The sequence below is a fragment of the Pocillopora verrucosa genome, chromosome 5 (genome assembly GCF_036669915.1).
Source record: "Pocillopora verrucosa isolate sample1 chromosome 5, ASM3666991v2, whole genome shotgun sequence".
Classification (NCBI taxonomy): domain Eukaryota; kingdom Metazoa; phylum Cnidaria; class Anthozoa; order Scleractinia; family Pocilloporidae; genus Pocillopora; species Pocillopora verrucosa.
Genome location: NC_089316.1, coordinates 21,069,482 through 21,140,460, shown reverse-complemented (window position 1 = coordinate 21,140,460; position 70,979 = coordinate 21,069,482). Strand labels below are relative to the sequence as shown.

The 70,979-nt window shown below is 38.3% G+C and overlaps 4 protein-coding genes across 14 annotated transcripts; 3 read left to right on the top strand and 1 right to left on the bottom strand.

Annotated features, from left to right (window-relative positions):
• Positions 1–2,792: 2,792 nt before the first annotated feature.
• On the top strand, positions 2,793–7,253 carry LOC131793545 (polycystin-2-like protein 2). The gene is made up of 3 exons (XM_066167485.1): positions 2,793–3,155; positions 3,622–3,790; positions 5,292–7,253. The coding sequence occupies exons 1-3, from the start codon at positions 2,793–2,795 to the stop codon at positions 6,965–6,967; spliced, it is 2,208 nt and encodes a 735-aa protein (XP_066023582.1). The 3' UTR covers positions 6,968–7,253.
• A 4,744-nt stretch (positions 7,254–11,997) lies between these two features.
• LOC131796614 (polycystin-1-like protein 2) lies at positions 11,998–37,314 on the top strand. 9 transcript variants are annotated; one of them, XM_066166806.1, is made up of 21 exons: positions 11,998–12,093; positions 14,573–14,759; positions 15,308–15,458; positions 15,806–15,860; positions 16,493–16,626; positions 16,880–16,921; positions 20,947–20,982; positions 21,375–21,758; positions 24,082–24,480; positions 27,157–27,378; positions 27,820–28,213; positions 28,537–29,140; positions 29,297–29,461; positions 30,579–30,704; positions 31,029–31,214; positions 31,521–31,760; positions 32,001–32,729; positions 33,039–33,272; positions 33,528–34,784; positions 34,891–35,059; positions 35,352–37,314. In XM_066166806.1, exons 3-21 carry the CDS (start codon positions 15,335–15,337, stop codon positions 37,025–37,027), a joined length of 7,176 nt encoding a protein of 2,391 aa, XP_066022903.1. In that variant the 5' UTR covers positions 11,998–12,093; positions 14,573–14,759; positions 15,308–15,334; the 3' UTR covers positions 37,028–37,314. The 9 variants fall into 9 exon arrangements, with proteins under 9 accessions (XP_066022903.1, XP_066022902.1, XP_066022905.1 ...); XM_066166805.1 differs by having other exon boundaries at positions 27,157–27,396; XM_066166808.1 differs by lacking the exon at positions 15,806–15,860 and having other exon boundaries at positions 27,157–27,396.
• A 3,550-nt stretch (positions 37,315–40,864) lies between these two features.
• LOC131781155 (adhesion G-protein coupled receptor G2) lies at positions 40,865–62,539 on the top strand. Of its 3 annotated transcripts, none has more exons than XM_066166815.1 (25): positions 40,865–40,999; positions 43,610–43,791; positions 44,116–44,249; positions 44,504–44,545; positions 48,548–48,583; positions 48,967–49,350; positions 51,390–51,788; positions 53,165–53,442; positions 53,535–53,594; positions 53,854–54,052; positions 54,815–54,922; positions 55,165–55,252; positions 55,496–55,586; positions 55,653–55,702; positions 56,006–56,123; positions 56,215–56,318; positions 56,647–56,749; positions 56,858–57,008; positions 57,113–57,194; positions 57,349–57,415; positions 58,092–58,180; positions 58,352–58,472; positions 58,742–58,783; positions 58,894–58,989; positions 62,456–62,539. In XM_066166815.1, exons 3-25 carry the CDS (start codon positions 44,141–44,143, stop codon positions 62,522–62,524), a joined length of 2,886 nt encoding a protein of 961 aa, XP_066022912.1. In that variant the 5' UTR covers positions 40,865–40,999; positions 43,610–43,791; positions 44,116–44,140; the 3' UTR covers positions 62,525–62,539. The 3 variants fall into 3 exon arrangements, with proteins under 3 accessions (XP_066022912.1, XP_066022914.1, XP_066022913.1); XM_066166817.1 differs by lacking the exon at positions 62,456–62,539 and adding an exon at positions 59,255–60,463; XM_066166816.1 differs by lacking the exon at positions 62,456–62,539 and adding an exon at positions 59,255–60,463 and having other exon boundaries at positions 58,894–58,998.
• A 3,566-nt stretch (positions 62,540–66,105) lies between these two features.
• On the bottom strand, positions 66,106–69,055 carry LOC131800275 (tetratricopeptide repeat protein 28-like). The gene is made up of 2 exons (XM_059117963.2): positions 67,311–69,055; positions 66,106–67,020 (listed from the first exon to the last, which is right to left on the bottom strand). The coding sequence occupies exons 1-2, from the start codon at positions 68,733–68,735 to the stop codon at positions 67,009–67,011; spliced, it is 1,437 nt and encodes a 478-aa protein (XP_058973946.2). The 5' UTR covers positions 68,736–69,055; the 3' UTR covers positions 66,106–67,008.
• Between the last annotated feature and the right edge of the window lie 1,924 nt (positions 69,056–70,979).

Below are 70,979 nucleotides of genomic sequence, written 5' to 3'. Positions count from 1 at the left end.
TCACTTGAACATGACATTAGGGCGACATAGCCTGAGTAAACTTGCAGGGCTGCAGATAAAGGGTGGAAGTGGCGGTTTCATTTTACCACCATGGCCTGTCACAGGAAGAAACACAACAAGTTTTGTCGACACCCAGGTAAGGGATTACATCAAATTAAGAAACGAGCGCGTGTCAAAATCGATTCAGTCGTGAGTCACTTCGGAAAGTCTGATAACCCAAGAGCAAACGCATTCGAAGGTACAGTCTTTGTTAGCCATCCTGAACTCTTTTTCCCGTTTGGCTTCCGTAATTATGGTCAGTTAGCGATAATTATCATGTCTCTTAATCCTTAATTCCTTAAAGTCAACAAAAAGTTTTGATTTATTCTTATTGCAGATGCTATCAATGTCATTCAACCCCTACACCTGGGACAGCACCAGGGAGCGAGTCGACTCTGAAGTTCTATTTCTGGACCTAAAGGACAATAAAAGCGAGCTATTGGAAGTATCAAATCTACCAGACGACATTGTCATCGTTATTCCATCAAAACCTCGGACACTACCGAAGGAGCTATGGTACTTCACGACTGATGACGATTTACGTTTCCACGAAATAACTGTCAATTACGAAAACACTTTAATGCAGCTAGAAGTCAAACCCCAAGAGCCAACTGTACATCTGTTTGTTTACTTGCGATTCGGTCAACGGCCAACGACTCAAAACTACGATCTCAATGCCACAATCTCTCAAAATGGACAGTGCGTTTGGACTGCAAGTGCGCATGACAAAAAGGAGAGACAACCGGAATGCTCGTCGAACCCACTTACCCCGATAGCAACATTGGCCAAGCATCCTGGGAAATACTTTGTAGGCGTAAAAAACTATAATGCCACCACGACCACCCCATACAGGAGAAAGAAAAGATCGTGTTTTATCGCTGGACGGCAAAAGCGGTCTTGCGTCGAAGTCAAAGATCCCCCACCTACCCTACCCATGAGTAAAACTGCATCTGTGACACCAGCTTATGATTCCAAAACCGATCAGAACTACACTCTGAAGGTGGCCTTCGGTAGCTGTGTATACTGGTCAGCGAAAGTTGAGATGTGGGTAACAAAAGGCTGTCGGGTGAGTTGCTGTAAAGTGTTAGCATTATCGAATAATTTTTATAATGTGGAATTAGTTCAGACGCTTTTCAGAGAATTCGTGGGTTTCACGTAATTGTGGAAAAATGAGTGCTTCATTGTGATCATCTTCGCCTATTTGGCAACTAAAAATCGAAAAGACAAAACCTTAGCGAGCCCGTGTGTAGTCTTCCTTCGTTAAAAGTATAATTATTCTCATAGCTAATCACGACCTTTGAATACCTTTGAATGGACAAGGCACATCATTAGCACTGAAAACCGAAACAGTGATTTTCTCTCTGGATAATTCCAGATTTTAGGAGCATCGAACAGATTTATTAACTGCAGCTGCGATCACCTGACATCCTTCGGGGGAAGTCTTTTGGTTAAACCGAATCCTATTGACCTCGACAAGGTTCAAGTGCAGATTCAAAAGTTGCCAGAATCTGGAAATATCACAGTTATTTTGTCAATGGCGTTGTTTTTCTTATGTTACGTGATTGTGCTTGTTATCGTCAGGAAAACAGACATAGAAGACTCTAAAAATGTAAGTTCTGAACATATTTTGTATTATGCAGCACGTAATACGCTTTGAAAACTTGCAGATTCATATTTTTTTCAAAGTATCCTGGAAAAAAGTGATCACCGAACTGGAAGAAATCACTTAGAATCATTTAAGGTTTCCAAGTTTTTTAATATCATCAATACATATATATATTTTTTTTCTTTAAGTAAGGGAAAAAGCCAAAAAAAAGATAAATCACCGATTCATTAAGGGTATTATCATTTTTCTTAAGAACGTTTTACCAGTCTATTTGCCATCCTCTCCAGAGAGTACATATGAATACAAGATAGTAATAACTACAGGAGTCTGGATATACTCAGGCACAACAGCTCAAGTTGCTATGGAGATTTACGGTTCTGACGGAAGGAGTGGCATTCTTCAGCTAAGCCAGGAAGAGACTGGTTCAATTGACGCGTTCTTCTCTCGCGGCAACTCGGCCGTGTTTGTACTGTATGTTAACAAATCACTTGGTGTGATTCAAGAAGTGAAGATTGGTCATAACAACATTGGTGACAGTCCTTCGTGGTTTTTGGAGGAAATTTTCATTCGGGACGTACAATCCAATCAGTCTTGGAAATTTATGGTCAGTCAGTGGTTTGCTCTTGAGCGCGGAGACGGGCGTATCGAGCGAATGTTTCAAGCAACGGTATCTCAAATGGACTTTGCAAGTGAGGTTGCAAGACGCTGGCGAAGAGGGCTTACAGAGCTACATATTTGGGTTTCAGTCGCTGCCAAACCAAAGAGAAGCCACTTTTCAAGAGTACAGCGGGTTTCTTGCTGCCTTTCAGTGCTTTTGACATCCATGTTTGCAAACGCGATGTTTTATGAGCTACATGGCAGATATGAACAACCTTTTCAAGTTGGACCGTTGGAATTCTCGTGGAGACAAGTAGTTACTGGTATTGAAAGCGCGCTCATTGTGGCACCAATAAACATACTAATAGTGCTTTTATTTAAAGAAGCATCCAAAAAGTCCTCGAGTAACAACAGTCCTTGCTATAAAGCTAATCTAATCAAAAGTATCGCCTGGTTCTTTTTTTTCGGTTCTTGTGCTATTTCTGCTACGTTTACAATCTTCTATAGCCTGATTTGGGAAAAGAGTGTCAGTGAGCAGTGGCTGTCCTCAATGCTTATCTCCTTTGCTCAAGATGTCACAATCACAGAACCAGTGAAAGTGTTCTTTACAGCTGTAGTTTTGGCGGCCATTATCAAGATAAAGGCGAAGAGATCAACGGTACCTGCATGTGAAGACTCTAATCAAGTTGAAAGTGGTCGCTCAAAACAAAGGCTGTGGACGTTGAAATTATCGGAAGTAGAAAAGATGAGGAAACGCCAGGCCAAGAAACAGAACCTGTCACGTTACTTCACAGAGTTGGGTATCTACTTGGTTTTCGTTTTCTTGTTAATGGTAGTGTGCTATGGAAACAGAAATGACCATCGTTACCTAATGACCAGATCAATTCGAGATGGACTGCCCAATTTTAACAATGTGAGTAACATTTATTGTGTTTGGAGAAATTGTTAAAAGACTGATATTACCCAACGATTGATTCTGGATTGCCAAACCCTATTTGAAATCTATTTTCACGACATAAACGTATCCTCCAAAGCGTAAACACCTCTTTTCTTTATAGGGAATTATTGCTACTTTTCAAGTCCGTGGGTTGTGTATAGAACAACTGTTATGATCACATTTCGAATTTTGACTAGAATCTGTATCAATTCTTCTCAGACTTTACATCATAATGGCTTGGCTCCCTTACCTGTTTCTAAATGTTCCTGATCCACCAGCGAGTCATGCCTCCATCCCAGTCCGTGAAATCCGACCAACACATCTCCCGTTCTTGACTTTCTTTTTATTTAGTCTGTCTTTAAGCATCATATCCACAATAAGCGATACCAAAGGTGATGAAGTCACAAATTGTAAGTAATGTATTAATTTTCATTGAACTCAGATGGCAGATGACAGGAAGTACTGGAGCTGGCTGCGGGAAGTTTTCATTCCTGGAGTGTTTTCCGGTAGATGGTACAATGGTCAGGAAGAGAAAAAAACAATGTACATTGGTAATAAACGCTCTCTTCTCGTCGGGATGGCTCGATTAAGGCAACTGAGAGTGAAATCGAGTAAGTCCTTTCTTTTATTTACTTTTAGGTCTAACTCACCCTAAAGGAGACGCCCAGAAAAATATAATTTTTTTTTCTGTCAAAGTGTTAGGCATACGTTGTCAAGATTTTGATATTCTACTTTATTTTGTATTGGTCTATACACCTTTTAAAGAGAAAAAACGGGCACAAGTGAATATCTGGTTTTTAACTCGTGAATTGTGCGCATGCGCAAGAGCGAGTTCTAGATACGATGTGGGGAATGGCATTCGCTCGCTCGCTCGCTCGCTCGATTGGTCGATTCCTGTAAACTTTTTTTAGATTTTAGGCTTTTGAGTGCATTTGATAGTTTTTGGCGAGCAGTAAACAGACGAAATGGCGACCTTTGTTGCTAAGAATAGTGGTGGGGTGAGAAAGAAGCCAATGATAATCTTAAAAGAGTTTTTTTTTTCGTTTTAGTTTCAACAAGCAGCGCCAGCGACTGGCAGGCATGCAAGGATTCACACTGAAATAACAGAACAACCTTCGTTTTTCATAAAATTCATAAAAAAACAATCCGAAGATTCATTGAAAATATCACTTACTGCGAAGCGCTCGGAGTTTACGGTTTCAAAAGCTTTTTCTGTTATGGCGTGAGATTGAGGACAAAAATGATCATTACGTTTCGTTGCGTGTGTTTTTCCTGTGTGAAGCAGTAGAAGATGCCGGCGTCTGACGAAATAACAAGTTAACACGAAAATCAAATAACACCTAAACAAACAATTTCAGCTACCGATTTTCAGTGAATTTTTAAAGAACAATTTTCTTTTAAGTTTCAAGACAATTTGAAGATTCAACATACATACAACGTACTAAAATGCGAAAGTTACACACCACAAAATTGATAAATAGGCCTGAAATGAAATTCTATCTTGTTATTGATTATACGTTGCCTAGCACGTGACTCAAATCTACCCAGGCGGAGATCCAAAATGACGGTGGCAGGCTCGGCTTAGTTCTATCACTCAAAACTCGTTCCCGTTTGTCTCATTTGATAAAGAGGGAATCGTTAATATTTTCATTAAGACAGTATTGCCTTGATTTTCTAATATTTACAACGAAAGACAGTAAATTTCACTTTTCACCCACATTTACTTCCAACCTTTTCTTTTGAACCAGAAACAAAAATTAATAGACGTTTAAAACATATGACATCATCCACCTTGTCTAATGCAATAGGATGATCATTTCAATTGTAATGCTTTCTTATCCCAACGTTACTTTGTTTCTTTGCTACATTAGCGAACACTGAACTACTGCTCGTACTCCAGATATGACAAGCAACCACAAAATTCCCTAAACCAGATAACATTAAACATAATGTAAAAAATCATGTGTCAATTCACGAGTTTGCTCACGGTGCACTTTGATTAACTAAATTTTCCTACACGATAAAGAATATGGGAGATGTGCTATACCTGTAGATTGAATTAGTTCCAAAACAAACTTTCTAATAAATGTCCCTTTTTTATTAAACTTACAGCACCATGCAACGTGTTAAAATACATGAAGACAACTTTCCAGGAATGTTACGAAGGATATTCGGAAACAAACGAAGACAAGACCACTTTCTATGAACCGGGCTGGAGGTTTGTCGACAACTCTACAAGAGACGAAGATTTATTTCGACTTTGCCCGAAGCCATGGCGATATCAAAATGCGGAAGAAAGTGATAGCGGGTCAGAGTGGGGACAGTTCTCATTTTATCGTGGAGGAGGATTTGTAGCAGACCTCGGGTACAAGAACCATACGGGGTTCAAAGCCGTAACCACTTTGCAAAACAACGGTTGGCTTGACAGGCAAACCCGGGTGGTTCTCGCACAGTTTTCCGTGTTTAACCCGTCGGTGAATATTTTAGGTGTTGCCACATACTTTTACGAAGTTGAGGCATCAGGACTCAAAGAAGCTTTGGTACAAACTGACATTCTTTCTCTTGATCCTACAAACACAGCTTCATATCAGTTCTATTTGATTTGCATTTTACTATACGCTGTATCCGTTCTGCTGTTTTTGGGAAGAGAATGCTTCAAGCTTTACAATCACCGTTCCCGGTATTTCCAGTCCCTGTGGAATTGGGTGGAGATGTCCCAGGTTGTTTTCTCCGTGTTGGCCGTGGTTTTGTACATAAAACGACAAATCATAGTCTCTTCAACATGGGCAAGGTTAAAAGAAAACAGTTATGCAAATATAAGTTTCAAAAAAGCTATCATTTGGCAGGAAGCAGAAAATGTTGTACTTGGAATCCTGATGTTTATCGTCACTGCAAAACTCTTGCGAGTCATTCGCTTCAATAAACATGTTGCTGTATTCTCCAAAGCATTGACGATATCTGCACAATCTCTTTCATCCTTTAGCATTGTCCTATTGATTCTCTTCGTGGCATTTCTTCACGTCGGTGTATTGATGTTTGGCACTGGATCTGAGCGCTACTCCTCAGTGCTAAAAGCAGCTTATTTCCAACTCGAACTGACTCTTGGAAGAGTGAAAGCCAGACCAATCATTGAATTAGCAGAGGTAAACAGCACATACGCTAAGATATTCGTCTTTGCTATTCTCTTCACCCTAACAATTATCTGCATGAACTTTTTTATCGGCGTAATAAATGATGCACTTCTGGATGCAAAGGTTACCGCGAACGAAAGTGAGTTGCACGAGCTCGTTGATGAGGTTCGTTGCAAAGGCTCAAAAGAACGGAACACATTTTTCGATTCTGTCAGCAGTAGACTGAGACAATTGAAAGTCTCCCAAGCATCAAACACGGGAGAGAAAAAAGCAGTAGATAGAAGCATTACCCTTGATTCCAAGAAGAGTTCAAAAATCAACTTTGACCAAATCAGTGAGGCCATCAAAGCTTTGAGGGGAAAAACAGGCCAAGAACCAGGAGAAAAACAGCCGAAATACTCAAGAGGAAAATCATTTTTCGATGGAATTAGCAAATTCTTGAAAACACTGGGAAGAATGAGCCATGACGAACACTGCAAAGGTAAAAAAAGGAAGAAAGTTAGATTTCAAGAGGATGTCGCTAACTCTCATCTTCGGAAATTAGAGAAAAGAGGGTATGAATTGTTTCAGCGGCTTGATAGGGTTATGGCGGGATTCTCAAAAGAGGACGATGAATATCATTATCTAATGGAAACAATGCGAGCCTGTGACTTCTAAAGAGAGAGGAAATAGATAAATGGTGAAAGGAATAGATCATATACTCGAGAATTAGACTGAAAGATCGGAACTGTAGTGTACATTACCCCGTGATCACTGGCAAATGGCTGAAATGCTTCGCACGTATACGTATTAAATGAGTTTTTTTCTTTATAATTGAATTTCACGCTTAAAATAAAGAAAAACTTGATAAAGGATGGTAACATAGAGGTGGCAACAAAAATGTAGAGGCGATCAAGTAGGAAGAATTTTTTGCCACTTTCCTTCAGAGTGTATTATGTTTGTATGTAGGTCCATCTAAATTAGATAATTAAAACGTAGCTTCACGACCTGAAGATTAGTTTCTCGAAGCGGTGCTTAGGAAAAGGCCTCGTTAGAATTTCAGCAATCATCTCATCAGTGGCAAGATAATTACAAAAAATTGCTCCATTTAGTGCTTGTGGAGTACCAGCAAACGAAAACTACCCCTCGTCGGTGCTACCCCAAGGTAAAGAAGAACCAGACGAAACTTTTTGTCGCCTTTCCTCTACATTTGAGTGTATTCGACACCATCTTCTTTCACAAATTACTTTTGACATGTATATTCAACCGTCTATGCTATCGCTCAACGTAAAGCGTACTTTTCGATCTCTACAAACAACGGTCTAAAAGCGAAGGTCAACAGAGAATTGACCCATGGGTAAAAAAACTAAAAACTGAGCTTTCCAAAACACTGACAGCACATGTTAGCCCTTTTTTTAAGTCTTCCTCCCCCTCCCCCCCCCCCCAAAAAAAAAACAAAAAAACAGAAAAAAAAAAAAAGGAAAAGAAAAGAAAAGAGAAGGAAAAAAACATACCTAAACGGGGATACTGTGCACGGAAATAGTTAATCTCTTTTGAAACACACAAGTGGAACAATTTTGGCTGGAAATTTCCCGCGCAAAATGGTAAAGGAGAGGATACAAAGCAACCTGTCTGACGCAAAATCTAAGGAAAGAATTGAGTCAATGACAGAAAACAACAAAAGTTTGACAAAGGAAAAATGCAGATTTTTTGAACACGAAGTTTATTCAACTACAGATACTTTGTTAGCCCAGTAATTTACCATTGACTTTGACAGCTTGAAAACGAAATATCCGCACACGCGCAAACGGTTGAACGCTTTGTCAAGTGATAATAAAGAGCGGGCAGCAGAAACTCATCCCAGCGGCCAGTTTGAAGACAGAGAAAAAGGTCATCGTAGAGAGGTAAAGGACCACTAGCGTAAAATGACATCTTTTTTTTCGAGGGTAAATCGATTCTCATAGTAAAAGAAAAAATAAAATATTTATAAAGAGGTAATGTGACCAAAGTAGGGGAAAACCTAGTTCGAGTATTCAGAAGGGAAACCTCGAGGAAAAACGAAATCAGCAAGGTGAGATGAGTCAACCAGTTTGTGAACAAACGTTACACTTTGTTTTTTCTGTAATGATATAAGCTGTCTGAAGACTTTCTGTCAGGCAAGCTTACTACGTACACATTGTACCGCAACTTTCCTGGTCACTCTTTGATCCTCTCAGTTCTTGTTGGGTCTGTGAAGAGTTAACTTTTCCGCTGTTTGGCGGGACTCAAGGGAAAATTTCGGTTGAGTAGAGGTGGTAAACTTGAAATAAAGGCCGTTTTAGACGAGTAGAAACTGATGGAAGTTCAAGAGTAAATCACAAGCCAAACTTTTTTATTATCGATACTGAAAATCTGCTTTTTGGCTTGGCCGACGAGAAGCACCTTTCTATAAAAGGTGTCATTTTGTATCGGTAAAAAAACATTTCCTCTGAATCATGACCTTCTTAATAGGGAAAACAGGTCCCAAAAAAGAGGCAGAAACCGCACCCATGGCCGTAAGGTTTTTCTACCCCTTTTCACGTTATAACGTTGGCCCAAATGAAGATGTGTTCGCTAAACTTTTCAATGAAAGTGCGCACGTGGAAGAGAAAATTGTCGCTCGAAAGACGTTCACAAAACTAAAAAACCATCAAATCTGAGAAAATTTCCTCTAAAACATTTAATAACCGGAAAGTCAGGGATGTCGCTCTTTTAAGAAAAAATTTAGTGAGCTATAATATTATCCAAACCATTAAGATCTACCACGTGTGATGGCTTAACTCGCCGAGTTTAAATCTAGTTTCAAAACACATTATAATCAGCTTTAAAACTCTACTTAAAAGTACCGAGTGTGGTAATGTTAATTACAGTTTTCGTTATATTCAACCATTGAGATTTCTCCCCCGTCATCGCATAAATATTGAACAATCGAGTGAGTAAAAACTGTCTAAAATACAAAACGTGCACTATATCTTATCACAGAAATCAAATATTTGTCCAGACATTCAAAACTGATTAAATCAAATTTGAAACTTATTCTCCGGTCTCAGTTTCTGTCCCACTCAAATATTTCCTTTTATGACAAAAAAAATTTTCTTGGTATTTGGAGAAATTCTTAAACCCAGAATACAGAACTTAAGCAAATATTAACAATGACGTCAAAAAATTAACGATCTAAGTCACAATCTCACTCCGAACACTATCTGCGCCTTCTCCACCATGAAACAGGAGAGGAGTGGAACCGAGGCAGCGGTTTGGGTACAAATTCATTGAGCTAAAAAAATTTTGAAAACTATAAAAAAAAATGGCAAAAGTTTGTATAATTGAGGATTTGGAATGTATACCAGCATAAAATTTGTCTTCTCCGTTTAGTGAGGAAGGAAAAGCTATAACTATCAAGTTCTACCCAGCCGACAAAGCTTGTCACTTTGAGTTCCTTGGGAACTTTGTCAACATGATGTTTGCGTAAAAAGAATCCGTAAAGTCATTCCCGGAGCTTCTCCAGATTTTCTAGGGAGCGAAAAGCCCTGGGTACGAGATTGAAAACTGCTAATGGAGAGGAAAAGGGTTGACAGACACGGCTTTAAGAATTAAACGCATTTCTAGTTTTCGCTGATTGAATAATCAAGCTGTTCTTTACTATCGAGTAAAATCAAGGTCTAAATAAAGAAGAATCAAATCTATCAGGAACAGCGTTTGTTGATTTGTTTCCTTTGGGGAAGGGGTGGAATTTAAGGATTTTACACTCCCCCCCCAGCCCCTTATAAGGCTCCGTAATATTTTTAAGAAAACCCACTCATTTGCAGGAAATTTGCAGCCAATATTATTAAGTCCACTTATATACTTTATTAGCGAGTACTGATCCTTCTTCCGTTCCCCCTGAAAACCATATATTCCCCACCTCACCCATCAGCGACAAATAATGAATTGTTTCTCACATACGATTAGTGGTGGTCATCCAAGCTTGCCCATTCCCTGACCAGATTGGCCAGATTTGTTTTAACAAACTCATTTCCATATAGGTTTTTTGGCTCTTTGGAACGGGAAGAAACGATTTACGGTGCAGGTTTCAATATTTTGGTGAGCATCGAATGTTGTCTCAAAGTATCAAAAACATACCAAATCAACAAAAAAAGTTAGAACTGCATGAATCAACGGAAAAAAAAAATTAGGAGAATATCACTTTATTGCATTTTCATCCTTAATGTTACTCAACATAGTTCACGTCAGATGTCTGTGACATTTCATGCTTTAAATACTAATTGAAAAGGATATTTTTCTTTTCTTGATGGCGTCCGAAAAGCAACTAATTTCCTTTCCTTAAAGCTCAAAATATATTAAGTGTTGACGACTTGTTCGCTTTTTGTTTCGACAAAGGACTGCTAGCAGAGTTCCTTAACAGGGGAGGGGAGGGTCCTACTTCAGAGTGTCTGGAGTAGATTTTTTTCATTTCAAAAATTGTTACTTTAATCACTCTGGCAAGGAAAGGGGGTGATATTCTTTCTTGTGCTTCATTCCCGCCCCTCCCCTCCCCCCTATTTTTTGATGCACTCACGCGCTATAGTTACGCATCTGGGTTTTTTTGCTAAGGGCAGTTGATTTCTCTCCCAGGCTCACCATAATGTAATGATCATATGATATTTCTGACATGTCTTGTTTTAATTTTTAAGTCAACCACTAATTAGCCAGCTAATGTTACTCAGTCATTAAATGACGTCAAGAGACGATTGAGGTATGTCTGAGATTAATGCAAATGGCTTGAACATGGTCAGAGATATCAACACTTGGTTACGATACGAGAATAAAATGAAATTTTTGGATACTGCTCTATCAACTCGGGTGCCACTTTACAATATACCATCACTTTCAAAGAGGATTGTTTAAACTAGAAATCTGTAAAGTTTCTGAGAAAAAAAGCAGTAATACCAAAGACCATTTATCCGTGGTTTCGATATTGTTCAGCGTCGTCGATAACACTCGTTGATCTTGAACTTCCAGCTGCATGACAAGAAGAAATGTTCGCGGTAGAAACTGCTTAAAGGTAGAAAGAACGGTCGATCAAGAAGCGCGTATTGTCCTGAAAAGAGCTAATGTCCATGAAAGTGATTGGCACTAATTTCATGTCTCGCGGAGGGGAAGTCAGATGAAAAATTAGTGATCACTTAAATAGTTCACTTATCCAGACAATCATACTTACTATTAGCTTTAATACCTTTACCTCTCGACTAATTCATTATTTGATTCTTTCTTTATAAAGGTGGTTTTAAAATATGGATTCCTCTGTGAGTAATGTTTAAAACCTTCTCAATATTATTTGATAGTTAACGCTTCTAAATTCATCGTGTTGACTAATTGTACATTCAAAATACAATCCTCTGGCAAATATATTCTTTTGTGTCAGGCGTGTAACCTGTTATGGTCCATTGGCAAAGAAAACGCGGTGTAATTTCAGCAAATATTACTTACAATATCTTCTTGTTGATTATAAATAAACAGTTTTTGAAAACTGGGACGCGAGTCAGTTTGTTTATTCCTCAAAGCTGGATGTTTTGTCTTTTGTTGACACGTTGTCGAGTAACCAATTCGGCAGTCATAGCACACGACCAGAGGTTAACGTAATCACTTACGTAAATACGAAGCTAAAACATTCGCACTCAAAAGCTGCAAACTGTTTACAAAGTGAAAACAATCGAGGGCACCCGCGTACGTGCAAACTTTCCTGATCAGTTGGCTGACGGTTGTCAAGATGCTCTCGGTTACAATACTTTCATTATTAGCTGAATGAGGTAAGTTTCATTTCGAAAAATCATCTTTTCGGTAGAAAGGAATTTGAGGTTCTCGGCTTTAGCGCAGCACAATTCAAAATTGTGTTTAAGATTATATCAATCTAATCCCTTGCCATACAAAGGTCTCACGCAGTCTCTAAACTTATAGAAAGTCAAGCACAAAACTATCCGTCCTAATTTATTTTGTTAGACATTTTAGAAACTTCTGATATGCCTGGGATAGTTTAACAATTTCGCTCAGAAGTGGAAATCACAAAATCACAGCTACATTTCTTTCCAAATAAATCTCTCCTAACTGATTTTATGATATGATCACTTCTTAAACAACGCAGGTATTTTTACTTATGCAATCACAGTGACTAAGTTTGTTTATTCAATATGAGGCTAATTCCCGTAGTTTTTCGACTGCTAAGGAATTCAGTAATCACTAGAAGCTTCTAGTGTTTTGAATGAAGACAATTAACTCGTAAAATTCCCGATCCCAGAATAATAAGATCTTTAAGTGATGTGGTTCTTGATGTTTTCCTTTCTTTCAACATCACGTCCAAATGTTATGGTAGCGTGATCTAGCCGTGTAGCTCAAGGGAAACCATTGTAACAATAAACTACGGCAAAATTATAAAAAAGAAACGAGTTGAAAATGTGCTTGCAGTGTAAACTAGCCTAGTAGCTCAAGTTGAACTTTTTCGAGAGATTATTTTTTTAATTGCGGCAATGAATACGCAGCAGATTTATTCGAAAACGATGATTGAGGGTAATTGACCATTTGGTCTATTTTTCCATCAAAAGAAAAACAAACCTCCGTTAACACGAAAAGAGGGGGCAGACCCTTGCGATTTCTTTATTCGCGCGACGCCCTTTTGTTTTCCGCTGACTGAACGAAAAACAACTGCAACAGGAAGTGCTAGCTTGAAGGCTACATCTCGTCTAACATTTAATTCGAGCTTAGTGCGTGGTTCACGGCTATGTTCATGATTCTCTCTCTTCTAGAGGCCTCAGTTTCCCTAACTATGCATTCAATTGCTATTGTTCTGCTTTTGTTCTGCTCATTAGATCTTTTGTTTTGCTTCGTCCCCGTTGCCCACGGTGGGTTGCGACTTACAAAGCTGCGTAAAACAAACGATTTAATGGCCTAGCAGCTCAGCACATGCGTTTTAAAGCTTTGTATATTTCTTAGCCATCTTCTGCAAAAAAAAAATTCATAAAAAATATGTGATCATCAAAATTCGTCTTATTGTGAGAACGGAATCCCAGAAAGAAATTTGTATAAGTTCGTATTTGGAACACAACGATGTCCACATTCGTCATGCCCGGAGTTGAGGTGACGAATCGATACGAACACGTAGACACTCCATCTACCCACACGATCGCCGACGAGCTGCACAATCGGAATAAAACTGATTCAGCTACCAGCTGATTATCTGAGTGGTGTGTCCCTTCAGTAAATCGCGCAAATGATAGTGAATCTCTTTTCTTTTTTCTCTTTTTTGTGAAACAAATGGGACCTTCTCGATCCAACCATCCAAACAATCATATCGAGACAGAGACGAGGCATCGATTTACCATTGCAGAGTTGGCACTAAAATTTCTCACATATTGTGCTCTGTTCTTAGGCAAGTCTCTTTATCCTCACAGTGCCTCGGTTCATCTAGGAGTTGAAATGGGTACCGGCGAACTGACAGAAAAACCTGACGAAATGCTTAGCAAGGGGTTGGGTGGGGGGAATGGGGGGAGGAATATGTCACGGACGAGCATTCCAGCCAGGGGGAGAATTGCTATACTTCTTGTCACTTCACGCCACAGAAACAAGAATAGGCTGTTGCTGGATAGGCATCTTGGCTCGAGTACAGATTTATCTCTCTATGCACTCAATAAGAAATAAATAGCGCGCATCGAGGCAATGAAGTTTTTTTTTCTTCATCTCCGCTTCATACCGAAAAATTCCAACATCGCTTTGTCAATGTTCCCAGTTTTTATTTGGTCTTTCATAACTACTTTGATCCAATTCATTTGATCACTGAGGACGCTTTCCGCCAATAATTTAAAAATATCTTGCTTTTAATCCTTTACTGGCTATTTGCACAAATTATCTAGCTAGTCATTCACTCTTATTATCCACGGAACTTACTTAAGAAGATAACCGTCTCATTTCTTAAATGAACAAAGGAAAGCTGCCCCCACTGAAAGGCCGTTGACTCCAAGCCCCCCTCTTCATGATTAATGTCTCCTTCCTAGTTGCCATGAATAAATTCTTTGACAGCCAATGATAAGTTTTAATGAGGTAAAGGGCTGTACAGTAATAACATCCCTACAGCTCCGCTTTTAGACTTGGCTACATCTAAATATTATCAATTGTTCTTTTGATTCGTAAAAGTTGATCATTATTCTCTTTTGGACTTTTTTTATTTTCTAAATGTCCATTATCTTCATTATGGGAAACTCTATTGATTGCTGTTACGCCACTCGTCAATACAACCAGTGTTTCCTCCCGTGTATTCGGTCGTGTTCGTACAGCACTCGGCGAGTCTGGTACAATTACGATGGTCTAGAGACTGTGCAACCTTTGATTGACATCGTAAAGCCCGAAAAGGGTGTGATCTGAAAGTTTCCGAAGTCTCCAGCGGACATCAATGCAGACAAAGAAATAGCGAGTGCACTTGCATTAGGTAGAGTATCATTACACATTAAAATGATATGTTAATATCACAATATTAATGTTGAGGATTGCTTTTCATAAACCTGTAGAGAGTAGCTAAGAAACTAGACAAATTTCTTTCCTCGGCAAAATTGTACCCAAAAATTTCAATACTTAAAACTTGTTGCTCGAAACTGGAAAAGCCAAGGAGACCGTGGTGCTGAAATACATGGGCCACTGTATGCAGGCCTATTATTTAAGGAAAAATGATAAGCAGTCTCAGTTTGCACTGAGAAGAAGTAGTCGTACGGCTTCACCGTTGGAAGTCTGGACACAAGGCTAACAGAGACGACATTTTAAAAATGCTCTGCAGGGGAGCCGAAGTTAAAATTCGCGTTCATGAACGGATCAGTGTCCAAGCTCCAGAGAGCATGCAAGAGTCCAAACTTTTCGCGCGTAGGCTTCAAGGACTAGATGAAAAGTTTGTAAACACAATCATTAGAAAGAATGAAATTTTTTACATGCCTTTTACATGCTCACCCATATGAAGAATTATGCAAAAACTCTTTCTTTCCACAGGCTGCCTGTGTTACAATAGCAGCTCTGATGCAGTATTTCTTGATGGCCGTTTTCTGTTGGATGCTGATCAAGGGAATTGACCTCTACTTCTTCGTTGTGAAAGTTTACAACATCAACACCAAAGTGTACATGTATCACGTCATCTCATGGGGTAAGTTTATTATTTCACAATTTGCACTGGAAACTGTAATCATGCCTACGGATCGCCAAAAATGGTATTGTCAGGCAGTGAAATGTTTCGATTTTCTTCCTTTCTTTGTGGGTAGGTCTTCCAGTGATGATGGTGGCCATTTCACTTGGCACCGCTACTGGAAAAAAGAAAAGATGTTTACAAAGTTATGAGTGATAAATAGTGAGAAAAGATTCAACGGTTTCTTCGTGCTCTTCTCCTTTTATTTCGTTGCATTTAATTCTTTGTTTTGTTTTTGTACATATTTTGAAATCGGTAGATTTCATTTGCTGAAAATTTGTTTCTTTTTTTTCTTTCACTTCTTCGAGTTCAGTTGCTGACTTTTCTCGACTATTCGTCGCCTTTGTGGCTTTCATTGAAGTTGTGAGTTTATGATTAGTGTTGGTGAGTGTGATCGGTATACCTATACTAATTGCTGCCAAATATTCTTTCTCTGCTCTTTAAAAGCGAATTAAGAATTTATGATATGACCCCGCACAACATTTACCTTTTTTTTTTCCCGTTTACTCACAACAAACTTTGGACGTAGCCGCTGTTTGCGTGGATGCTGGTCAATTTTTACCCATTGATATCTTCACAGGCATAGGACAGCTTCATAAATTATCCAACTTTTCCTATCAAAAAAATACTTTTCGTATGAAAAAAAATTCTACCCCTTCCTTGTTGATGTTTTCTCATTGTTTCACATTGACTTTTTTTCTCGCAAAAATAACTAAAAAAAATATCGAGCAAGATGAAAGGAGCAGGAAGATTTGGAGATATTAGGAGATAACCAATTTGTCGCAGCCAACAGGGGAAAACTACCATTCCCAGCAAATACGGTAAGATTGACAACACAAAACGAAAACAAAATAGTGGAAGAGGTTTTCATCTTCTCCAGTCAGGCTCTATTCACCAACCTTCCTCATTCCTTAATCAGTAAGGCCATACGATATCTAAAAATGAAAATACATTGTTTAAGGAAAATAAAGGAATGTTTTCTCTTTAACTCCTAGAATTGGCATCAAAGCATGCGTGGTGATGATTCCCCTACTGGGTGTCACGTGGCATTCGGTCTCCTCTCGCCTGTACATGAAGCTTTCGTTTACGTCTTCACCATACTCTACTCTGCTTAAGTCAGTATTCGCTGGTAACTCTCAAAATTATTCAATCTCTATCATTATTTTACTTTCTAACCAAGTAAGACACCATTACAATGATCACATGATAATTGTTTGGAGTTTTGAAAACAAAAATGCAGTTAGCTATGCAAGAGAAGGAAGACTTCTTTTTCAATTATAAGATACGGAATTTTATTTCCTTCTTGAAATCGTCATAGGTATTTGACTAATTTGTTTGCATATTGCAAAATTAATGATCTTGAAATCATTTTCATGCTGCAGGGTTTCCTAATTTTCGCTCTACACTGCACGCGAAACATTCAGGTAAGAAAAAAACTTCAAACTGATAATTAACTCCATATCATCAAGTTTTAGAGTTTCGATAGATATCCGAGTACATGTGCTAAGAACCGAATTTCGTGTTGCTCGTCTATCTGCAAATCAGAGAGCGATTCAAAAGAAAGATGAACATCGTTTTTCCATCTTCTTTAAAGAACAACCCCACACGGAAGAGCCACAGGTCAATCCAAATGAGGTTGGGGATGTATGGGCAATTGAATTGCAGTCTTGTGCTGAGTTTGAATCGAAATCGCACCTAACTTAAATAACTGGATCCAGCCAACCGGAAATGACAGTCAATTACCTAGTACAATCACTTAGTTAACAGCAATAAGTCGGTTACGATCGATCTGACTTGCTCTCTGCAACTAAAAAGAGTTTCTTTTCATTATTGTTTAAGCATTCAACTAGCTGTAATTGTTATGTATGCTCTTTACGATAACAAGGTTGTTTTTGGGGCGATCGTATATTTGTAGGCAAGATTAATCGAAATAAACAAATGTATAAATTTAAATTTCTAATAGCTCAGTATCTTGACGACTTTCCTTCGAATAAGACCACAGTCCACTACAGAGGAGGCGGGAATTTAAGTCAAGATATTATGAATTGTCTTTCTTTAAGAAGCACTCTAGCACGCAGCTTTAATTGAATGTATTTATCTTTCGATTCTTGCGCGCTGACTTTCTGCACTTACTGCATTATTATTTCATATTCGACGTTTCACTTCGACTTCGACTTCACTCACTTGAATTTACAAACTTCTCACCAAAGACTGTCATTACTTGAAACATTAAGCTATGGATAATAACTGAAACTATAGGTTTCTAGAAATTTCGAGAATGCCTAGTCATGCGGAAATGCATACCAAGGGACTTTCTGGAGCAGTTTACTTGGTTACGTAGTTATGATGTAACACTACCAATAAAGTTGTGTTGTAAGCGTCCGGAATTTTCGAGAATACTTTGTACATAAGGACACAGTCGTGCAGCAGTAATACTTGTTGTTGGGAGGGACTGACTTTTCAGAAAGCTATACCGAGAGAGAGCAACCGTGGAAGATTGTTAATCTCGAGTTACTTTGGAGACAACTTCCAGATTGTGTCAGTAGTGAGGAAAGGAGTAGTTTGTGGTGGATTTCAATCAGTTTTTTAAGGATAATTATTCTAATTGTTTAAGAGTCGCTCCTTGGCAAGAATATTACAAGTTGTTTAATAAATTAAATGGGTCTGTTGATAAATGATGCTCTTTTTGTCTGTTAAATTGTACCGTAACAAATAATACTAATAGTCTTAACTGCTAACGCTGACATTCAAAGTTGTTGCTTAATGAATAAATAGATCAATTCGTAAATGTTTGAATAAGTAAACAACTTATTTAGAAAGAACAGAAAAAAAAATCCTTGTAACTGGATCTTTTTTTGGATCAGTTACATTTAACCATTTTTTCTCGCATTCCTAAAATTAGGAGTATCGTTTTAAATCGAATATACATCGATTAATTTGGAATTAAACTGGGGCAATGTTAGACCGAAAAGGCATAAACCTAGAGATTATAAACTGCTCGGCACACATTATTGACCAACGATTAAAGAACTTTTACACAGAGTATACAATTTAAAGGAAAAAGCTTAGCGATAGAAATGCAGAATATTTCGATGGGCCTGATTTTCAAATATCACTACAGCGGAACTTAGCATTGCAGAGGAATTTCAACAAGCGAGAGAAGGAGTCAATTATGTAGATGTGGCTAACAGTTTATAATAGTCTAGTTTACGTCATACCCATTTATCAATAAACATGGTGACGAAGCGTGCGATTAAAACGGAAGAAGTTAAAATAAAAGTTATTCTGAAATATACAAGCACTTTTCGCTCTAAACTGCTCAAATGCGATGGGTAAAAACGTTTCAAGCTTCGATTGACTGAATACATTGCAGCTAAGACGAGCGAATATTCCAGAATAAATAATCAATTATTCCATGAGCGTGGAGAGATACTGGGAGAGTAGAATGTCTCGCCCACAGAGCACATCACTATGACCCAAGAACGTCTCGCAGTAAGAGTTTTTGACTCACCGCTCGTTCTAAATTGTTGGAATTCAAACATTTGGAAACAAAAGTGATAGTCTGCATGACGCTTTTCTAGGAGAGAGTTGTTTTGTAGGCTGAAAACTAAACTTTGGCCGTTAGCCACCGTTGTTTTAAAGGCATAGAGGTAATTAGCGTGTCATAAGCGAGATGAATAAATAACAATAATTTCCATTTATGCATAAGGAACAGATGGCATTCTAGCTTAAGCTGCCCGTTGATAAAACAGAATTTTGTTTAGGACCACTTTCATTTAACAGGGCTCATAAATAAATTACCGTTCTTAGCATCAAATATTTTTTAGCTGCTTCTTCTGCAGCACTTGAACTACAAAAAGTATTTTAATGACGTGAAGCTTTCCAATTGTATTAGAAAAACAATGCTCTACATCAGGTGCAAGTTGCTTTCTGTCTATTGGTCCGTCTATGACAGAAAAAAAAAATGGAAACAAACGCCATGAACATGTGTTCAGAGATCATGATTTGCATTAAAATCGAACTCGTACGAAAGGCTTTTTATTAGGATGCCGCAAATCCGCAGCTCTCAAGCGGTGTGAATCAAATATAAGTGAATCCGGCAAAATGTTCAGAACCCCGGTAATATGTTGTATGCTGGGTGAGTACGACCCTACTTATTTCTCTTTGTTCTGGGGTAGCTATGAAACCGTCGAAAGGGACTTTTTATTGTAAAATATTTATTGCGATATTTAAACTTACGGAACTCTAAATACGAAACATACCAAACTCCTAACATGTCCTCTCGAGTTGTTGTCTAATTATTAAAGCTAATTATCACCATTATCGTTATTATTAGCTTCTCAATATTTTTCTCTTTCCATACAATTTAAAATAATTGAATAATAATCACCCGTAATGACACATTCGTATATGTTGTTCGCTAGGTTAGTACCACCCTAATTATACCTTAACTTTCCATTTGTGACACATTAATATCCATTTTGGAACGTCCTGTGAAATTTAGCTAAACCAAACAGAGAAAAAATGTCAGGTGGCGGATATTTGGCACTGTTAATTAAAAAAAAACAAAACAAAACAAAACAGACTTCCTCATTAAACTTTTAGTTCTTAATCAGACATGGATCTCTTAGAAATTGGATTCCTAAAGCCGTTTAGATTCCGTATAGTGCAAAGTAGGTTTCCGTAGAGCGTTCGAATGAGGCGTTATTCAGACATCGCGGTACCCAAACCTTTAGAGCTTTCATATCGTTGTTTTGTCATTAAAACTCAGAGTAGATGACTGCTGACTGCTCGCCAAGTTGGACGTCATAGTTAATTAGAACATATTTCTCTTCTAAATTATTCTTCTTTATGCCCGAAAGCAAACTTTATACTCAACCCATTGCTCTTCTTTTAAAAAAAAATATATGGGCTCTGGAGGTTCCGCAGGTTCCGCGGCCTGCTGATCCATAATTTTGTAACTCCCAAGAACATGGAAAAATCCTCACAAAATTTTGGAGAACAACCCCTCAAGATTCAAATTGTGCAAGTTTTATTTGAGCGCTCAGATTTGATACCCGATTCATTCGCTTGAAAAGTGAAACATTTTTTTCTCTGGATAGCACATTTTACATCCTTTTCATTCGTTTATAGTTCGGTTGCGCGAATAACCCGTTTAAAAAAATTTTCCAAAGGACATTCCTGAGGGTCTATCGTATCCTTAAAAATGTTTCCACATGTGACAAGTTTTGTTCAGCTAGTTGGTGAATTGCGGAGATGCTGCATTTTTTTATAATTTCTCCGTCAGCTCCCTTGGAAGGTAATAAAATTCATGAATGGATTTTAAAGGGCATGTAGCAAATAAAATACATTAGTACTCGTCTTACTCGAAATCTAATAAACTTTTTCATTGTTTCAAATGTTACTCTTGAGATAACAATCAATTATTTGTCCATTTTCTCTTCTACAGTCATCCTTCGTTTGTTGATGAAATTGCCAGGGACAGGTGAGGCAGCTCCATTCCGATTTAATATTCAACTTCCTTTAAATAGACGGGAAAAAAAAGATAATACCTGACCAATTATCATATTAATGAGTTATAGACTTCCTTTTAAAATTACATTGGATTGCGATTCAAAACGTGAGTTGGAAAGCAAAACAAAAAGTCAAAGAATAACGGTGCTATTACCCTGATCTCCCAAAGATCCACTTTTAAAACCTGGCCTGATTCTAATATTTGCTTCAGGGATGTAGAGGGTTTTGATGCCCATCGTCTGTTATTAAAATTAATGATATAAAAAATACTTTCTCGTCTTTATCATTATCGCTCAGTCATTGTTGCTATCTTCAGTACACATTTTTCGTTTATTTATTTATTTATTTATTTTCTTCTTATAGAGTGCCAACCGACCTGTTTCAAAAACTCCTCTTACATATTTTCGAAAAGCAAAATTTACAGGTTTCCTAACAATGACGTCTGCTCAATCTTGGGAGGTTATTTAGTCTCCATCGAGACTGAGGAAGAATGGCAGTTTATCAATCATGAGATTCAAAAACGTGGTACTTGGAATACTTCGACTACTAATGCGTGGCTCATTGGTTTGGAGAAGAAATACGGGGTTTGGATATGGAAGAGTGGAAAACAGTTGAATATTTCGAAATGGCGAGATTCTGAGCCAAATGTGAACGACGAAAGGGCGGAAATATCCATGAATGGGAGCCTCTTTAATGGTATCTCTCAGAATGGTAAAGGAGATGCCTACATTTGCGAGATGCCTGGAGGTAAGATCACATTCCAACCATTAAGTATATAATGTGCTGAAACATTAGCAGTCTTGCACTTGTGTCATGAAAATTGCTCTTGCTTCTTAAAAGTAAAAAAAAAAACATAGTTCACAGAATATACTCTGCTCACCTAACTTGAACGTGTGGGCTATGAATGAACTTTTAGGCGTGCATAAGTAGTTGAACACACTGCCCATGAAATTTTCCGTAATACATGTTTCAAAAATTAAGTGAGTGTAGGCTTTTTGTTTTGAACATAACATATCGAATTACTTTTATCTTTGTGTGCCCGGGTGTGAGTTCCTCGTACAAGTCGGTGATAAATATGTTATTCGCCGGCTGGAAGGTCTGTATTGAGTAATACTGTGCCCAAGGTCTTGAGCACTGGTAGTGGAGATAAACTGCACAGTTTTTCCCAATACGGACCGACTTAGGCTGATAAATAACAGTTTTTTCCTCTTGAAATTAACTAAATGTTTTCCATATCAGCCCTAATGAGTTAGGGTTGTAAGAGCGGCAAAACCTTCCTTGAACTGAACAAATTTTGAGCGAGTAAATGGTAGTTGAAACAGATTGAGTAAATGTTAATAAAAAAAGAGGCCTCACCGAAATATTTATATTCGGGTAATGAAAAAGGTAATTTAAGAGGCCTCCAAACAAACTTTGAAACATTTTTTGACAAGTATCTGTCACAATTTGACACCTGTCAATTAGAGAGCGCGTAACAAAAAAACGCATGCACCCTTTAAAACAAATCAACAACGACAACGGCGCTGGTTTGGCAAATAAACTGAACTGCAAAGTAATTTTAAGTAAATTTAAATCTATGTTTTGAAGTTGTGGGAGTTCCCTCGTTTGTTTTCTGCAATCACGAGTGCAACTCTGGTCTTTCATCAAAAGGGGAATTTTAAAGCAGCTTTTTCTCGTTGAATTCCTTTGTTTACTGTTACGAAATTTATGGTACCAATGTCCAATTTGAACGGACTTGCAAAGACTTACCGAAAGCGTATTTGAAGTAAAAAAGACCTAGCTCACTGTTCTCCAAGGAAAACATTTTTTGAGAGAATTCAGATACATAATGAATGAAATTACCATTAATGATTCAACTGTGAAGAAATACCTCACGTTTTAACTTTCTGAGTTACTTCTAGCAAGGTTTAGGTTATTTACAAGCGGCTTTTAGGCCGCGCGTTAACCTATCTTATGACATATTTGCTACAAATATTCATCTCAAAACCAATTTTTTTGCAGGGAAACAAAGTTATCTGAAAGAGAGAAAGTGAAAATTAATAAGTTATCGATCGGCTTGATTTGCTCCAAAACGATTTGCTTAAAAATACTGTCCAGCCGGCAAAACGAAATAATTTTTTAAAAAAATAGCAACAAAGCTAGAGATGTAATCGGCGCCTCGCTCAAGCGATACCGTGCCCGTGGGCAGAGATAGGAAAACCCGGACCGCGTTAAGTACCAATAAGATTCCAGGATTCTTTACCGTGCCCTCTGAGAAAAACAAATAATAAATGCAGTTCTTTTGAGAAAGGTTATCGGAAAAATCTTGTTGGAATTGTAAGCGATAACCTGAAAGGTATTACTGGTAGCTTTTAGGTCATGGTTAGACTTAACCTCAGGAATTCAGGGAAACCCAGGAAATGTCACTTTAAGGACGAGGCATCACGGGTTTGAACAATCTGTTTTATTTGCAAGACTGTCTTTAAATTCTAAACTGCATGAGCTAACCCTAATTAATTTATCTTCAATTTTTATGTCCCTATTGATTATCGTTACCCAGATAATCTTTTGATATTGTTGCGTACACTTTAAAGTTTTGCTCTTTGCCCGTAACAACTGCATACGGTTAACTGCGTATCTCCAGTTGCACATTTATGGGAACCTACATTCACATTTAATTTTACGTTTTTGATTAGATAGAGGAGGAAGAGTAGGGGGCGGAGTGGGGGAGGTGTCAGCTCAACGAGGAACTAATTAATATTTAAAAACTCGACTACCATAATGATATGAATTCACAAATAATCCTAGCTGATGTGAAGTTAACTAATCCACAAAAGCAGGTAAGTGTGGCGGACGCCGTAGTGAAGAAAGATGTATGGTATTTATGGACACTGATCAGACAAATACATAGGATGTAAAAAAAAAAGGAATTCATTAGTAAATGAGTCACGTTTTCTGTTTCATTCGTTTTTTTCCTTTGTTGTGATTGTGATTATAATCTTTTTATGTTATCATTGCTATTATAATTATCACTTCGTTTATCATCATAAGGATAATTGGTATTTTTGTTTTCATCTTCATCATCATGTAGAATGCCCAAATATAACTTTTAAAAACTCTTGGTACATAATTTCGGTGGATGGAGAGCTCTGGTACTGGAGCAGAGACACTTGCTCAAGTCTAGGCGGGGACCTAGTTTCCATTGAAACCCAAGAAGAATGGAATTTGATTAATGACGAAATTCAAAGGCGAAACACTACGAACTATGAAAATAAATGGAGAATTGGTTTAAAAAAAAGGGCCAGGAATTGGACCTGGGTGAGTGGAAGACCGCTGACTATTTCCAAGTGGGGACAAGGGGAGCCAAGTGGCGAACAATACGCGGCTTTCATGTACAAGAGGTTCCGTAATGGCGAACAGGGTGTATTTGGAAGTGATAATGATACAAGGGGGAAAAAACAGCACGCTTATATTTGTGAGATCCCTAAGGGTGAGTTGATATGTTGTTGTTTTTTTCCTTTTTTGTATTGTTATTTTGAGTAAACTCAAAGGCACTAGAAGCGCTTAAGGGCAATAAAAACATTATTTGCCAACGTTTGTGGTACTCACAAGAGAAGTTATAAAAACCCTCAGACAGTCAGAATCAAGGTTACACTTACCTTTGCGTAAATTAAAATATGTTTGAAACAATCTCAATGAACGTTTTCACGATATACATGTCTACCTTCAACCTTATGAACTGGGGAAAGTTACAGATGGTTCTTTTACTATCACTTTTACGAATAACAACGGTAATGAAACTGATGGTGAATACCAGTTGCAAAGAATTCTCAGTCCAATTGCTTTGTTAGATGATAACACATGATGATGTGAAGTGGGTTATCTTTTTGTGAAGAGCTTGTGACTCATATCGGTTGAGAACCATGCCAATTATCGTCTTCTGAAACAAATTGTTCTTGAGTGGAAAATTCACTTTTAGCAGCCATTGGTCCCATGTGAATTTTTTTCAGTAGTGTTGGATAATGCGGTTCGAATACCTGATAAAATGCAGAGTGTTTAAGATGAAATGACACGTGAAGTGTAAACATGGAGTGAATCTAATGGGGCCAAATGGAATTTTATTGGTGGAATACAATCCAAGCAATTACTAAATGTTCATCCAGTGCAATGATTAGGTATATTTTGATTGGACTTCGAACGTTGTTTTCATAGTACGCGACGGAAATAAGTTTTTTCAGTGGCCGTTGTATGAAAAGGAGCGGATAAAACGCTTTTAAACTTAAAAATGATACAAAAAGTTAAATGCGAACCTTTCATATCCCGATAAATCTCAACCTACATTGACAAGGCTCTTGCGAAGGCCACGAACCATTTCATTTACCAAATGAGTTCAAAATTTCAGGTTAATGTAATTCTTTGCGCACGGCCTTCTGATTCCATAACATCATTTACAAGAAAACAATACCAAAACGCTGTGATTGGGGCAGATATCCAAATATTATGATGTGATTGGTGCGGGATACATACCCTAATGCGGCAGTTTGATTGGTGTGAAATACATGCAAAGCAAACGGCAATCTGATCGCTGCGAAATACATACCCTAATGCGGCAGTCTGATTGCTGCGAGCAAAATACCTCTCTACGCCCAAACAAAGTACAACAAACGTTCTCTATGAATTGACAAAAGCCATTACTTGTGAATCTTTTCCTCTCACAGTAGTGTTAACAGTGGAGATGGTCGGGGTCTTTGTGATGTATTCCAATAGTGTCCTCTGGCATAGCACACATCAATCGGTATTAATGTCCAAGATGGAATGTTTTGGGAATCGTTCCCCTTTAAACAGTGTTGTATCGAGGAAAGTGATTTAGTTCTCCGATATTTCAGCCGTGAATTTAATAGTAGGGTGGAAACAGTTGTGCGATAAGCTGGAGTGGTGTCTCCTAAAAGGCTAATGTTCTCTCAGAAAGGCCGTCACAACCTGAGATCATAGGTCTATCGACCGGTATAGGTTTGTGTATTTTCGTGAGCGTATAGAATATTGGTATTCTGAGCGGATTGGAAGTTCGAGAAGCCATTTCTTAGTCATGTCATCAATGTTTTTGCCCCGATTTGGTTAATGATCTCATTAAACCTCTTCCGCGTGCTTTTTACTAATGGTGCTCTGAGAGGTTTGTAGTGAATTCTACTACTCTGCTGTCGCGTTGCAATTTTGACCTCCTCTATCTTTTTGTCTTATTTGTGATGACTGTTGTTGCACCTTTGTCTGCTTTTTTAAGGTTTAAAGCAGAGTTGTTTTTCAACTCTTGCAGAGCTGTGACCTCATTGCGTGACAAATTATCTTTTGGCTTAGTTACAGTAACCTCTTCAAGTTGTGCTTTGACACTTTCTAAGTAGCTCTCAAGGACAGTAGAGGGCTGAACCGATGGCATCTAGTTTGATTTAACATAAAATGAGTGCGTTTCTTTGTTTTGTCCGTGAAAGATGTAGAGGCGCACTCGTCTTGCAAATTGTTCATAATCTCGCAAGAGTTGTTGCCTAATTTTACATTCGTTTGTCACGGGTATTGGGATGAGTTTAAGGCATTTTGATAGCACGCTGATTGACTTTCAGAGAGTTGACAGTTTGAGAATTTTCTCGGAATTTTCCTTTTATCTCCTCATCTTTAGCTAAAAGGCTACATTTTAAAGTGTGTCGACGCTCTTTGCGTCTTAGGCTTTTTTCTGCTTCCGGTATTGTTACAGCTAGCTTTTTAAGAGTCAGAGAACATATTGATATATTTTCCATCGCTTTTATTTGCTATTCACTGTTTTTTTTATACTGTTTGCCGAGTGCTTTCCTTTTAGCGGTTGCCTATCTACCTGTATGTTCTTACGAGCCGAGAGTTCGTAGTTAGCCCTCTTTCTTTGGCTCTCAGCCTTCTTTGGTGAAAGTTAGTAATGGCATTAACTAAGCCTTGTTGACCTTGTTTTTCTATTTCTTTTACTTCGAACAATATGTGCGCCATTCCTTTATAATACTAACTAGTCGCTATTAAACTTTACTTAAATTGCCTCATATTCATATTAAAAACGTATATAGTATTGTCTTCAAAGAAGAGAGGAGGCTTTTAAAACTAATTAGATAAATGTTAATATTTCTTTTTTTTTCCATCCTTTCGTCATCAGAAGAATCATTAACAGTATCATCACCAACATGGACAGCATCACCAACCTACACAGCATCACCAACATGGACAGCATCACCGACATGGACAGCATCACCAACATACACAGCATCACCAACATACACAGCATCACCAACATACACAGCATCACCAACATGGACAGTATCGACAACAATGACAGTTTTACCAACACCGACTTCATTATCATCATCAACAACTGAAGGTTGCTTATTTTCCAAAAGTTAAGCTTTTTCCGATTTCACTTGGCATCTTTTCAGCTTTCACGCCACCCCTTTCTGTAGCGAGGGCTTTGTCTTAAAAGTGTGAGAAAGACAGTATCCAGTAGTCTTATTCGTGTTTCTGAAAAACGCTATTGTGGCTAGCTTCATAACCGAACATAAACGGGTATACAAGAGAAACTCTTTAGTATTTTGAGTAAGGGGTATTTCTTGAGGTAATGTTACAATAATTCCATGATAGAAATCTTAGGAACCCTGTTCTGTTTACTATTATATGCCAATCTAAAGAAAAAAGTTTCGTTGGAAATTTGGAAAAGCAATCTGAATGTGTCTTCCAATGGCTACTTCAGCTTTGTCAAGGCACACTGATGACAAAGCAGAACCATTCTGATTAACAGTAAGCTAAGGTTAATAAGGTCTTTTAGGTAAGACGCAGGACCTTGTTGCAGTCATTTCTGGCGGAGCTGAGGTGATTCGAGGACGCAAAGAAAACATCACATTGGATGGCTCACTCTCATATGACCCTGAGGCTGCACATGGTGACCAATCGGGAATGAACTTTACGTGGCATTATGGTGAGATCACCGGGAATTACTCCTATGTGCAGGGAAGGAAAAGAGACTTCTTTATTGCGGTAAACGAGTCAGCTTTTCGATATAATAGAAGAGCATCTGGCGTGCGAGTTTACTTGAATACAGAGGCTATGTCTCTCAGTGATATCTGCATAGCTAGACTGGTTGTGACCAAAGACTATCGCAATGCTAGCGCTTATCAAGTCATCCATTTCTCGAATGGAGATCCCCCTAAAATATATCAAAGGTAAGAAAGTTGGCGTGTTGTCGATGCTATCATTGTGGTTGTTGCTTGTTCTTTTTGCCGCTACTGATATCCCTATTTAGTTTCCTATTTTCTTATTGCTGCTTCTGCTTCAGTTGAAGTTGTTGCTGTTGATTTTGCCATTGCTGTTGTTGTTGTTGTTTTTTGTGATGTCTTGTCTTGTATGCCCGAAGTGCTGCTGTATTTTGCCTTTCTTCCTCTGTTGCAGTTATTATGACCACCATTGTTCTCAACAAGCAAGGCCGTAGCTACGCTACATTGATCTACATTCTCATTTAGTTATCGACATTGGTTCCTTATTTCAGGTGTTTCATAAATTGTCTGCCTAAAATCAGCCCCTCAGTACGACTTAGTGTCCGATCAGAATGCAAGGGATTACAGTGCTTCAAAATTTCTTCATATGAGTGGATACTCTACCAGCGATATGAGGGAAACACGTCCACTTTTTGGCAAAGAAAATATAATTTAGAACTCATTACAAGTACACCTCTAAATGCAAGCAACATTGTTATAAATGGAGGTTCCCTTGCTGCTGGAAATATGTACCGCTTGGCATTATTTATCACAACTAACGACGGTTTATGGGCGATGTCAGCCTACGACATTTCCACCGCGTTACCGCCCACAAGGGGGACATGCTCGATCACTCCGTCAAGTGGCATCTCCTTGGAATCACACTTTAATCTGAGCTGTATCAACTGGACAAGTGACAGCACCCCTCTGTCCTACCGGTTTCAATATAGACTAGAGAACGGTATGTACACTGTGTTATATCATGGCGTCAACAACTCCATAGTTACCTTTGGGATACCGCCTGGGAACAATGCAGAAAACTATACCATGAGATTCAACGTTGTTGTGACTGATAGCTTCGGAATTTCTGCCTCTCCTGTTAATCTAACAGTACAGGTAAGTTAAGTTGGTAGGTTCTGTAATATTGATGTAGTTGGGAAATTTTGTTGACATAATTTCGTCATTTTTTGAAAGCTAGCCATCGGAGGGTAAAAAAGCAAACTTTTTCTAAAGATGTAACCTATCCAATATTGACCAATGCTCTTTCGGTAGGTTAAACCTTCCCAGGGTCTAAGACCAGATGAAATCACAAGCCTGGAGGCCATGATCCAGGAAGTCATCAGAAAAGGGGACTTGGGAAAAGCGGCACAATTAGCAAACTCTGTCCTTCAAATTGTTACACAAGAAACCAAGATGAATTTGGAGAAGAAAATCAAGGTAAATGCAATTACAAATGTTTTATATTTCATGGACGCACTATTCGTGTAGTAGCATAATGATATCTCTGCGTATCCAAGTATTTGCACATACGTGTGTTAATGTATTGTGATACTAATGACTTTTATAATCCAACTGCACTGAGTAGACTACAAATAATACACAGAGAATAATACATGCTCCCGTAGATATGGAATTTTTCTAGGAGCTTTTAACTCGATAGCTCACGAGTGAGCACAGCGAAAGAGTGAGATGTCGAGTTGAACACGAGAAGAGAAATTCCATATCTACAAGCAACCATGAATTACTTTGTTTATCATACAAACACAATAGCTCTTTACTGAGAAGAAAAGCCGACTTCATTTATGAATTAAAATAATCGTAGACTATGTTGGCCCTAGCTCCTAAGATGGAAAAATGCGTTGAATCATGATTAAAAAAACAACAATGGTCGTAATTTTCAATTTACAAAATTGTCAGTTATTGACTTTGTCGTTACCGACAGAAGAGGTCTTTCAGGTAAACAGCCAAAATCGGCTAGTGGCAAATCTTCCAGTTGTCGATTTTCATCCTCAGAAGGGAGAAATGCTAACACCAAAGCCACTGAATATGTAGCTTTCGGTTTTTCTTTTAGTATATTGGTTTTCTTCCCCTTCTAAGAAAGTTTCAACCTCACTGTCTGTCAGCAATACAGATTTTTAGTGTTTTAGCCGCCATAATTCGAGAAAGCTCCGACAAACAACTTTAATTCAGAATCGTGAAGGCTTCGCCTTTAATTCATCAACCAGACCGAGTGGCGCCAAAGGCGAGTGACGTGTCAGCAGCTGATTCGCTTTATCAACACACGTTAAAAATTCGATATTTTTTCACGTGTGTTATTAAGGCTTTTCTCAGGGCCGGGAATCCCTGTATAACACCGCAGTTTATGTGATAAATAGTATTTATGTGAACTAATTTATTCGTGTATTCGTGCACTCATGTACTCGTATAGTAATGTACTCGTGCATTCCAGTATTCGTGTAGACGTTTATGTTTGTGTACCTGTGCTGTCGTATATTCGCATGCTAGAAGGTTCTTGCATTAACATATATGCGATTGAACTTCATTGCATTTCAAGGTTGTAGACTTTGTAATCAAAACTATTACGTCAGTGAAGGTAAACAACACTGCAGACCTGCTTCAAAGCTCCTCCGTGATTGGTTCTGCCCTTCAAGTCTTAGAAAAAGTCTCTCCCGAGTCATTGGTAGGTAAAATAAGACCGATCGTTTATCATAAAGAATGACACACATGTAGAGGGATATAAAATTGCCACAATTGACATAAAAATTATTGATTGCTTTTTTCATGAACTAGAGTTCTACAGCGCTGTCGGTTGTCTTGATTTAGTTTTATCATGCACAGGCTAAAAATGTTTGAGAATAAATGCCAAAAGGCGTTTTAGAATTCCTTTACCTAAACAAAAATGGTTTAAAGGCGACGATACCTCCCTAAACCCGGGCTCCTAGAAATAGAGATATACTGTGCTGAGCAGCAAATAATTCCATGTTTGTTCATAACGCACTTTCAGGAACTGTCGTTATCGGCTGTCGATTCGCAAACGACCTTCTTAAGGTCTATCGTCCAGTTGAAGGACGTTGCTGATATGTCTTTAGTCACTCAATCAGCAGAAAACTTAGTTTGGTGTCTTCGAAGTGTGCTAAAGATATCCGCAGAGATGGCTTCAATAGATTCCATCTTAAGCTTCCAAGAGCAGGTATTTTTTTAGCTGTTGTAGTCTCACAGCGAAATCTAGTTACATATGAAACTTCAAGCTGCACTTAAGTCGGCTTCCCTCATTTTTAACTGACACATTGCGTGTCAAGCTGGTGCCGCTGTTAAATTACGTGATAAAGTTGCCATTATCGCTACTTACAATAGGTCGTCGCAAACATTACAAGTGCCTCAAAAAATTAATTTTTTTTTTTGTAATTGTCCCTGCTAAGCTCTTTTTGTTAGTCTAGCTTTGCTTCTTTTTGTTATTTTTACTTGTTTGCTCGTGATGTTTTGTTTCATTTTACAGGGTGAGAGGTCTGCTAATACTGCCCTAAAAGTGCTGGGAAAAGTTGCAGACGCATTGTTAGCCCTAAGAGTCCCAGGTGAAAACATGATATCGATCTCCACGAGTCAATTGAACATGACATTAGGGCGACATAGCCCGAATAAACTTGCAGGAATGCAGATAAAGGGTGGAAGTGGCAGCTTCATTTTACCACCATGGCCTGTCACAGGAAGGAACAGAACAAGTTTTGTCGACACCCAGGTAAGGGATTACATCAAAATAAGAAACGAGCGCATGTCAAAATCGATTTAGTCGTGGGTGACTTCGGGAAGTCTGATAACCCAAGACCAAATGCATTGGAAGGTACAGTCTTTGTTAGGCATCCTGAACTCTTTTTCTCGTTTGGCTTCCATAATTATGGTCAGTTAGCGATAATTATCATGTCTCTTAATCCTCAATTCCTTAAAGTCAACAAAAAGTTTTGATTTATTCTTATTGCAGATGCTATCAATGTCATTCAACCCCTACACCTGGGACAGCACCAAAGAGCGAGTCGACTCTGAGGTTCTATTTCTGGACTTAAAGGACAATAAAAGCGAGCTCTTGGAAGTGTCAAGTCTACCAGAAGACATTGTTATCGTTATTCCATCAAAACCTCGGACAATGCCCAAGGAGCTATGGTACTTCACGACGGATGACGATTTACGTTTCCACGAGATAACTGTCAAGTACGAAAACACTCTGATACAGGTAGAAGTCAAACCCCAAGAGCCAACTGTACTTCTGTTTGTTTACTTGCGATTTGGTCAACGGCCAACGACTCAAAACTACGATCTCAATGCCACAATCTCTCAAAATGGACAGTGCGTTTGGACTGCAAGTGCGCATGACAAAAAGGAGAGACAACCAGAATGCTCGTCGAACCCACCTACCCCAATAGCAATATTGGCCAGGCATCCTGGAAAATACTTTCTGAGCGTAAAAAACTATAATGCCACCACGACCACCCCACACAGGAGGAAGAAAAGATCGTGTTTTACAGCTGGACGGCAAAAGCGCTCTTGCGTCGAAGTCAAAGATCCCCCACCTACCCTACCCATGAGTAAAACTGCATCTGTGACACCAGCTTATGATTCCAAAACCGATCAGAACTATACTCTGAGGGTGACCTTTGGTAGCTGTGTATACTGGTCAGCGAAAGTTGAGATGTGGGTAACAAAAGGCTGTCGGGTGAGTCGGTGTAAAGTGTTAACATTATCGAATAATTTTTATAATGTGGAATTAGTTCAGACACTTTTCAGAGAATTCGTGGGATTCACGTAATTGTGGAAAAATGAGTGCTCCATTGTGATCATCTTCGCTTATTTGGCAACTGAAAATCTAGAAGACAAAACTTTGTCGAGCCCGTGTGTAGTCTTCCATCGTAAAAAATAAAATTATTCTCATAGCTAATCACGACCTTTGAATACCTTTGAATGGACAAGACGCATCATTAGCACTGAGAACCGAAACAGTGATTTTTTCTCTGGACAATTCCAGATTTTAGGAGCATTGGACAGATTTATTAACTGCAGCTGCGATCACCTGACATCCTTCGGGGGAAGTCTTTTGGTTAAACCGAATCCTATCGACTTAGACAAGGTTCAAGTGCAGATTCAAAAGTTGCCAGAATCTGGAAATATCACAGTTATTTTGGCGGTGGCGTTGGTTTTCTTAAGTTACGTGATTGTGCTTGTTATCGTCAGGAAGACAGACATAGAAGACTCTAAAATTGTAAGTTCTGAACATATTTTGTATTATGTAGAACTTAATACGCTTTGAAAACTTGCAGAATTCATATTTTTCTAAGTATTCTTAAAAAAAAACTGATCAGCAAACTTGGAAGAAATCACAATAATCATTTAAAGTTTTCAAGTTTTTTAATATCAACAATATATATATATATATATATATATTTTTCTTTAAGTAAGGGAAAAGTAAAAAAAAGTAAATCACCGATTCATTAATGGTATTATCATTTTTCTTAAGAACGTTTTACCAGTCCATTTGCCATCCTCTCCAGAGAGTACATATGGATACGAGATAGTAATAACTACAGGAGTCTGGATATACTCAGGCACAACAGCTCAAGTTGCTATGGAGATTTACGGTTCTGACGGAAGGAGTGGCATTCTTCAGCTCAGCCAAGAAGAGACTGGTTCAATTGACGTGTTCTTCTCTCGTGGTAACTCGGCCATGTTTGTACTGTATGTTAACAAATCTCTTGGTGTGATTCGAGAAGTGAAGATTGGTCATAACAACTTTGGTGATAGTCCTTCGTGGTTTTTAGAGGAAATTTTCATTCGGGACGTACAATCCAATCAGTCTTGGAAATTTATGGTCAGTCAGTGGTTTGCTCTTGAGCGCAGAGACGGGCGTATCGAGCGAATGTTTCAAGCGACGGTATCTCAAATGGACTTTGCCAGTGAGGTTGCAAAACGCTGCCGGAGAGGGCTTACGGAGCTACATATCTGGGTGTCAGTTGCTGCCAAACCAAAGAGAAGTCACTTTTCAAGAGTACAGCGGGTTTCTTGCTGCCTTTCAGTGCTTTTGACATCCATGTTTGCAAACGCGATGTTTTATGAGCTCCAAGGCAAATATGAACAACCTATTCAAGTTGGACCGCTGAAATTCTCGTGGAGACAAGTAGTTACTGGTATTGAAAGTGCGCTCATTGTGGCACCAATAAACATACTAATAGTGCTTTTATTTAAAAAAGCATCCAAAAAGTCCTCGAGTAACAACAGTCCTTGCTATAAAGCTAATTTAATCAAAGGTATCGCCTGGTTCTTGTTTTTCGGTTCTTGTGCTATTTCTGCTACGTTTACAATCTTCTATAGCCTGATTTGGGAAAAGAGTGTCAGTGAGCAGTGGCTGTCCTCAATGCTTATCTCCTTTGTTCAAGATGTCACAATCATGGAACCAGTTAAAGTGTTCTTTACAGCTGTAGTTTTGGCGGCCATTATCAAGATGAAGGCGAAGAGATCAACGGTACCTGCATGTGAAGACTCTAATCAAGTTGAAAGCGGCTGCTCAAAACAAAGGCTGTGGACGTTGAAATTAGCGGAAGTAGAAAAGATGAGGAAACGCCAGGCCAAGAAACAGAACCTGTCCCGTTACTTCACAGAGTTGGGTATCTACTTGGTTTTCGTTTTCTTGTTAATGGTAGTGTGCTATGGAAACAGAAATGACCATCGCTACTTAATGACCAGATCAATCCGAGATGGACTGCCCAATTTTAACAATGTGAGTAACATTTATTGTGTTTGGAGAAATCGTTAAAAGACTGATATTACCCAACGATTGATGTAGTCACAATTGTAAGTAACGTATTAATTTTCATTGAACTCAGATGGCAGATGACAGGAAGTACTGGAGCTGGCTGCGGAAAGTTTTCATTCCTGGAGTGTTTTCCGGTAGATGGTACAACGGTCAGGAAGAGAAAAAAACAATGTACATTGGTAATAAACGCTCTCTTCTCGTCGGGATGGCTCGATTAAGGCAACTGAGAGTGAAATCGAGTAAGTCCTTTCTTTTATTTACTTTTAAGTCTAACTCACCCTCAAGGAGACGCCTAGAAAATATAATTTTTTTTTTCTGTCAAAGTGTTAGGCATACGTTGTCAAGATTTTGATATTCTACTTTATTTTGTATGCACCTTTTAAAGAGAAAAAACGGGCACAAGTTAATATCCGGTTTTTAACTAAATTTTCCTACACGATAAAGAATATGGGAGATGTGCTATACCTGTAGATTGAATTAGTTCCAAAACAAACTTTCTAATAAATGTCCCTTTTTTTATTAAACTTACAGCACCATGCAACGTGTTAAAATACATGAAGACAACTTTCCAGGAATGTTACGAAGGATATTCGGAAACAAACGAAGACAAGACCGCTTTCTATGAACCGGGCTGGAGGTTTGTCGACAACTCTACAAGAGACGCAGATTTATTTCGACTTTGCCCGAAGCCATGGCGATATCAAAATGCGGAAGAAAGTGATAGCGGGTCAGAGTGGGGACAGTTCTCATTTTATCGTGGAGGAGGATTTGTAGCAGACCTTGGGTACAAGAACCATACGGGGTTCAAAGTCGTAACCACTTTGCAAAACAACGGTTGGCTTGACAGGCAAACCCGGGCGGTTCTGGCACAGTTTTCCGTGTTTAACCCGTCGGTGAATATTTTAGGTGTTGCCACATACTTTTACGAAGTTGAGGCATCAGGACTCAAAGAAGCTTTGGTACAAACTGACATTCTTTCTCTTGATCCTACAAACACAGCTTCATATCAGTTCTATTTGATTTGCATTTTACTATACGCTGTATCTGTTCTGCTGTTTTTGGGAAGAGAATGCTTCAAGCTTTACAATCACCGTTCCCGGTATTTCCAGTCCGTGTGGAATTGGGTGGAGATGTCCCAGGTTGTTTTCTCCGTGTTGGCCGTGGTTTTGTACATAAAACGACAAATCATAGTCTCTTCAACATGGGCAAGGTTAAAAGAAAACAGTTATGCAAATATAAGTTTCAAAAAGGCTATCATTTGGCATGAAGCAGAAAATGTTGTACTTGGAATCCTGATGTTTATCGTCACTGCAAAATTCTTGCGAGTCATTCGCTTCAATAAACATGTTGCTGTATTCTCCAAAGCATTGACGATATCTGCACAATCTCTTTCATCCTTTAGCATTGTCCTATTGATTCTCTTCGTGGCATTTCTTCACGCCGGTGTATTGATGTTTGGTACTGGATCTGAGCGCTACTCCTCTGTGCTAAAAGCAGCTTATTTCCAACTCGAACTGACTCTTGGAAGAGTGAAAGCCAGACCAATCAGTGAATTAGCAGAGGTAAACAGCACATACGCTAAGATATTCGTCTTTGCTATTCTTTTCACCCTAACAATCATCTGCATTAACTTTTTTATCGGCGTAATAAACGATGCACTTCTGGATGCAAAGGTTACCGCGAACGAAAGTGAGTTGCACGGGCTCGTTGATGAGGTTCGTTGCAAAGGCTCAAAAGAACGGAACACATTTTTCGATTCTGTTAGCAGTAGACTGAGACAACTGAAAGTCTCCCAAGCATCAAACACGGGAGAGAAAAAAGCAGTAGATAGAAGCATTACCCTTGATTCCAAGAAGAGTTCAAAAATCAACTTTGACCAAATCAGTGAGGCCATCAAAGCTTTGAGGAGAAAAACAGGCCAAGAACCAGGAGAAAAACAGCCGAAATACTCAAGAGGAAAATCATTTTTCGGTGGAACTAGCAAATTCTTGAAAACACTGGGAAGAATGAGCCATGACGAACACTGCGAAGGTAAAAAAAGGAAGAAAGTTCGATTTCAAGAGGATGTCGCTAACTCTCATCTTCGGAAATTAGAGAAAAGAGGGTATGAATTGTTTCAGCGGCTTGATAGGGTTATGGCGGGATTCTCAAAAGAGGACGAAGAATATCATTATCTAATGGAAACAGTGCGAGCCTGTGACTTCTAAACAGAGAGGAAATAGTTAAATGGTGAAAGGAATAGATCATATACTCGAGAATTAGACTGAAAGATCGGGACTGTAGTGTACATTACCCCGTAATCACTGGCAAATGGCTGAAATGCTTCGCACGTATACGTATTAAATGTGTTCTTTTCTTTATAATTGAATTTCACGCTTAAAATAAAGAAAAACTTGATAAAGGATGATAACATAGAGGTGGCGACAAAAATGTAGAGGCGATCAAGTAGAAATAATTTTTGGCCACTTTCCTTCAGAGTGTATTATGTTTGTATGTAGGTTCATCTAAATTAGATAGTTAAAACGTAGCTTCACGACCTGAAGATTAGTTTCTCGAAGCGGTGCTTAGGGAAAGGCCTCGTTAGAATGTCAGCAAGCATCTCATCAGTGGCAAGATATTTACAAAAAATTGCTCCATTTAATGCTTGTGGAGTACCAGCAAACGAAAACTGCCCCTCGTCGGTGCTACCCCAAGGTAAAGAAGAACCAGACGAAACTTTTTGTCGCCTTTCCTCTACATTTGAGTGTATTCGACACCATCTTCTTTCGCAAATTACTTTTGACATGTATATTCAACCGTCTATGCTATCGCTCAACGTAAAGCGTACTTTTCGATTTCTACAAACAACGGTCTAAAAGCGACGGTCAACAGAGAATTGACCCATGGATAAAAAACTAAAAACTGAGCTTTCCAAAACACTGACAGCACATGTTAGCTCTTTTTTTAAGTCTTCCTCCCCCTCCCCTCCCCCCCCCCCAAAAAAAAAAAAGAAAAGAAAAGAAAAGAGAAGGAATAAAACATACCTAAACGGGGATACTGTGCACGGAAACAGTTAATCTCTTTTGAAACACACAAGTGGAACAATTTTAGCTGGAAATTCCCCGTGCAAAATGGTAAAGTAGAGGATACAGAGCAACCTGTCTGATGCAAAATCTAAGGAAAGAATTGAGTCAATGACAGGTAACAACAAAAGTTTGACAAAGGAAAAATACAGATTTTTGGAACACGAAGTTTATTCAACTACGGATACTTTGTTACCCCAGTAATTTACCATTGACTTTGACAGCTTGAAAACGAAATATCCGCACACGCGCAAACGGTTGAACGCTTTGTCAAGTGATAATAAAGAGCGGGCAGCAGAAACTCATCCCAGCGGCCAGTTTGAAGACAGAGAAAAAGGTCATCGTAGAGAGGTAAAGGACCACTAGCGTAAAATGACATCTTTTTTTTCGAGGGTAAATCGATTCTCATAGTAAAAGAAAAAATAAAATATTTATTGTAGCCTATAAAGAGGTAATGTGACCAAAGTAGAGGAAAACCTAGTTCAAGTATTCAGAAGGGAAACCTCGAGGAAAAACGAAATCAGCAAGGTGAGATGAGTCAACCAGTTTGTGAACAAACGTTACACTTTGTTTTTTCTGTAATTATATAAGCTGTCTGAAGACTTTCTGTCAGGCGAGCTTACTACGTACACATTGTACCGCAACTTTCCTGGTCACTCTTTGATCATCTCAGTTTTTGTTGGATCTGTGAAGAGTTAACTTTTCCGCTGTTTGGCGGGACTCAAGGGAAAATTTCGGTTGAGAAGAGGTGATAAACTTGAAATAAAGGCCGCACCGCACCCATGGCCGTAAGGTTTTTCTACCCCTTTTCACGTCATAACGTTGGCCCAAATAAAGATGTCGCTCTTTTAATAAAACGTACGGGATTACGAGATTGCAAACTGCTAATGGAGAGGAAAAGGGATGACAGACACGGCTTTAAGAATTAAACGCATTTCTTGTTTTCGCTGATTGAATAATCAAGCTGTACTTTACTATCGAGTAAAATCAAGGTCTAAAGAAAGAAGAATCAAATCTATCAGGGACAGCGTTTGTTGATTTGTTTCCTTTGGGGAAGGGGTGGAGTTTAAGGATTTTACACTTCTCCCCCCCAGCCCCTTATAAGGCTCCGTAATATTTTTAAGAAAACCCACTCATTTGCAGGAAATTTGCAGCCAATATTATTAAGTACACTTATATACTTTATTAGTGACGACTGATCCTTCTTCCGTTCCCCCTGAAAACCATCTATTCCCCACCTCACCCATCAGCGACAAATAATGAATTGTTTGTCACATACGATTAGTGGTGGTCATCCAAGCTTGCCCATTCCCTGACCAAATTGGCCAGATTTGTTTTGATAAACTCATTTCCATATATGTTTTTTGGCTCTTTGGAACGGGAAGAAACGATTTACGGTGCGGGTTTCAATATTTTGGTGAACATCGAATGTTGTCTCAAAGTATCAAAAACATACCAAATCAACAAAAAAAGTTAGAACTGCATGAATCAACGGAAAAAAATAATTTGGAGAATATCACTTTATTGCATTTTCATCCTTAATGTTACTCAATATAATTCATGTCAGATGTCTGTGACATTTCATGCTTGAAATACTTATTGAAAAGGATATTTTTCTTTTCTTGATGGCGTCCGAAAAGCAACTAATTTCCTTTCCTTAAAGCTCAAAATATATTAAGTGTTGACGACTTGTTCGCTTTTCGATAAAGGACTGCTAGCAGAGTTCCTTAACAGGGGAGGGGAGGGTCCTACTTCAGTGTCTGGAGTAGATTTTTTTCATTTCAAAAATTGTTACTTTAATCACTCTGGCAAAGAAAGGGGGTGATATTCTTTCTAGTGCTTCATTCCCGCCCCTCCCCACCCCCCTTTTTTTTGGATGCACTCACGCACTATAGTTACGCATCTGTGTTTTTTTGCTAAGGGCAGTTGATTTCTCTCCCAGGCTCACCATAATGTAATGATCATATGATATTTCTGACATTTCTTGTTTTAATTTTTAAGTCAACCACTAATTAGCCAGCTAATGTTACTCAGTCATTAAATGACGTCAAGAGACGATTGAGGTATGTCTGAGATTAATGCAAATGGCTTGAACATGGTCAGAGATATCAACACTTGGTTACGATACGAGAATAAAATGAAATTTTTGGGTACGGCTTCATAAACTCGGGTGCCACTTTACAATATAACATCATTTTCAAAGAGGATTGCTTAAACTAGAAATCTGTACAGTTTCTGAGAAAAAAAGCAGTAATACCTAAGAGCATTTATCCGTGGTTTCGATATTGTTCAGTGTCGTCGATAACACTCGTTGATCTTGAACTTCCAGCTGCATGACAAGAAGAAATGTTCGCGGTAGAAACTGCTTAAAGTTAGAAAGAACGGTCGATCAAGAAGCGCGTATTGTCCTGAAAAGAGCTAATGTCCATGAAAGTGATTGGCACTAATTTCATGTCTCGCGGAGGGGAAGTCAGAGGAAAAATTGGTGATCACTTAAATAGTTCACTTATCCAGACAATCATACTTACTATTAGCTTTAATACCTTTACCTCTCGACTAATTCATTATTTGATTCTTTCTTTATAAGGGTGGTTTTAAAATATGGATTCCTCTGTGAGTAATGTTTAAAACCTTCTCAATATTATTTGATCGTTAACGCTTCTAAATTCATCGTGTTGACTAATTGTACATTCAAAATACAATCCTCTGGCAAATATATTCTTTTGTGTCAGGAGTGTAATCTGTTATGATCCATTGGCAAAGAAAACGCGATGTAATTTCAGCAAAAATTACTTACAATATCTTCTTGTTGATTATAAATAAACAGTTTTTGAAAACTGGAACGCGACTCAGTTTGTTTATTCCTCAAAGCTGGATGTTTTGTCTTTTGTTGACACGTTGTCGAGTAACCAATTCGGCAGTCATCGCACACGACCAGAGGTTAACGTAATCACTTACGTAAACACGAAGCTAAAACATTGACACTCAAAAGCTGCAAACTGTTTACAAAGTGAAAACAATCGAGGGCACCTGCGTACGTGCAAACTTTCCTGATCAGTTGGCTGACGGTTGTTAAGATGCTCTCGGTTACAATACTTTCATTATTAGCTGAATGAAGTAAGTTTCATTTCGAAAAATCATCTTTTCGGTAGAAAGGAATTTGAGATTCTCGGCTTCAGCGCAGCACAATTCAAAATTGTGTTTAAGATTATAACAATCTAATCCCTTTCCATACAGAGGTCTCACGCAGTCTCTAAACTTATAGAAAGTCAAACACAAAACTATCCGTCCTAATTTATTTTGTTAGACATTTTAGAAACTTCTGATATACCTGGGATAGTTTAACAATTTACCTCAGAAGTGGAAATCACAAAATCACAGCTAGATTTCTTTCCAAATAAATCTCTACTAACTGATTTTATGATATGATCACTTCTTAAACAACGCAGGTATTTTTACTTATGCAATCACAGTGACTAAGTTTGTTTATTCAATATGAGGCTAATTCCCATAGTTTTTCGACGGCTAAGGAATTCAGTAATCACTAGAAGCTTCTAGTGTTTTGAATGAAGACAATTAACTCGTAAAATTCCCGATCGCAGAATAATGAAATCTTTAAGCGATGTGGTTCTTGATGTTTTCCTTTCTTTCAACAACACGTCCAAATGTTATGGTAGCGTGATCTAGCCGTGTAGCTCAATTCCCGATCGCAGAATAATGAAATCTTTAAGCGATGTGGTTCTTGATGTTTTCCTTTCTTTCAACAACACGTCCAAATGTTATGGTAGCGTGATCTAGCCGTGTAGCTCAAGGGAAACCATTGTAACAATAAACTACGGCAAAATTATAAAAAAGAAAATGAGTTGAAAAGGGGTTGCAGTGTAAACTAGCTTAGTAGCTCAAGTTAAACTTTTTCATGATATTATTTTTTTTAATTGCGGCAATGAATACGCAGCAGATTTATTCGAAACCGATGATTGAGGGTAATTGACCATTTGATCTATTTTTCCATCAAAAGAAAAACAAACCTCCGTTATCACGAAAAGAGGAGGCAGACCCTTGCGATTTCTTTATTCGCGCGACCCCCTTTTATTTTCCGCTGACTGCACGAAAAACAACTGCAACAGGAAGTGCTAGCTTGAAGGCTACATCTCGTCTAACATTTAACTCGAGCTTAGTGCGTGGTTCACGGCTATGTTCATGATTCTCTCTCTTCTAGAGGCCTCAGTTTCCCTAACTCTGCATTCAATTGCTATTGTTCTGCTTTTGTTCTGCTCATTAGATCTTTTGTTTTGCTTCGTCCCCGTTGCCGCCGTCGTCGTAGTTAAAGGTCTCTAATCCACGGCGGTGGCGACTTGGTAAAACAAACGATTTAATAGCCTAACAGCTCAGTACATGCGTTTTAAAGCTTTGTATATTTCTTAGTCATCTTCTGTAAAAAAAAATACATAAAAAATATGTGATCATCAATATTCGTCTTATTGTGAGAACGGAATCCCAGAAAGAAATTTGTATAAGTTCGTATTTGGAACACAACGATGTCCACATTCGTCATGCCCGGAGTTGAGGTGACGAATCGATACGAACACGTAGACACTCCATCTACCCACACGATCGCCGACGAAATGCACAATCGGAATAAAACTGATTCAGCTACCAGCTGATTATCTGAGTGGTGTGTCCCTTCAGTAAATCGCGCAAATGATAGTGAATCTCTTTTCTTTTTTCTCTTTTTTGTGAGACAAATGGGACCTTCTCGATCCAACCATCCAAACAATCATATCGAGACAGAGACGAGGCATCGATTTACCATTGCAGAGTTCGCACTAAAATTTCTCACATATTGTGCTCTGTTCTTAGGCAAGTCTCTTTATCCTCACAGTGCCTCGCTTCATCTAGGAGTTGAAATGGGTACCGGCGAACTGACAGAAAAACCTGACGAAATGCTGAGCAAGGGGCTGGGTGGGGGGGAGGGGGTGGAGGAACATGTGACGGACGAGCATTCAAGCCAGGGGGAGAATTGCTATACTTCTTGTCACTTCACGCTACAGAAACAAGAATAGGCTGTTGCTGGATAGGCATCTTGGCTCGAGTACAGATTGATCTCTCTATGCACTCAATAAGAAATAAATAGCGCGCATCGAGGCAATGAAGTTTTTTTTCTTCATCTCCGCTTCATACCGAAAAATTCCAACATCGCTTTGTCAATGTTCACAGTTTTTATTTGGTCTTTTATAACTACTTTGATACTATTCATTTGATCACTGAGGACGCTTTCCGCCATTAATTAAAAAATATCTTGCTTTTAATCCTTTACTGGCCATTTGCACAAATTATCTAGCTAGTCATTCACTCTTATTATCCACGGGACTTACTTAAGAAGATAACCGTCTCATTTCTTAAATGAACAAAGGAAGGCTGCCCCCACTGAAAGGCCCTTGACTCCAAGCCCCCCTCTTTATGATTAATGTCTCCTTCCTAGTTGCCATGAATAAATTCTTTGATAGCCAATGATAAGTTTTAATGAGGTAAAGAGCTGTACAGTAATAACATCCCTATAGCTCCGCTTTTAGACTTGGCTACATCTAAATATTATCAATTGTTCTTTTGATTCGTAAAAGTTGATCATTATTCTCTTTTGCACTTTTTTTTATTTTCTAAATGTCCATTATCTTCATTATGGGAAACTCTATTGATTGCTGTTACGCCACTCGTCAATACAACCAGTGTTTCTTCCCGTGTATTCGGTCGTGTTCATACAGCACTCGGCGAGTCTTGTACAATTACGATGGTCTGGAGACTGTGCAACCTTTTATTGACAGCGTAAAGCCTGAAAAGGTTGTGATCTGAGAGTTTCCGAAGTCTCCATCGGACATCAATGCAGACAAAGAAATAGCGAGTGCAATTAGGTAGAGTATCATTACACATTAAAATGATATGTTAATATCACAATATTAATGTTGAGGATTGCTTTTCATAAACCTGTAGAGAGTAGCTAAGAAACTAAACAAATTTCTTTCCTCGGCAAAAGGGGAAAACTACCATTCTCAGCAAATACGGTAAGATTGACAACACAAAACGAAAACAAAATAGTGGAAGAGGTTTTCATCTTCTCCAGTCAGGCTCTATTCGCCAACCTTCCTCATTCCTTAATCAGTAAGGCCATACGATATCTAAAAATGAAAATACATTTTTTAAGGAAAATAAAGGAATGTTTTCTCTTTAACTCCTAGAATTGGCATCAAAGTATGCGTGGTGATGATTCCCCTATTGGGTGTCAGGTGGTATTCGGTCTCCTCTCACCTGTACATGAAACTTTCGTTTACGTCTTCACCATACTCAACTCTGCTCAAGTCAGTATTCGCTGGTAACTCTCAAAATTATTCAATCTCTATCATTATTTTACTTTCTAACCAAATGAGACACCATTACAATGATCACATGATAATTGTTTGGAGTTTTGAAAACAAAAATGCAGTTAGCTATACAAGAGAAGGAAGACTTCTTTTTCAATTATAAGATACGCAATTTTATTTCCTTCTTGAAATCGTTATAGGTATTTGACTAATTTGTTTGCATATTGCAAAAATTAATGATCTTGAAATCACTTTCATGCTGCAGGGTTTCCTAATTTTCGCTCTACACTGCATGCGAAACATTCAGGTAAGAAAAAAACTTCAAACTGATAATTAACTCCATATCATCAAGTTTTAGAGTTTCGATAGATATCCGAGTACATGTGCTAAGAACCGAATGTCGTGTTGCTCGTCTATCTGCAGATCAGAGAGCGATTCAAAAGAAAGATGAACATCGTTTTCCATCTTCTTTAAAGAACAACTCCACAAGGAAGAGCCACAGGTCAATCCAAATGAGGTTGGGGATGTATGGGCAATTGAATTGCTGTCTTGTGCTGAGTTTGAATCGAAATCGCACCTAACTGGAACCAGCCAACCGGAAATGACAGTCAATTACCTAGTACAATCACTTAGTTAACAGCAATAAGTCTGTTACGATCGATCTGACTTGCTCTCTGCAGCTAAAAAGAGTTCTTTCTATTCATTATTGTTTAAGCATTCAACTAGCTGTAATTGTTATGTATGCTCTTTACGATAACAAGGTTGTTTTTGGGGCGATCGTATATTTGTATGCAAGATTATCGAAATAAACCAATGTATAAATTTAAATTTCTAATAGCTCAGTATCTTGATGACTTTCCTTCGAATAAGACCACAGTCCACTACAGACGAGGCGGGAATTTAAGCCAAGATATCACGAATTTTCTTTCTTTAAGAAGCATTCTAGCACGCAGCTTTAATTGAATGTATTTATCTTTCGATTCTTGCGCGCTAACTTTCTGCACTTACTGCATGATTATTTCATATTCGACGTTTCACTTAGTGAGTTTACAAACTTCTCACCAAACACTGTCATTACTTTAAACATTAAGCTATGGATAATAACTGAAACTATAGGTTTCTAGAAATTTCGAGAATGCCTACTCATGCGGAAATGCATACCAAGGGACTTTCTGGAGCAGTTTACTAGGTTACGTAGTTATGATGTAACACTACCAATATAGTTGTGTTGTAAGCGTCCAGAATTTTCGAGAATACTTTGTACATAAGGACACAGTCGTGCAGCAGTAATACTTGTTGTCGGGAGGGACTGACTTTTCAGAAAGCTATACCGAGAGAGAGCAACCGTTGAAGATTGTTAATCTCGATTTACTTTGGAGACAACCTCCAGATTGTGTCAGTAGTGAGGAAAGGAGTAGTTTGCGGTGGGTTTCAATCAATTTTATAGGATAATTATTCCAACTGTTTAAGAGTCGCTCCTTGGCAAGAATATTACAAGTTGTTTAATAAATTAAATGGGTCTGTTGATAAATGATGCTCTTTTTGTCTGTTAAATTGTACCGTAACAAATAATACTAATAGTCTTAACTGCTAACGCTGACATTCAAAGTTGTTACTTAATGAATAAATAGATCAATTCGTAAATGTTTGAATAAGTAAACAACTTATTTAGAAAGAACAGAAAAAAAAATCCTTGTAACTGGATCTTTTTTTGGATCAGTTACATTTAACCATTTTTTTTCGCATTCCTAAAATTAGGAGTATCATTTTAAATCGAATATACATCGATTAATTTGGAATTAAACTGGGGCAATGTTAGCCGGAAAAGGCATAAACCTAGAGATTATAAACTGTTCGGCACACATTATTGAACAACGATTAAAGAACTTTTACACAGAGTATACAATTTTTAAAGGAAAAAGCTTAGCGATAGAAATGCAGAATATTTCGATGGGCCTGATTTTCAAATATCACTAAAGCGGAACTTAGCATTGCAGAGGAATTTCAACAAGCGAGAGAAGGAGTCAGTTATGTAAATGTGGCTAACAGTTTATAATAGTCTAGTTTACGTCATACCCATTTATAAATAAACATGGTGACGAAGCGTGCGATTAAAACGGAAGAAGTTAAAATAAAAATTATTCTGAAATATACAAGCACTTTTCTCTCTAAACTGCTCAAATACGATAGGTAAAAACGTTTCAAACTTCGATTGACTGAATACATTGCAGCTAAGACGAGCGAATATTCCAGAATAAATAATCAATTATTCCATGAGCGTGGAGAGATACTGGGAGAGTAGAATGTCTCGCCCACAGAGCACATCACTATGACCCAAGAACGTCTCGCACTAAGAGCTTTTGACTCACCGCTCGTTCTAAATTGTTGGGATTCAAACATTTGGAAACAAAAGTGATGGTCTGCATGACGCTTTTCTAGGAGAGAGTTCTTTTGTAGGCTGAAAACTAAAAATTGGCCGTTAGCCACCGTTGTTTTAAAGGCATACGAGGTAATTAGCGTGTCATAAGCGAGATGAATAGATAACAATAATTTCCATTTATGCATAACGAACAGATGGCATTCTAGCTTAAGCTGCCCGTTGATAAAACAGAATTTTGTTTAGGACCACTTTCATTTAACAGAGCTCATAAAGAAATTACCGTTCTTAGCATCAAATATTTTTTAGCTGCTTCTTCTGCAGCACTTGAACTACAAAAAGTATTTTAATGACTTGAAGCTTTTCAATTGTATTAGAAAAACAATGCTCTACATCAGGTGCAAGCTGCTTTTTGTCCATTGGTCCGTCTATGACAGAAAAAAAAATGGAGACTAACGCCATGAACATGTGTTCAGAGATCATGATTTGCATTAAAATCTAACTCGTACGAAAGGCTTTTTATGAGGATGCCGCAAATCCGCAACTCTCAAGCGGTGTGAATCAAATAGAAGTGAATCCGGCAAAATGTTCAAAACCCCGGTAACATGTTGTATGCTGGGTGAGTACGACCCTAGTTATTCCTGTTTGTTCTGCAGTAGCTATGAAACCGTCGAAATGGACTTTTTATTGTAAAACATTTATTTTGATATTTAAACTTACGGAACTCTAATAACGAAACATACCAAACTCCTAATATGTCCTCTCGAGTTGTTGTCTAATTATTAAAGCCAATTATCACCATTATCGTTATTATTAGTTTCTCAATATTTTTCTCTTTCCATACAATTTAAAATAATTGAATAATAATCACCCGTAATGACACATTCGTATATGTTGTTCGCTAGGTTAGTACCACCTTAATTATATCTTGACTTTCCATTTGTGACACATTAATATACATTTTGGAACGTCCTGTGAAATTTAGCCAAACCAAAGAGAGAAAAAATGTCAGGTGGCGGATATTTGGCACTGTTAATTAAAACAAAACAAAACAGACTTTAAAGATGTCCTCATTAAACTTTTAGTTCTTAATCAGACATGGATCTCTTATAAATTGGATTCCTAAAGCCGTTTAGATTCCATATAGTGCAAAGTGGGTTTCCGTAGAGCGTTCGGACGAGGCGTTATTCAGACATCGCGGTACCCAAACCTTTAGAGCTTTCATATTGTTGTTTTGTCATTAAAACTCAGAGTAGATGACTGCTGACTGCTCGCCAAGTTGGACGTCATAGTTAATTAGAACATATTTCTCTTCTAAATTATTCTTCTTTATGCCCGAAAGCAAACTTTATACTCAACCCATTGCTCTTCTTTTAAAAAAAATATATATGGGCTCTGGAGGTTTCGCAGGTTCCGCGGCCTGCTGATCCATAGTTTTGTAACTCCCAAGAACATGAAAAAATCCTCAAAAAATTTTGGAGACTAACCCCTCAAGATTCAAATTGTGCAAGTTTTATTTGAGCGCTCAGATTTGATACCCGATTCATTCGCTTGAAATGGGAAACATTTTTTTCTCTGGATAGCACATTTTACATCCTTTTCATTCGTTTATAGTTCGGTTGCGCGAATAACCCGTTTAAAAAAAAATTTCCAAAGGACATTCCTGACGGTCTATCGTATCCTTAAAAATGTTTCCACATGTGAAAAGTTTTGTTCAGCTAGTTGGTGAATTGCGGAGATGCTGCATTTTTTTATAATTTCTCCGTCAGCTCCCTAAGAAGGTAATAAAATTCATGAATGGATGTTAAAGGGCACGTAGCAAATAAAATGCATTAGTACTCGTCTTACTCGAAATCTAATAAACTTTTTCATTGTTTCAAATGTTACTCTTGAGATAACAATCAATTTATTTGTTCATTTTCTCTTCTACAGTCATCCTTCGTTTGTTGATGAAATTGCCAGGGACAGGTGAGGCGGCTTCATTCCGATTTAATATTCAAGTTCCTTTAAATAGACGGGAAAAAAAGATAATATCCGACCAATTATCATATTAATGAGTTATAGACTTCCTTTTAAAATTACATTGGATTGCGATTCAAAACGTGAGTTGGAGAGCAAAACAAAAAGTCAAAGAATAAGGGTGCTATTACCCTGATCTCCCAAAGATCCACTTTTAAAACCTGGCCTGATTCTAATATTTGCTTCAGGGATGTAGAGGGTGTTGATGCCCATCGTTTGTTATTAAAATTAATGATATAAAAAATACTTTCTCGTCTTTATCATTATCGCTAAGTCAGTGTTGCTATCTTCAGTATACATTTTTCGTTTATTTATTTATTTTCTCCTTATAGAGTGCCAACCGACCTGTTTCAAAAACTCCTCTTACATTTTTTCGAAAAGCAAAATTTACAGGTTTCCTAACAATGAAGTCTGCTCCATCTTGGGAGGTTATTTAGTCTCCATCGAGACTGAGGAAGAATGGCAGTTTATCAATCATGAGATTCAGAAGCGTGTTACATGGAATACTTCGACTACTAATGCGTGGCTCATTGGTTTGGAGAAGAAAGACGGGGTTTGGATATGGAAGAGTGGAAAACAACTGAATATCTCAAAATGGCGAGATTCTGAGCCAAATGGGAACGACGAAAGGGCAGAAATATCCATGAACGGAAGCCTCTTTAATGGTATCCCTCGGAATAATAAAGAAGATGCCTACATTTGCGAGATGCCCGGAGGTAAGATCACATTCTAACCATAAAGTATATAATGTGCTGAAACATTAGCAGTCTTGCACTTGTGTCATGAAAATTGCTCTTGCTTCTTAAAAGTAAAAAAAAACATAATTCACAGAATATACTCTGCATACCTAACTTGAACGTGTAAGCTATGAATGAACTTTTAGGCATAAGTAGTTGAACACACTGCCCACGAAATTTCCGTAATACGTGTTTCAAAAATTAAGTGAGTGTAGGCTTTTTGTTTTGAGCATAACATATCGAATTACTTTTATTTTTGTGTGTCCGGGTGTGAGTTTCTCGTACAAGTCAGTGATAAATATGTTATTCGCCGGCTGGAAGATCTGTATTGAGTAATACTGTGCTCAAGGTCTTGAGCACTGGTAGTGGAGATAAATTACACAGTTTTTCCCAATACGGACCGACCTTGGCTGATAAATAACAGTTTTTTCCTCTTGAAATTAACCAAATGTTTTCCATATGAGCCCTAATGAGTTAGGGTTGTAAGAGCGGCAAAACCTTCCTTGAACTGAACAAATTTTGAGCTAGTAAATGGTAGTTGAGACAGATTGAGTAAATGTAAATAAAAAAGAGGCCTCACCGAAATATTTATATTTGGGTAATGAAAAAGGTAATTTAAGAGGCCTCCAAACAAACTTTGAAACATTTTTTGACAAGTATCTGTCACAATTTGACACCTGTCAATTAGAGAGCGCGTAACAAAAAAACGCATGCACCCTTTAAAACAAATCCACAACGACAACGGCGCTGGTTTGGCAAATAAACTGAACTGCAAAGTAATTTTAAGTAAATTTAAATCTATGTTTTGAAGTTGTGGGAGTTCCCTCGTTTGTTTGCTGCAATCGCGAGTGCAACTCTGGTCTTTCATCAAAAGGGGAATTTTAAAGCAGCTTTTTCTTGTTGAATTCCTTTGTTTACTGTTGCGAAATTTACGGTACCAATGTCCAATTTGAACGGACCTGCAAAGACTTACCGAAAGCGTATTTGAAGTATAAAAGACCTAGCTCACTGTTCTCCAAGGAAAAAATTTTTTGAGAAAAAACGAAATAAATTTCTTGAAAAAATAGCAACAAGCTAGAGATGTAATCGGCGGCTCGCTCAAGCGATACCGTGCCCGTGGGCAGAGATAGGAAAACCCGGACCGCGTTAAGTACCAATAAGATTCCAGGATTCTTTACCGTGCCCTCTGAGAAAAACAAATAATAAATGCAGTTCTTTTGAGAAAGGTTATCGGAAAAATCTTGTCGGAATTGTAAGCGATAACCTGGAAGGTATTGCTGGTAGCTTTTAGGTCATGGTTAGACTTAACCTCAGGAATTCAGGGAAACCTAGGAAATGTCACTTTAAGGACGAGGCATCACGGGTTTGAACAACCTGTTTTGATTGCAAGACTTTCTTTAAATTCTAAACTGCATGAGCTAACCCTAATTAATTTATCTTTAATTTTTATGTCCCTATTGATTATCGTTACCCAGGAAACCTTTTGAGATTGTTGCGTGCACTTTAAAGTTTTGCTCTTTTTCCGTAACAACTGCATACAGTTAACTGCGTATCTCCAGTTGCACATTTGTGGGAACCTACATTCACATTTAATTTTACGTTTTTTTAAGTCTGATTAGATAGAGGAGGAAGAGTAGGGGGCGGAGTGGGGGAGGTGTCAGCTCAACGAGGAACTAATTAATATTTAAAAACTCGACTACCAAAATGATATGAATTCACAAATAATCTTAGCTGATGTGAAGTTAACTAATCCAAAAAAGCAGATAAGTGTGGCGGACGCCGTAGTGAAGAAAGATGTATGGTATTTATTGACACTGATCAGACAAATACATAGGATGTAAAAAAAAAAAAGGAATTCATTAGTAAATGAGTCACGTTTTCTGTATCATTCGTTTTTTTTTCCTTTGTTGTGATTGTGATTATAATCTTTTTATGTTATCATTGCTATCATAATTATCACTTTGTTTATCATCATTAGGATAATTGGTATTTTTGTTTTAATCTTCCTCATCATGTAGAATGCCCAAATATAACTTTTAAAAACTCTTGGTACATAATTTCGGTGGATGGAGAGTCCTGGTACTGGAGCAGAGACACTTGCTCAAGTCTAGGCGGGGACCTAGTTTCCTTTGAAACCCAAGAAGAATGGAATTTGATTAATGACGAAATTCAAAGGCGAAACACTAAGAACTATGAAAATAAATGGAGAATTGGTTTAAAAAAAAGGGCCAGGAATTGGACCTGGGTGAGTGGAAGACCGCTGACTATTTCCAAATGGGGACAAGGGGAGCCAAGCGGTGAACACGACGCGGCTTTCATGTACAAGAGGTTCCGTAATGGCGAACAGGGCGTATTTGGGAGTGATAATGGTACAAGTGGGAAAAAACAGCACGCTTATATTTGTGAGATCTCCGAGAGTGAGTTGATATGTTGTTGTTGTTGTTGTTGTTTTTCTTTTTTTTTAATGTTATTTTGAGTAAACTCAAAGGCACTAGGAGCGCTGAAGGGCAATAAGAACATTATTTGCTAACGTTTGTGGTACTCACGGGAGAAGTTATAAAAACCCTCAGACAGTCAGAATCAAGTTTACACTTACCTTTGCGTAAATCAAAATATGTTTGAAACAATCCCAATGAACATTTTCACGATATACATGTCTAACTTTAACCTTGTAAAAACCTTGGGAAAGCTGCAGATGGTTCTGTTACTATCACTTTTACGAACAACAACAGTTACGAAACTGATGGTGAATACCAATTGCAAAGAATTATCAGTCCAATTGCTTTGTTGGATGATAGCACGTGATGATGTGAAGAGCGTTATCTTTTTGTGAAGAGCTTGTGACTCATGTCGGTTAAGAACCATGCCAATTATCGTTTTCTAAAACAAATATAACAGACTTGCAGACTTATTTGTTCTTCGCATAGGGGAATCAATTTTAAGTTTACTGTATTCTATTTCAATGTCTGATCATTTGAACTGTAAAGTTGTAGGGGCTAATTTTAATGCAATGCGAAATGTGCAGTGAGCATAATAAACTGACCATCGTGCATCTAATCCGAATATGGCGGGCATTTCGATCGACTTAGTAACCACTACTCTATAACGAGGTTAGTAAGGATTACCTCAGTTCTCATACATCACCAGAGGGTGTAGATACATTTTCTTGTCTAAAAGATAGTCAATACTGAGGTGGAATATATTTGATGTTCTGCTCACCGAAAAGATAAACATAGGCATGCGTAGCATGCAAGAGTTATTATTTTGGCTAGGTGGGTTGAAATGGGACACTTTGGGTTCTTAACCCTTTCAGTCTTGAAACAGGAAAAGAGAATAACTTTAAGTCCAGAATTGTGTAGAGAATTCATTATTTTTCAGTGGTGTTAGATAATGCGCTTCGAAAACGTGACAAAATGCAGATTGTTTCCGAGGAAAGTGAAAGTAAAAAGTCTTAAGAGGCAAAATGGATATTTGATTAGTGGAATATTATTCAAGAAAACGCAGAACAGGACATTGAAATATTGTGTTACAGCTTTTTAAGCTATTAGGGAAAAGTCTACAGAATATATTTCATTCTCTAGTATTATGGGGTCTAGTTTTCGAAAAACATCCTACAGCCGTATCTAAGCAACAATCACACAAGACGTGTGCCAACGACAAATAAAATGTTGAGGAAACAATAAGAGCTTTCTGTATTACTGATATTATTTTCTGTCCGCAGTTTTGCCCTCGCAGTATAATAGTAAGGCAATTTTTTGTATGATGTGGTCTTGATTAACATTTTTCTTTAAAGACTCCTCAATACCTTCAGTACCTTCGTCGTCCTCACTATCATCCAGAGTAGCCCTTGCAACCTCACCATCACCATCACCATCGTCGTCGCCACGACCATCGCCCTCGCCCTCGCTCTCGCCCTCGCCCTCGCCATCGCCATCGCCATCGCCATCCCCCTCGCCATCGCCATCGTCATCCCCGTCGCCGTCGCCGTCGCCGTCGCCGTCGCCGTCGCCGTCGCCGTCGCCGTCGCCGTCGCCGTCGCCATCGCCATCGCCGTCACCAGTTGAGCAGCTTGTATGTTTTCTAGTCACTTACCGTTTTTATACATATCGTTTTTCAGGATCTCCTCTGCTTACAAACGTGAGAGACAATATTTTTCATTTTAGGCAAAGGAGTATGTTTCAAAATTTGGCGGAATAAATATTACCAGAAGGACTTCCCTACAGGTATCTAATTTTATATGACTTAAAGGCTTTTTAACTTTGGTATATGTTTTTAAACGATAAAAAGGTAAATATCTGATCTTTAAGGATAAACCACCATCGAGCCATATGAAGTAAAAATGTTGAAGCTTAAAAAATAATCCAGGCCCCTAAAGGAGTTCTCCAGCCGATGAATACCCTGGACACCATTTGGGGCCTTAGTATAAATTTTATATATGAGACTGGCTGTTCAATGACCTGGAAATATTTTACGTAATTGTAGGAGGCTGTTACTGTGTTTGAAGATTTCACCTTAAAAATCAAGAACGTCACAAAAGACAAGGCCGGCATAGAAGAGGTTAAAACACTGAAAAAATCCATCTTTGAGGTGGCAGAGGCCGTCGAGAAATTTGCTCTTAATTACGGCAACCGACACCTGAGAGGAATGAGGCCTTCAGAAAGGATCGTTTCCCCCAAAATTGGTGAGTTTGCCGCCTTCAGTCCTGTTTAGTTTCAAAGTCTATTCCTCTGTTACTTACTGACTTGCTGACTGTCCCACTGAGCTGTCTAATTTCCTATGGCTAGATGGTGTAAGAACTCAGCTATTAGCCCAACGTATCAGAATGTTATTGCTGGATGTCATCGATTCATCTGTGTTTTTTTTCAATTTGTTTGATACTTTGATTTTTCGCGGTGGAGAAGGAAATTGAACGTTTTCTTAAACAATCAACAAGAGAGAATAGGAATCCTTCAAATTGTGAGACCCTTCTTCTCGATCTGTATATTGAAACTTTTCTTTATAATAGGTTGGTGAGTAACACTTTACTAAATAAAATTGTCAAATCTTAGAAATGCTTTCCACTTACTTCATACCGTACACTGAGCTCAAAATTGGCCTATCGTCTGTGATGTACATAAATGCAAGATTTTTAACCGTACGCTTCAAAATTCTCTAATGAACTCTATAGTTTTCCAACGAAACGGTTCGAGGAACGAATTGAGTTTTCACAATTTTTAGTCCGTGCAGAATTACTCACTTTTTTATCAGTCTTACATTGAAAAAACTTTATAAAATGGTTGAATTTTTCGAATAGTCGTGGAAGGGCAAATACGATACATACAATACACTTTCAACCCATAAGATTATGAAATATTTGTGTACACCACAAAATGGAAGTTTGTGTAGGTGTGCTATTGTAAATTTCACCGAGGGTGCTTTCAATTGTAATTTTTCTTTTCGACAGTTTTGGTCATTCAAAAAGCCTATCGCCAGAATGCAAGTGGCTTCAACTTTGAGGAACAACGATGGCGAGCAAGAATCGATATCGCCTCTTCAACTTTTGAGGAAAATGGTTCGTATTAACTATTGTAATAACTTTACTTTTAGTATTACCTTGGTTTCTCCGATAGAAATTTCTGTGTCGAAATAAAGCCTCATGTAAAGGCGCTTCCTTAGTTTACATAGTCTATCTTCTTTAATCACTCGCCTTCCCTAAAATATCACATACCTCAGAGCCTGATAAAAATTTCAATTTTGTGTGCTTTTTTTGCTGTTGTTTGATAAAATTTTTTTGCTGATCCTTGGGGTTTAAAGGATCAGTGGTGGTTGCATGTGTGTACAAGGATTTGCATGACCTACTTCTGACAGACCAAGCCATGAAGAGTGAAACAGACAACCAAAGGTGCCGTTATTTTCATATTACTCCATGTCGTTTACCTCAAAAAACATATAACACGGATACACATAAGATCTAAGTTCAACTAAACTGAACTGAGAAACTTTCCAAAAACCCTAAATAGGGTTGGAAGACTCCCTGCTTGTCTCTGACCATTTCACCTTCATGAAAAATTGGCCTGAATCTACAAAAAATATGTTATATTGCTTCCTTGGTTCTGGTCCATTTTTAAATACAATTTCTTCATAGGTATATCAACTCCAGGATAATGGCCGTAACTATGAACCCCAAGCCAGAGAAATTGCGAGAAAATGTCATCCTACAGTTCAGAAACCTAAAGGTAACATGAAAATTAGTTTCTATGCGTTGTTTTGATTTATTCTGACAAGATAAAATCTATTTTCAGGTCTTGACGGCAGAGAAGCGCTGTATGTTTTGGAGTGGCCTCAGCAAAAAGTAAAAAACTACAATATGTTATTATATATTATATATATTATATATTGTATGGTACTTATTCCTTCTTAAATTAAATTTAGTATGGAGGAGAATGAATGAACTTTTTCAGATGCTTTTGCGCAGATGAACACTTTCCTGGAAGCCAACATGTTGTCGTTTTTAGAGAGGGGAAGTCTGATTGAAATGTTCTCGCAACTATAACTACAATAGAAGAAAATCTTGGCGCAAAATTGTCAAACATCACCTCTTCCCCAAACAATGAATAATTTTTTTTAACTTTACTTTTTTATTCATGTGTGACAGCTTTTCAGAGGAAGGTTGTCATGTAATTACATCAAAAAGTAACTCAATAGAAACAGTTTGCAGTTGCAATCATTTGACGCATTTTGCCGTCTTAATGGACTACGACGGTAGCACAAAGGTAATAAAGTTATTTTTGCCTTACTTAATAGTTTTATGGGCTCAATGAACTAACTCAACGTTTTCCTTTAATTTTTCTTTTCTTGACACAGCTCACCGAGGAGGACAAAACCATTCTGAAAGTTGCCACCTACGTTGGATTGAGCCTTTCCATAATCGGGATACTTTTAACATTAATACTTTATTCTTGCCTCACGTAAGTAATGCACTTGATTAATAATGAGGTAGATTCTTAACTCCCCTCAACAAGGCTGGTGAGAAAAGAGATCTCAATACCAATCTCCATGCAAACAAGAACAGTCATTTCTTTGTAACCCAACAACTTATGATTTCACTTTTTATGAATTTTTTAGGCTTTAGACATTTTCTTCGTAATATTTTCTTTTTCTTTGTCCTCTTTGGAGCTATTTACTGACTTTCTTCTTTCCTTCGCTGTCAAGATTTAGTTAATTTTTTTGCCATATTTTTCTGTGTTGTTGCTTTTGTCTCATTCATTCTTCTTCTTTTTAATATTATTTTACCAGAGATGTTTGTAAACCTCTCTCTCAAATTCGAATGAGTGTTTCTATGTCCCTTGGGGCTGGACAGATCATCTTCCTCGCTGGAATAAACGCCACAGAAAACAAAGTCAGTAACTTTTCCTTCTATCCGTAGAATGAATTTACTCTTTGCACCGTAAATATCTTCTCGAAAGAAGCACGTTAAGAATTATACGAAAACTCGTCCTTTCCACAGGCTGCCTGTGTTACAATAGCAGCTCTGATGCAGTATTTCTTGATGGCCGCTTTCTGTTGGATGCTGATCGAGGGAATTTATCTTTACTTCTTCGTTGTGAAAGTTTACAACATTAACACCAAAATGTACACTTATCACGTCATCTCATGGGGTAAGTAAACATGCACTGGTAACTGTAACCATGCTTTCTGATCCCCAAGTCTGGTGTTGTCATGCAGTAAAGTGTTTCGATTTCCTTCCTTTATTTATGAGTAGGTCTTCCAGTGATCATGGTGGCCATTTCACTTGGCATCGCTGCTGGAAAAGAAGGGTTACAAAGCTATACGAATGATAAATAGTAAGAAAAAATTCAAGGGTTTCTTCTTGCTCTTCACCTTTTAATTTGTTGTATTTAAATCTTTGTTTTGTTTTTGGATATAGTTTGAAATCGGTATCATTTTATTTTCTGACAATTTGTGTTTCTTTCTTGCGTTTCACATCCTCGAGTTTAGTTGCTGGCTTTCCTCGACTAACAACCTGATCTGGATATTCCTCGCCTTTGTGGCTTTTATTGAAGTTGTGAGTTAATGATTAGTGTTGGTGACTGTGTTTGGTATACCTTGGACTAATTGCTGCTAAAGATTTTTTCCTCTGCTCCGTAAACGAATTAAGTATTTATGATATGACTCAAGACAATATTTACCATTTTCTTTTTTCCTATTTACTCATAAAAAGCTTTGGACGTAGCCACTGTTTGTGGGGATGCTGGTCAATTTTAACCTAATGATGGTCTTCAATAGCGAGAAAAACTTGTGGAGACAATGTCCTCACAGGCATAAGATAGCTTCATAAATTCTCCAACTTTTACTACATAGTATGAAAAAAAAACTTCTCCCCCTTCCTTCAACGCAAACAGAAATCATAAACAAAAAAAACAAAACAAAACAAAAATAAGATGAAAAATATGAAAGGAGCGGGAAGAGTAGGATTTATTGAATTTATATAATTTAACATGAGGCTATGCTTGGCGTGGTTCTTTCAGTTTAGGCACTTTTGTGCGCGATTTCCTTTGCTCATTGGCAGAGGATCGAAGCTCCTAATCTTGGTTCCCCGGTTAGGGGCTCTATTCCCAGAGAATTACTCTTCATCCCACGCTTGTCACCGAATTAGTAACTTCCTTGGCAAAGATCCTCCCCTGCTTTGGCTATTCGACTTCCATATCTAAATAATCACTTTTGATTTTTTTATATTTTAGCTCAACATTTTGATACTCCTACGTGTAATAAGGGAGATGACCAATATGTTGCAGCCAACAGGGGCAGACCACCATTTTCAGCAAATACGGTGAGAATCACAGCATAAAATTTAAAAAATAGTGGAAGACATTGCCATGCCCTCCTGTGGCGCTATATTTGCCTAGCTTTCTCATTCCTTAATCAATAAGGCATCAACATATCTAACAATGAAAATTCATTCTCAAAGGAAAGTAAAAGAATGTTTTTTTCTAACTCCTAGTCTTGGCATCAAAACATGCATGGTGATGATTCCCCAGCTGGGTGTCACGTGGCTATTCGGTCTCCTCTCGCCTGTACATATAGCTTTCGCTTACATCTTCACCATACTTAACTCTACTCAGGTCAGTGTTTGATGGTAACTGTAAAAAGTCATTAATCTCTATTATTTATTTTACTTTCTGACCAACTGAGACACCATTAGGATGGTCAGATTATATTGTTTTGGAATTTTTAAAACAAAAAGGTGTTAACTATGCAAGAGAAGACAGACTTCTTTTTCAATTATAAGATGTGTAATCTTCCTTCCTTCTTGGAAATCTTAAGAGATATTTGACTAACTTGTTTGCATATTGTAAATATTAATGATCTTGAAATCATTTTTATGCTGCAGGGTTTCCTGATTTTCGCTCTACACTGTGTGCGAAACACTCAGGTAAGAAAAAAAGATTGAACTAATTATTAACTTTATATCATCAAGTTTTAGAGTTTCAAGAAATATGCGAGTGCTAAGAACCATATTTCGCGTTGCTTGTCGATCTGCAGATCAGAGAGCGATTCAAAAGAAAGATGAACATCGTTTTTCCATCTTCTATAAAAGACAACTCCACAATGAAGAGCCCACAGGTCAATCCAAATGAGGTTTGGAATGTATGGGCAATTTAATTGCAGTCTTTTGCTGAATTTGAATCGAACTTGTACTTAAGTTAAATAACCGGATTCAGCCAACCGGAAATAACAACCAAATACTTAGAACAATCACTTAGTTAACAGAAATAAGACGGTTACGATCGGTCTGAGTTACGATCTCCAAGTAAAAAGAGGTCTTTGTCTTCATTATTGTTTAAGCATTCAACTAGTTGTCTTTATAACCTATCACTTTTAAGATAATAAGTTTATTTTCTAGGTGATCGTATATTTGCAGGCAGGAATAATCGAAATTCCTGATGGCTCCGTATGCTGATGACTGCTTTGTTTCACTTACTTAGTTTATAAACTTCTTATCAAACACTGTTATTACTTTTAACTATAAGCTATGGATAGTCACTAAAACCATTAGTTTCTAGAAATTTCTAGAATACGTAGTCATGTTGACATGCATAACAAAGGAACTTTCTGCAAAATTTTATTAGGTTGCGTAGCTATGGTGTAACACCACCAAAATGGTTCTTGTAAGCTTCTGGAATTATCTGGAACACTTTGTACAAAAGGACTCAAGCTTGTTGTTGTCGGGAGTGACCGATTTTTTCAGAAAGTTATAATGAAAGAGAGCTATTGTGGAAGATTGTTAATTTCGAGGAACTGGAGAGACAACTGTGAGATTGTGTCAGTGGTGAGCTAAGATGTAATTTGCAATGGGCTTAAATAAGTTTATTCAGCATAAAAACTGTACTTCCTTAAAGAGTCGCTCCTTAGTTGGAATATTAAAGTTGTTTAATAGTTATCTTTTTGTCGGTTAAATTGTACCGTAACAAAAAAATGCCCATAGCAGTAGCAGCTAAAGTTGACGTTCAAAGCCATATCATGGTTCAAACAGGAAAATGACACCGACATTACACTTTTAAATAAACAAATAACTTTTAACGACATCCCCCGTTTAACTCTCCAAACCGATTTCCCGAGACGGAGACTACACCTTTTCATTATTATTCTAAAATTATACATTTACCCTTGAAAATGTTTAGACAAGAAACTAAATATGCAGGAATTTAAAGAAGGTCATCCCTAATTCACAGATTTTCCCGTGAACCTTTTTTTTACTGATTTAAGCAGCCAATTTAAACAGACACACTAAATCAAAGCCCAAAATCTTATCTTTACAGTTTTCTACTAGCAGTCTTTAAATTTACTTCGAAGTGTTCGTAGAAGGTAATTAAGGTGCGGTTTCGTAAAGTACTCAAGTAATTATAAGTAGGCAAGTGAGCTTAATTAGCGAATTGCGAGTTTTGTAATGTAATGTATTGTAAGTCATGTTCTGTTTAATAATGAAATGTAAGTAACATTACGCTGTAAGTGACTGTTACTAAGTGACTGTTAGTATAAGTAAGAAATAACTACTAGAGACTAATCTAATAAGTACAGTAATGTAATAAGTAGAGTGATGTCGAGTAATGTAAGTAGGATAATGTAAGTTTAGTTTTGTACAAATGTTTCTTCAATAAATGTTTATTACATTAAAAAAATTAAAAATTAAGTTGACATTCAAAGTTGTTGCTTAATGAACAAATAGATCAATACGCAAGTGGTTAAATAAATAAAGTGCTAATTTAAAAAGAAGGAGAGAAAAACCCTTATGATTGGGTCGTTTTTGATCAGTTACATTTGCCAGTTTTTTTCGCTTTTTTTTTTTAGCATCCCTAAGATAAGATCGAATTATTTGGAATTCAATAGAGGCGACACTAGCCGGAGATGGTATAAACCAAGTTTATAATCCCTTGCGCAAACTTCATCAAACAGCCATTAAAGAACTTTTACACAGAGACGACAATTTAAAGGAAAAAGCTCAGCGATAGATATGCGGAATATTTCCAAGGGCCTGGCTTTCAAATATCATTACAACGGAGAGGCTAGCATTGAAGAGGAATTTCAACCAGTGAAAGAAGGAGTTGATGATGTAGATGTGCCTAACTCGGTGTAGAACAGGCTAGACTACGTCATACCGATTTATAAAATCAGCATGGATGAAGAAGGGTACGATTTAGGCGGAAGAAGTAATAAAAAAAGGAATATTCTTGAATGTATAACTACATTTCTCTTTACACCGCCCAAATGCGATATGTCAAAACGTTTCAAGCTTCGATTGACGAACGTTATTGCAGCTAAGACTATTGGATATTCCAGAATAAAGAATCAATTATTCCATGAGCACAGAGAGATACTTGAGAGTACAATGTCTGGCCCACAGGGCACATCAGTATGACCAAGGAACGTCTCCCACTCAGGCCTTTTGACCCCACCGCTCCTTCTAAAATGTTGGATATCAAACATCTGGACACAAAAGTTATTTTGAGCGGCTTCTTCATCAAATTGGAATTATAAAAAGTATTTTAATACCGTGAAGTTTTTCGATTATATTAAGAAAAACAATTCTCTACATCTTTTGCGGGCTGCTTTTTGTCTATTGGTCCGTCTATGACTGAAAAAAGGGAGACAAACGCCATGAAAAAGCTATCAGAGATCATAACTTGCATTAAATTCTAACTCGTGCGAAAGCGTTTTATAAGGATGCCTTATATTCGCAACTCTCAAGCGGGGTGAATCATCCCGTGATGCTAGTGTTCTGTCAGTTGCTTATTGACAGAAAAAAAAGAAGATCACCAGCCCACGCAAGACCGTAAGTAAACTGCCTGTAGAATCATGATTCGGCTGGGATGATTCTGATGAGCGTACGCACGAATGGGCGAACAGACGAATGGGCAACTGTAGCTTAGAGACAATAGGCACATTTGTTTCCCTGATAAGATCAAAAGACAGCGCTGTTTATGCACTGGCAACCAGCACTCAGCAACCAATCAGAACACTAGAAATAATCTTTTCACGGAGGGCAAGAAATACATAATTTTCTTTTGTTAAGCGTCGTTAGTAATGTGAAATCGTGGAAAATTTGGCAGAAAACGTACCCATTCCCCAAGTCAGATTTGATAAAAAAAAAAGAGGGTAACATTGAGAAGAAACTTACGATATGAGCTATGTTCGATTGGCTACTATTCATTTGATATCCATTCTGTGGTCATGCGGGAATATTGAAAGTTAGCCTTTCTTCTTTGCCACTTTGCAGCGTTTTTTTAACAACTAAAACGTATCTCACAGACAGTTGCTTTTCAGTCCAACCTTTAGAAAACGATTGTATTCGGGGTGATATAGAACAGTTTTAAGCCTTTCACGAGGAGAAAAAGAAACATCCTCACATGTGTAACCTCTTTTTCACCTTGAGTCTGAAAGCATTCCGTTCTTTCTTTCTTCTGGCATATTTTCTCTATTGCTATGATTCCTTTGTGGTCATGAACTAATTTTTTGAAGGGTAATTAACTTGAATACTCGACAAAGTCCCTCGTCCAAACCTCTCAAACGCAGCTTACAGTACCGTTCCTCTCTCTTTGTCTTTTAGGCTTTAGTCGGGAGCCCCATCAGCCGCGCATGTCTCAAAAGGCTGTCAACTGCTGGTTCCTGGCCGTGACTCTCCTACCCAACCCATCTTTTATCAAGTATACCACCACCGAGGCCGCCATTTCACAGCATCTGTTGTGACTCTTGGAAGTGTCAACTTTGACGTTCTAGTGTAAACCTTTGAGATTAAGTCAGAAGGAAGAACACTCTTCTTTCTTTATGGTTCACTTTTCCGGAGATCTGCTATAGCTTGGGGCAAAAGTCTCCCTCGTGTGTTACCACAGTATAATACATTCTGTATCTGGGTGTTGCTCTTGTTGTTGTTGTTTTGGTTTTTTTTTTTTTTTGTATTTTAAATTTTTTTGAGTCAAAATGTGACTCCCCTAATGAAAGCTACTCTAAATTATGGGCTAAACTTTATTAAACACGTAGATTGTGGTAGAGAAGTGACCAAGGAAGCACACAAAGTACTCATTGGAAAACAACTTAAGATTGTGGATTTTTATTGCTGGCTTCGGAAATGGGAATTCTATTATCTGACAAACATGGAGGCAAATGGTAACATTTGCAATTCAAGATGAAGTGCTTTTAAATCTATTTCTCTGTAAACGATAGTGGATTCTTAATATTGATCAGTTTTCTTTGGCACATTTGAATTTTATCATTTTTTTTAAAGATAATGTATAAGGTATTGGAAGGTAATATATACAAAAAGAACAAGCAGTTTGAGTTAGGCTAAAAGCCAAGTATATAGGAAAGAAAAAAAAGAGAAAAATAATAAATAAATATTGCGTTTGCTTGGGCGTTTTAAGCGAAAGTTTTTTGGTTTTTTATTTTTGGTTTGTTTGTTTGTGTTTCTTTTATTTTTTGTTTTTGCTTTTGTTGTTGTTGTTGTATTTTTTCCTTTAAATATTATGAAAATAAGAAAAGTAAAAATTGGCGCACGATACCAAATAACGTTGTGAATTAATGAGGTCCGTGATTAGGGGAAAGACTTGGGAAGGATGGTGTGGGTTTGGAAGAGGAGCAAAGAACCAGCGGCAAGAAGGAATACATAGTTGACAGACAGCTGTGAGCATTGACCACACGAGTGTTTTGGCGAGGGCCGATTTCTTTCACACGTGCGAATATATTCATTTACAACTAGCCACTCTAATATCTTGAAGACCTCTGATCTTTCTCGGAAAAAATTAGCGGAAGTGGAAAGTGAGGTGGAAGTGAAATATTGGATTGGTGGGACTACCGGCGAAACCGGATTTCATTCAATTTTGTTGGTCTATTTTTACCCACGCGGGGATCCCGGTCGTATTCCCGCTGACTCCCTGGTACAAATCCCCTCACCAGCATCCCGAGAGAGATCCCGACAGGTGTCCCGTGGGAATCTAGGCGGGAATTTGAGAAAATACCGGCGTACACTCCAGAGGGTAATGACATCAAGGAACTCGTCTTTTTTGTCTTATAACTAACCATTTCATTCTTTTATAAATTTACGAAGACGGTACAATCGAGCAACCGCTTTTAACTGAGTGTTATCACCATTTAATATAGGTTAACAACAAAAGACAAGAAAACAACATTTTAAAGCATAATTTATGATATCAATGTTTAGCTTTTTTTAAAAAAATCGCTCTAAAATGTTTCGAATAACCTTAACTAAAGGATGATGCAGGGTAAAAACAGAACAATAAATTAGAATTCTAACAAGTAGACCTCTTGCTAATTACCCAACAAATGGTTTGCGTGATTTTCTTGCGTAATATTTGTCAGATACAAATAGTCCTAAGAAGAAAGATAATCTGCAATCCGTTAAGGACATTTGAACTCCAAATACTAACATCGATTTTAGGAGACAAATATGGAATAAATTTTACTTCAGAGACAACTCGTCGTTTTATTCGAGTGATTCCGCTCTAAGTAACCGTTCCGTACAACCCGAACAGGCCGATGGGAGTCAGTCAAGGATGACCACAACCGCTTAATCGGAGACCACCGCTGACCACCGTTGTATACTAAAAAACTGCTATAAGTGTAAATGTTTCTTTTCAAGCTAGAGTTGGAAAGTCGATTCCCGGGTTGATACACGCGCAGGCGATAAACACCAAACCAACAGCCCAAAAAATAAGCACTATTCACCAGTGTGGTATATACTCAAAACCGCTGTAAGATGGGTAGATGGAGTAGGGCTATGGAGCACGAGGAGAAAGTCTAAGCAGACGAAAGAAGCCTATTAATTCCAGCAATTCTTCAGGAAAATTCTTATCTTTACCTTCTAAAATCGTACCTTTCAGACTCTTGAGAACCCCACCTGTGATGCTACCCTTGAAAACACGTAGCTATTCACACTCCCATCCCGGGAGGATAAACAGAACTTCAAACCACACCTCCCCCCTTCTCATGGCTCTTTCGTAAATGATTGTAATATATGCCATGGTCAGCAGTGAACTCCTGCTAGAACATCTACGTTGTCGCAGTTTTTTAGATCTGGGGTGAAGTCAGAATATCAGGGCTTATTGACTTTTCGGATCCAGTACAAAGTCTTTAAAGAAGGAAGGACATTTATCCTTGCTCGCCTTCACCTCGGTGAATATCTCGCGTTAGCTTCATTAAGCATCTCAGATGGAACATAACAGGAATGCGTGGCCGTCTCTCCCAGGTTGATCCTTATTTCCAGGATTTTTCCACGGCTTGTTTTTCCCGGTTTTCCTTACTCCTTATAAACCAGCACTCTAAATTCGAGTTGCAAATGCCACCTTCTAAAACGTTTTTATTTCTAATCAAGGGTCTCCATGAGGTTAACCGTTAGCCGTATATGGGTCAAAAAACTAGCTGTCAGGTGTAAAAATTGAACAATTTTAACCGTTATTTGTGGAAAAATTAACTTTGTAGAAATCTTCCCGTTCTACAATGTGTTAATTAGTGTTAGTCTGGGTTAGCCGCAGCAGAAAAATGGCCATAATTTTAACCGTTAGCCATAAAAAGTTCTTATCGGTCGGCCCTCAGTTTAAAGAAAATTTCGGTTTTTTTTAACATGCTGTTTTAGTTAAGTTTGCAATTGTGTAAAAAAAAGCATCCATATTTTCTACACTCGACGTACCATACCGACCTAGGGTACCTCCCATGATGAGGACGCTTTCTATAAACAGAATAAAGCACCATCTCCCAAAGTGAAAGGTAATTTCTTTTTTCTTGCCTCTTCAACGATATATGACTAAACATCATATCGCTTTACATACTAAAAAAACGCGTCGCGTGACATCCCAAGGAACGGCTGACAATGAAACTGGCAGAAATAAAATCTGAAAATATCTCACTTAATAACTCCATTCAAGGAAATGGGAAGAGGCTGAACGAATAAGACATGGGTGGCTCACTACTCCAAACGAAAAAATGTGACAAAACATCATATCTGCCACATAACGTGCTCAAGAAGTGCGTCGCGTGACATCTTAAGAAACGGTTGCCAATGATCGATATTAGCAGTTATAGAGTCGAAGTAGTATCGAAGTTTGTCTCTCATTCAGTAAACCTATATAAAGAAATGGGCAAAAGTTATTAAGCGAATACTGCTTCAAACGACAAGAAATGGCTTATGCAGGTTGATGCAGATTTGTTATTGATTTCCTCTTCCATTCTAACAAAATACCAAGCGACTTGTTTCATTGTTTGACATTTAAATGTTAGTTTATTGTACTTAGATAGTAAGTAAACAATCTAATCGGAGAAACTAAATAAATCATGTGGCTTCAACTTTCCAGCTCATTCTGAGCCTCCTTCAATGCTTTGTAAGCCATAACTAAAATTATAAAACAAAACTTCTGGTTTCGCCTTTGCATCGTTCTGCTTGTAAAAAATAACACAATTTATTGCATTTAAAATTAAAGGAGAAATCTCAGAAAATTAACTAACACAAAGACTAAATCCAAAATCCATTACGGCCAAAATCTGTCATTTTAAGTCCAGATAAACCAAATTCTGATTGGCAGAAACTAACTTTAAGTACCAATGACTGTTTACAAATCCTCTAAAAGTTAATCACAATTTCCATCTGACATAAACCAAAAGATAAACGAGCAATCGGACAACTAATTATTCTCTAATTTCCATGGAAATTCTCCACTCGTGCACATGGCTAAAACAGCTTTACATCACTCATGAGACGAAAAGTGATTAAGAAAAATCTGTAAAAAAAATGTAGAAAACGTTTTCAAGACGTTTCAACTTCCACTTAAACGTAACGCCTTAATCCTCTTAGTTGGTAATACTTAGATTAAAAATAACTTTTACATAGCTAGTCATGATAATTTCAAGACATCATATGAAAAAAAAACCAGTAGTTTCAGCAGGATATCAAATATCAAGCTCTTAAGAGCAGTTCAGACAAACAAAAAGTCAACTTTTGAATCAGTTCTCTTGTTGAATTTGACTTTGGCCGTCATTTGGTTCTTCCTGCTTTGAAAAGAAGACTCTTGACAAATATTTCATCGGTAGCTTACTGGTTTATGGTCCAAATATCTGCGTTTGCAGGTATCCTAAAACTCCCTGGGATTCCAATGCTCACTGCCTTAACTGAAAAATAAAAGAATCTAAGTTTAGGGAGGATAGTTGAGTTGCCATGAAATATTTCTTAGTACTCCAAATGATACATTGCACAACAGGATTGTTTTAAAAAATTTGCTTTTTTACTCCTATCAGGTTTCCAGAAAGAATGTTACCATTGTAAACGTGTCCTCTTGATTCTACTGCATCTCAATTTGCCAGAGCAAAAGATTAATTCGTAACCCAACTGAAACATATAAGCAATAACTATGATTTAATGTAACTTTGTATTGAATAGAATGTGTAAACAGAATATTTACTTCCTTCAGCTTCGAAATATCCTTGAAATCCAGGTTGACGTCGTCACCAATGAGTACAAATGGTGCCCAGTGCCAAACCTCCTTGAACTTTTCAATTTCTCTCATACACTTCATGGCCTGATTGAGAGCTTCACTTGCCTTCTTGCCTTTGGCAAGTGCATCGTAGAAGAAACTCATGAACTCCAGGGTTCCCTCGTCGCCAAGCGCCCACAAGGTTACCACAACAGATCTGGCACCGGCACCCAAAAGTGCACGCGCCATGCCGACCACACCCTCGGCCATGACCTTTCCACGAGCAGTGTGAGAGCAGCTAAGTACAACCAGACGTGCTCGCAACCCAGCTTCTATGACATCTTTCATCGTCAGTAGATAGTCTTTCTCTTGCGGATGAGGGTTATCTCTTGTGGTGTTTGGTGCCAGGATAACTTCTCCTGTTTCCTTTTTACCGTGCGCTGCAATATGAACTAACGCCACTGATGATATTCGTTTTAACACTTCATGTTTTGTTGCCATTTCTCCAGTAAGGGGGGAAACATTGAGGATACGTTCGATCATCTTCACTTCTTTCCTTGCTCCTGGAAGTTGCTCCAAGAGTTCTCCCTCAGAGATGATGTGTTTGAAACGTGGGTCGCCGACAAGTAATGCACCAGTCCTCATGTGAAAGTCAGCTGGGCAATCATGAATTAGTTGCAACGTCGTCAGAGAGGGAAGCACACGAATTCTGAAAGAATTACTTAGATATGATGAGTTGGAGTCCTGCAACGCTGCAAAAGGCACAAGGCAAAATTGCCCCTCTGGAACGAATGTTATCTCGTTGCCTTCGATCAGGTCAGCAATAGGAGCGACGATGATGTCATGCAGCTTCTTTAAAGCACTTGATTGGGAGTGCCTCACATCAACTCGGATCACATCATCGGCCATTTTCTTTACTGTCGGCGAATCAGGAGGAAGACTTTCGATTTTAACAGTATCTCTTTCACGGATCTCCTTCAGAACAGTTTTGTTCAGCTGCTGGATGAGACATTCCAATTCATTCTCAAACTTATAATCATTGACGTGTACCTGTCTCATCTGGATGTTAGCTTCACTAAGGCGAATCCAGAAGTAAATGCAAGGTCCATTAATAGCTATGAAAACTGTGTTCAATGGAACCCAACTCAGAGAATCAAATGATGCGCTGTGCGTTGAAGAATCTTTAGGCTGGTATCTTGTGTCCATCAGATCTCTCAGAGCTTGAGCACGTCCTTTCTCTGCGGCAAGAAGAGCCTTTACAACTTGACCTTGTTTGAGATTTATACGCCACAAACCTTTGTATGCACTTTGGTGCTGATTACGATAAGAAATCTTCCACCGATCGTTGAGTTGAAGACTTGCCCTGATATCATCATACAACTCTACACTCGAGTGATAATAGTCAAAGGCCATCACAAGATTTCCTAGGCACTCAAAACTTCTTCCAAGAGAATGGAGTGAGCACGCCTCTCCAGTCTTGTCTCCCAGTTCTTTGGATATTTCGAGGCCACGTTCAAAACACTCGATTGCCGTTTCCAACTCTCTTTGACAGAGATGATACTCGCCGAGATGGCAATAACTGGTTCCCTCTCCGGCCTTGTCTCCCACTTCTTTAGCAATTTCTAGATGACGTTGATAGTACTCCACTGCTGTTTTGAACTGTCCTAGTCTGTCATAAGCGTTGCCGAGACTGCCATAAAAGTTTCCCTCTCCGGCCTTGTCTCCCACTTCTTTAGCAATTTCTAGACCACGTTGATGGTACTCGATTGCTGTTTTGAACTTTCGTAGACTCGTATAAGCAACGCCAAGATTGTAATAACTGATTCCCTCTCCGGCCTTGTCTCCCACTTCTTTAGCAATTTCTAGATGACGTTGATGGTAGGTGATGGCTGTTTTAAACTCCCCAAGACCTTGATAAGCGTTGCCGAGACCGCCATAACTTTTTGCCTCTCCGACCTTGTCTCCCACGTCTTTAGCAATTTCTAGATGACGTTGGTGGTACTCGATGGCTGTTTTGAAGTCTCCTAGACTGTCATAAACGTTGCCGAGATTGCCATTACTTTTTCCCTCTCCGTCCTTGTCTCCCACTTCTTTAGCAATTTTTAGATGACGTTGATGGTACTCGAAAGCTGTTTTGACCTCTCCTAGTCTGCCATAGGCGTTGCCGAGATTGCAATAACTTTTTCCCTCTCCGTCCTTGTCTCCCACTTCTTTAGCAATTTCTAGATGGCTTTGGTGGAACTTGATGGCTGTTTTGAACTCTCCTAGACTGTGATAAGCGTTGCCGAGATTGCAATAACTTCTTCCCTCTCCGGCCTTGTCTCCCACTTCTTTTGCAATTTTTAGATCAAGTTGATGGTACTTGATGGCTGTTTTGAACTCTCCTAGACCTTGATAAGCGTTGCCGAGATTCCCATAACTTTTTCCCTCTACAGCCTTGTTTCCCACTTCTTTAGCAATTTGTAGATGACGTTGATGGTACTTGATGGCTGTTTTCAACTCTCCGAGACTGTCATAAGCGTTGCCGAGATTGCAATAACTTTTTCCCTCTCCGTCCTTCTCTCCCACTTCTTTAGCAATTTCTAGATGACGTTGGTGATAATTGATGGCTGTTTTGAACTCTCCTAGACTGTGATAAGCATTGCCGAGATTGCAATAAATTCCTCCCTCTACGTGCTTCTGTCCCACTTCTTTTGCAATTTCTAGATGACTTTGGTGGTACTTGATGGCGGTTTTGAATTCTCCTAGACCTTGATAGTCGTTGCCGAGATTGCCATAACTTCTTCCCTCTCCGACCTTGTCTCCCACTTCTTTAGCAATTTCTAGATCACGTTGATGGTACATGATGGCTATTTTGAACTCTCCTAGACCTTGATAGTCGTTGCCGAGATTGCCATAACTTCCTCCCTCTCCGGCCTTGTCTCCCACTTCTTTAGCGATTTCTAGATGACGTTGGTGGTACTTGATGGCTGTTTTGAACTCTCCTAGACTGTCATAAGCGTTGCCGAGACGGCAATAACTGATTCCCTCACCGGCCTTGTCTCCCACTTCTTTAGCAATTTCTAGATGACGTTGGTGGTACTTGATGGCTGTTATGAACTCTCCTAGACCTTGATAAACGCTGCCGAGATTGCCATAACTCATTCCCTCTCCGGCCTTGTTTCCCACCTCTTTAGCAATTTCTAGATGACGTTGATGGTACTTGATGGCTGTTTTGAACTCTCCGAGACTGTCATAAGCGTTGCCGAGATTGCAATAACTTCCACCTTCTCCGACCTTGTCTCCCACTTCTTTAGCGACTTTTAGGTCAAGTTGGTGGTACTTGATGGCTGTTTTGAACTCTCCTAGACTGTCATAAGCGTTGCCGAGATTGCCATAACTTTTTCCCTCTCCGGCCTTGTCTCCCACCTCTTTTGCAATTTCTAGATGACGTTGGTGGTACTTGATGGCTGTTTTGAACTCTCGTAGACTTCGATAGGCGTTTCCAAGATTGCCATAACTTCTTCCCTCTCCGGTCTTGTCTCCCACTTCTTTAGCAATTTCTAGATGACGTTGGTGGTACTTGATGGCTGTTTTGAACTCCCCTAGACCTCGATAAGCGCTGCCAAGATTGCAATAACTTCTTCCCTCTTCGTCCTTGTCTCCCACTTCCTTAGC

What these genes read in the sequence shown, in the direction of transcription:
- LOC131781155 (XM_066166815.1), top strand. Translation starts at nt 44,141, where the DNA reads ATGATTCCCCTATTGGGTGTCAGGTGGTATTCGGTCTCCTCTCACCTG. An exon ending in TACAGTTCAGAAACCTAAAG is followed by an intron (nt 55,587 to 55,652) that starts GTAACATGAAAA and finishes ATCTATTTTCAG; the next exon opens with GTCTTGACGGCAGAGAAGCG. An exon ending in ATACTTTATTCTTGCCTCAC is followed by an intron (nt 56,319 to 56,646) that starts GTAAGTAATGCA and finishes TTATTTTACCAG; the next exon opens with AGATGTTTGTAAACCTCTCT.
- LOC131793545 (XM_066167485.1), top strand. Translation starts at nt 2,793, where the DNA reads ATGCTTATCTCCTTTGCTCAAGATGTCACAATCACAGAACCAGTGAAA. An exon ending in GACTGCCCAATTTTAACAAT is followed by an intron (nt 3,156 to 3,621) that starts GTGAGTAACATT and finishes CATTGAACTCAG; the next exon opens with ATGGCAGATGACAGGAAGTA. An exon ending in GCAACTGAGAGTGAAATCGA is followed by an intron (nt 3,791 to 5,291) that starts GTAAGTCCTTTC and finishes TTAAACTTACAG; the next exon opens with CACCATGCAACGTGTTAAAA.
- LOC131800275 (XM_059117963.2), bottom strand. Translation starts at nt 68,735, where the DNA reads ATGGCCTTTGACTATTATCACTCGAGTGTAGAGTTGTATGATGATATC.
- LOC131796614 (XM_066166805.1), top strand. Translation starts at nt 15,335, where the DNA reads ATGCAGTATTTCTTGATGGCCGTTTTCTGTTGGATGCTGATCAAGGGA. An exon ending in CCCCCTAAAATATATCAAAG is followed by an intron (nt 28,214 to 28,536) that starts GTAAGAAAGTTG and finishes TCCTTATTTCAG; the next exon opens with GTGTTTCATAAATTGTCTGC. An exon ending in CAAGTTTTGTCGACACCCAG is followed by an intron (nt 31,761 to 32,000) that starts GTAAGGGATTAC and finishes TTCTTATTGCAG; the next exon opens with ATGCTATCAATGTCATTCAA.